Source organism: Podarcis muralis, chromosome 9 (assembly GCF_964188315.1).
Source record: "Podarcis muralis chromosome 9, rPodMur119.hap1.1, whole genome shotgun sequence".
In the NCBI taxonomy this organism is placed as follows: Eukaryota; Metazoa; Chordata; class Lepidosauria; order Squamata; family Lacertidae; genus Podarcis; species Podarcis muralis.
In genome coordinates this window covers 48,194,838-48,266,926 of record NC_135663.1, presented here as the reverse complement: position 1 = coordinate 48,266,926, position 72,089 = coordinate 48,194,838, and the positions used below count along the sequence as shown (strand labels likewise).

Genomic DNA, 72,089 nt, shown 5'->3' with positions numbered 1-72,089 from the left:
CTATAAAGAGAGAGGTGGACCATTCACGCAGGCTCTGTAAGCTCTGGATAACTTATTCATCTTCAGTAATTATGTAAAGGCTGGTAAAGTAATTAGATGGCAGGGGAGTGGCATTCACGTGACCTCTGATCAGTCACATTACTGCTGTTTTCGAGGAAGGAGAGGGGGATGGCAGTGCGGGCAGCATGGTGCAAACGCAGTATCAGAGCCAATCTGGCCCCTCTCCCAGTGCATTTGTGCCTAGCTGCCACCTCCAATAAGCAGCAGGGGTGCTAAGAAAATATTTTAGTTTGTCAAGTTAATCTAGACACACAGACGTTGATCTGTTTTAATCTTTCTTCCTGCTAATTTTATCTTTAAATGTTTTCAACTCTTTGAATGGATAATGTTTCCTGTAAACTGTGTAGAGGTTTTACTACTATCAAGCAGTATGTACGGTAGATTTTGTTCCACAAATTATTTAGCCTAACTGGCCAGAGGTCAGCATCACTGCCCCACTCCATCTTCTGCTGCTGGCTGGATAGAGGGAGCACCAGAAAAATGACATGGGGTAGAGGGAGGTGAGAGGAGATTTAAAATAGAAACCATTTAGGCTGCGCTGGGCGGGGGGGATGCTCCCATTTCAATTTTTGTGCCTAAAATACCAATGATGGAAAAGGAGCAGAGGGTTAGAAACATTTTCTGAAAATGCCTTGTGAGGCCATTCAATTTTTTTATTGTGTTTGATTGTATTGTTTCCCTGTATCAGGACTGGAAAACTTTCTCCTATTGTGGTCTGCATTCCCTTGAGAGTCATCTGTCAGATATTGCATGCTGGCAGTGGGCTGTCATGACCCACAGGGATGCCCACCACCAAGGAGGAGTGATGCATAATCCCTGGTTTCCCAGGCAGGCAGAATGGTGAGGCAAAGTCAGCACCTTGGAGAGTAACGAAAGGGGCAGATTCAGGACCAGAGCTAATGCTCCTTCAGCTGAGACCAAACATCCAAGTTGTCTCAGCAAAGACCTGCAGAAACAGGCTGAGCTTTTGCAGCAGAGGATAGATAGCCATTGAAACAATCTTGAAACATTATTCATCCTGTGCAAAACTTCAAGCTATTAGCCATAATGGTTATGTTCTCCAGCCACTGTCAGAGGAAGGAAGCTGGGAATCACAGGAGTGTTGTTGTGCTCAAGTTCTCCTTGCTGGCTTCTCATGGGCATCTGGTTGGCTATTGTGAGAACAGAGTGCAGGACTTGATGGGCCTTTGGCACATCTGTGGGTTCATCATGTTTCTCTGTCTTTCTTTCTTTCTTGGCATAGCTGCCCCCTCATTCCTCTGTGGCATATTGCCAGCTCCTTTTCAGTCGTACATGCTTAAATGGGCTCTTTGGATTGCAGCTGGTGTCATTTAGATTTTGTTCAAGATGGAAAAGGAACAAAACAGTGATTTGCATATATGCATATTGATATCGCATAGTATTGTCCCATGCGATATAAATATAAAACAACATTCCATTTTGTGTTATGACTTAAATTTGCATTGTCAGGCTCTGAACGCAGAGGACAATAGTTTTGGTCTTTACAGTTCTCATCTTCCCCGAAATACTTCATCCCAGGATCAAAGTGCGCATTACACAAGCAAACACAGCCAGGGTTAAATGCAGGAGGGATGTTTCAAGACAGGGGAGTGCTTAATCCATTCCATTTTCTGCCACTATCCCCATGCAATCCCTTCCCCCTGGTCATTTTGCCTCTCAATTTTTCACAGCTGTGACTCAAAATAAGTTTGGCCAGACAAAATGGCTTGGGGAAGGGATTGCACTAAGGAAAGTGGTGGGTTAGGGAAGAGTTAAGTACCTCGCCCCATCTGTCTGCCCTGTAAATTCTTTCCTCTCTGCCCTCTCATTCCTATTATTCAACAAACATGGGATTGCGACCCCCTCTTTGCTCATGCACTATGGAGGGTGTCACCTTAACTCTGATCAAGCATAATTAAGCTGCAACCCTAACCATCCTTACTCAGAAGTAAGTAGCACTGAATTTCATAGGCCTTACTCCCAGGTGTGTAGAGTTGGGACTGCAGCCTTAGTTAGTATTATGGATAAAATCTCACCAAGCTTTTAAATTGTGTCACTACTGGTCATTAACTATAATAAAGAGACTGATTGACTGATAAATTGTGCCGGTGTGGAAATTACCTGTGACACATTCTCGAGTCAGAGACAAATGGCATAAAAAAAAAGAGAGATGGGCAGAGCAAAGGTTCTTTAAAACAAACCACAATCAGCAAATTTGGGGATGCTTTTTCTCTCCTGATCTTCTGAGAGCATCGGCCAGGCTGCTAACAAGCACAGTTTGCAGAGCGCAGATGCCTTTAAAACCAAAAGGTTGGCGAAGCAATCAAAAGGGGTCAATGCGTTTTATGAGAACCATGCTAACTCAGACAGCCTGGAGCAGATTTCCTAAAGCATTGGGGATTGTCGGTCACTTTAAGACTGCTTTTAGAGTTTCAACCAGAGGACAGCACCAGCAATGCTAGGTATTTATGGGCTGCACGCTGTGAACAGTTGCAGTTCTACTAATGATAGATTATTAAACATATACCTGTATGTATACCTAAAGTTTTCTCTAACTATAGCTGCCGAGGTAAAATGACAGACAATAACAACTTTTTTTGTCATGATTGCAGTGCAAGTTCAACGTTAGAGTTGCCCTCGAATAACCCAAGAACAAGATAAATGACAGTGAACCACAGAATCGCCTCTGCCTAAGAAAAGGACATTACATATATTTAATTGGATATCGGAATGCTTCCAAATGCCAACAGCCATATATCCTGAATGAAATGGCAAGGAACAACAGCAAGGGAATTTATTATGTCCCTGGAAAGACTAAGGGAGCATATGCAATCGTGAGCACACAAATGTGCTCACATCAGATAAATGAAATGGTATTATTATTTTAAAAGGAACAGAAATATACATTTGAGTGTGTGAAAGGAAAACTCGTATGCCCTCTCTCCACATGCATGTCCTAGGTCAGCTTCCACACAATCTGCAAGCTGCAATGGATGCTCAAGTCACACAAGTAAAGCTTGGTGGCATTTGATGCTTCAATGAATTGTTAGGTTCAGCTTAACAATGAATCCCCGCTTAGAGGAGCACATATCCTAACCAGGGTCAGGCATGGCAAAAGCCAGCTTATGAGTAACCTGGGAAACCACCAGTGCTGCTTAGCACTGACTCGGTGAGAGCTGTTTCCTCAGCTTCATGCTAAAGCCTCCTGAGGCCTCCTGAAGGCTGGCTAGCCCAAACCTCCTGTTAGTTCTATCCCCTCTGGACCATTGCCTTGTTCTGTAATCACTAGCTCCAGCAGCATGGTGATAATGAGGGATGAATTGGAGGGGTGTCTGTGAGCCTGAAGAGTCTGATAAGGGCACATCCTCTGGTCTAGATGTTCTGGGGGTAGAGGTGTTCCAGGTGAAGCCTCCTCTCTCTCCAAGTCTGCCTGCGAGCCAAATGGAAGATTGTGACCAGAGAACATGGTGGTCATTCAGACACACATGACTGAGTAGAGAATGTCTCCCATGGACTGGCAGTGCAGGGACACACTTTTGCCTGGCATTATTTTGGTGCCTCCATGACACACTGCCCAAGTGTACTTGGGCATTTCTGATTCACAGTCTCCTCTATAAAATAATAATAATAATCATCATATATCCAGGGAAGTTTCATATGAAGGGTGGGTGGAACATGCAAGAGCTCATATGAAGCAGCCTATGATGTCCCTCCTGTTATGGCATCTTTGGACCTGTTGCTTGAACCGTACATGACTGGAGTGGAGGTGATCCATGAGTACAGTTTGGTATCCTGTCATTGCAGCAGCATTGGGAGTGTAGGCTGTTTCATTTTCCATATGATAATTTTATGCACAACCTGGACCAAATGTAATAACAGAAAAAAGACAGATGGTGTGCCTGGCAACAGTCACTCTCGTTCACTGTGGAAGAAGATCAAGACAATTTTAATGCCCTGGGAGGGACTCGGCTTGATTCCCTCCCTGACGGAGTGCAACTCTGATTTGCATGGATACCTTGGGAATCTGACCTCTGGCCCAATCATCTCCCAGACCCATTGAGAGGGATCTGGGAGAAGCAATGAGCTTCCATTCATAATTGTGCACTCTCACTCTTGCGCGCTCTCTCTCTCTCTCTCTCTCTCGCTCTCTCTCTCTCTCTCTCTCTCTCACACACACACACACACGGTCTTTGAGTTCGTCTCACCTTGATAACTATTGCTGTGTAATGCACACCTGTCTGGCTTTTCCCACGAGTTATATATCTTCTCCTTGCATGCCCAACATGTTAGCAGCTGTTCTTATTAGGTATGAGCTGTTCTTATAAATAGGTCTGTTTGCATACAGCGCCATATTGCTCCAACACCCCACAAAATGCAGAAAAGTGACTTACAAATCCTTTCTAAGGGAGCAATGGGCTATGGCATTGGAAAGGCTCCAAAGCACATGCTCGCACATGCCTCCCCTCCCCTACACAAAGAGGAGTGATACAATATTACATTAAATATATCCTGACACAGCTTGATCGGCGAGCGAGCAAAAGCAAAGTTAAACAATGACCTGCTTTAGCCCTGACCTCGAGTCAATGACAGCCCTGACATTCTGCATCTCTGCTGGCAAAGGGCATCCCACAGCTGCAGGGGAAAGCTAAGCAGTGCAGAGATTTATAATCATAGCTCTGAACAAATGAAAAGCCCACCATTTTACACACTTGAGTAAAAATTGGGCTTGGCAATAGGGAACCAAAAACTCATTTGGATACATGTGGAGTTTTAAAACGCATCCCCCCGGGTCTTAAAATCGATCTGGTATCTAATTGGTAGCCAGTGCAGCAATCTCAGTGCTGAACCATATGATGACCAGCTATTGTGCATGTTTAAAATCACAGTGGTGGAATTATTTCAGATGTTATTGTTTTCTGAAGAGAGGGCTGAACGAGACCTGCAAGCAGAGAATTACAGTAATCCAAGCCTGGTGTCACAAAAGCACAAATTAACATTTTGGTATCTCTGCAAGATGAAAGTCTCAAACTTGCTATATCTCTAAGCTGATAATAGGAGTTTTTCTCCTCGAATGCACATGATCCCCAAAGAAAAGCCCTCAATTAAAGTTTGCCCCTGTATTCAACACAGATACAGAATCCCGCATTTCACTGAGATACGGAAAAGGCAAAAACAAGAAGAAAGAACAGAAAAACCTTCAGGTACCATGTTAACAAAATTATTAAGCACCGAGGTTCATCTTTTCCACAACTGATGTAATTTTGAGGCCTCACAAGCTAGTCTGCACAAGATAAAGCGGAACCAGATGCCCCTATTGAATCTGTAGTGAAATAATTTTAAAGGATCATTTCTAATATCTGTGCCAACTTTTCAATTGTGCTGTCTATATCTTTTCCTTCTGGTCTGTTTTGTCCACAATGCTAAGTCAAATATACAGCAATTTGAGATTCTAAGAAGCCTGCAACGAAGGCTTCATTACCCACAATTGTATACAACAAAAGATAGCAGCAACTAAATTACCCAATCAAGTCTAGACAGCAATGTCAGCAGGACGTTATCAATTCTTAATCAATCTCCCTAAGGGAAATCACAAATGTGCTCACTCTCTCTGACTGTCTATCTCTCTCTCACACAAACTCATAGAGCAAAGGGTAAAAAAATAGAGATTTGTTGAAACCAAAAAAGCTGGTTTTTAAACGCGAATGGTCATATGCTAACTGTTTATGGGCAGGGACATCCTATAGATTTTTTTATCTGGCAACACAATATATTTTTTCTACACTTTAATCAAGGTGTGGTAAAATCGCCAGTTTCATTCACAAGCAAAATAAAATTGTTTTGCAAAGGAAAGCTATTCAACATTTGAAGACTCCTTTTTCTCTCACACAAAGCCCAATTACATGTGTGTATGAGACCCACTTATATGTGTGCAGCCAACTTTATCACCCATGAAGCTGTTGATTTCTGTTGTAAATACACTCCTGCTCCCTGGACCAATAACAGGAAAATTGGACCTATATTGTGTCTGTGCTTTTGAGCTTGTTCATAAATGATCTGGAGTTAGGGGTAAACACTGAGATTAATCTGAATGGTAAAAACAAAAATGGGGATTGTGAGCAGTTCCAAAAGGATCTCTCCAAACTGGGTGAAAGGGCATTAAAATGACAAATGTAAAGTGATGCACATCGAGGCAAAAATAATAAGAAGAATCTTAACTTCACATATACACTGGTGGTATCTGAGCAGGAAAAGGAATCTTTGGCTCATAGTGGATAACTCAATGAAAATGTCAAGCCAGTGTGCAGCAGCTGTGAACAGGTGAAATTCAATGCTAAGGATCATTAGGAAAGGAATTGAAAATAAAACTGCCAATATCATAATACATTTATACAAATCTATAGTGTAGCACAACTGACATACTTATAAAGTTTTGGTCACTGCATCTCACAAACCATGTTGTGGAAAGTACAGAGAAGACCAAATAAAACTGTGTACATACTCCCATTTACTCTACATCCTGCACATTCCAGTCAGTGTTTGGGGGCATGATATACACATGACATTAGCCAAAATCCATATCTATCCAGCTTTTTCTTATGAGATATGGTGTTTTGGTTTGTTTTTCTCCCTCTCTCATAATATTTGTGGAGCGATCCAATGAAGGTAAATGAAGGAGATTCGAGACAGACAAAAGGAATCACTTCTTCACACAACACACAAATAAACGATGAAATTCACTAACACAAGACGTGGTGCTGGTGGCCACTAAGTTAGATGGGTTTAAAGGACAATAGGAGAAATTCATGGAGGACAAGGCTGCCAATGGCCACTAGTCATGATGGCTAAAGGTAAAGGTAAAGGTACCCCTGCCCGTACGGGCCAGTCTTGACAGACTCTAGGGTTGTGCGCTCATCTCACTCTAGAGGCCGGGAGCCAGCGCTGTCCGCAGACACTTCCGGGTCACGTGGCCAGCGTGACAAGCTGCATCTGGCGAGCCAGCGCAGCACACGGAACGCCGTTTACCTTCCCGCCAGTAAGCGGTCCCTATTTATCTACTTGCACCCAGGGGTGCTTTCGAACTGCTAGGTTGGCAGGCGCTGGGACCGAGCGATGGGAGCGCACCCCACCGTGGGGATTCGAACCGCCAACCATGCAATCGGCAAGTCCTAGGCACTGAGGTTTTACCCACAGCGCCACCCGCGTCCCCTAGTCATGATGGCTACATATTACCTATAGGGTCAGAGATTGCACACCTCTGAGTGCCATTTGATAGGGAACAACAGGAAAGGGTTATTGGCCTCATGTCCTACTTGTGGGCTTTCCATAAGCACCTGTTTGGCTTTGACCTGATCTAGGAGGGGAGTCTTTTAAAAAACAGAGAAGCTACCAGCAATACAGAAGTATGCCAGTCATCTCTAGAAAGAACACAGTATTTTGAGGAAATCTAGCCCATAGAGCCATGCTTCAACAATGATCTCACACAGGCAGAAAGTGTGGTTGCTGCTCACAGAGAGGAATGGACTAGTTATAGCTTTGCAAATGCTCTGTATAAGTTATTCTGCTTTAAACACATGGTTTTACAGTGCATGTGTGCTTATTTTTGTTGTGGCATGAAAGTGCTGCCTTGAGACCTTCTGGAAATCAATTAGGATTGTGACAACACACAGTCTGGACAATAGCTGATGAGGTAACTGTTGCTCATTCTTCTCAGCATTCCAGTTTTAAGAACAGGCTCGTTTCTACATGGGGGAGGAAAACAGCAGTCATATGACTTCATACAAATCGAATCATCAAGTCTCATTCAAATCTTACTTCAGACAGCTGAAACAGCAATGAACACCTGTGCAGAAAAGAAAACTGCTAAATTCTGAGGTGCTTTGATCACCCCATTAAGTATCATCTATTTAACAGGATTTTCTGCCTCATTTCTTTCACAGACTTATAAGGCCAGTGAAATGTATGAACGAGATCAATGCAGTTCAATAAATATAGATCAGGCTGAAAAGGAAAACAAGCTATAGGGATTGCTTGTTACTATCACTTGCATGCACCATCCACAATGCCTATTTTTGGTGAACTAACAATGAAATATCTCAAAAGATATCAAAAGCTGCTCACCATGCTTTGGACCTCATGGAGCACTTCCTGGGACCTGGAGCCCCAAACCAAGAGCTTTATCTCAGACAGGAAGGACAATATTAATGGCAGACATCCAAGTGCAAGCCACAGGTCTTATGGTCTGGGATGAGAGCTTGAAACAAGGTGAGCATATTTAGAAAAATGATTTCTTTTCCTTCATCAAATTTACTTTTAATTTATGCTGTGAATTTATATAATCCTATAGCCCTTCCAATGCAATGTAGCAATGCTTTAAATCAGAGTCCTGCACTGTGTCAAACTGTTGTCCAGATGCTATGATGATGTGATGTTGCTGTAAGGCTGCTCTGCATTGCAGGCTGTCAGTTCCCCTTCTCCTTCCATCTTTCCTGTCTCTCATAGCTAGAATGTACCATTCAGTCTTTAGTCCAAATTCAGCTGCCAATTTTGAACATCAGGAGTGCAACTCCTTTCTCAATAAATCCACTCTAAAGAACCCCAGCAATGCTCAGTTTCCCCCTTTCCCAGTTTAAAAAGGGTCGGAAAAACATTTTGGCCCAGCAGGCCTGTTCATTACCTGTTTCCACCCATTGGGCTAACTTTAACTGGTGGGCACAACAACCAACCTGTCAGCTGCCTGGTGTCATTATGACATCAGATGGGTTGTCTCACCCATTTGTCAAAGCACAACACAAACTTTAAAGGCTACATCTATTTCTCACAATAATCCAGTCTCTTTGGCATTTTTTGTCTCCTTTCCTTAAAGCGTGTTCTCACTAGCAGAGAGCACGTGTTGCGGTTGGGGAACAGGCCACTGCTTCATGACTAGGCAAATTTTGGTGGAACCCAAACTCTTAAAGGGTTAATTGGGTTGCTGGGGATTTTTGAGTGTTGCCAATTCGGAGGAGAGGTCAGAGGGTATAAATATAGGAGCCAAGACGATGGGCCGTCCTCTTGGCCGTTTTGCATCGGATCACATGGAGCGCTTGGACAATCTTCTCATTGTCTGGTTACATTTCTTTATTTCTTTATTTCCCCTTTCTTTTTAATCCTCTCTAGTGCCTTAAATAATTTAATTTCCCCCTTTTCCTGTTCGATTTCCCACCCCACCCCTTACCCTGCCCAGTGGGAAGATTCTCCCTGTATCTGTGGCTTGCCTTTCCCAATAGGGAGAGAGCCCCCGTTAGGGGCTTTCTTTCGCAAAAAGGTTTTCCCCATTTCTCTTGTTGAAATTGTGGAGCTATCAGGGCTGTTCCCAGCTTAGCTGGAATCACTTTCGTTTATAGTATCCCCAAAGGTTGGCTTATTTTGAGTGTGTGCAGCGCTGTTGGCCAAATTTTAAGCTAGCCTTGGGTGGGAGCACTTATTTGAGTTCTTTTAATATTGCTATGACATTCTTGCTATAGGAATGTATCTGCTTGCAGGCCCAGTTGCTGCTAATGTTGATCTGAGGCAGACAGAGGGCCCCAGAGTCTCCCTGTGCCTCCAAGGACTATGAGCACTCTGTATATGCTCTTGAACTATGCTGTTTCTGAACAAGTTTATTTTCTTTAAGTTTGTTTTGCCCTGATAGTGGCGACTGCCATTTTAGAGATGAGCCATTGTGGCTTAGTGGCTAAAGTGTAGGACTAGGACCTGGGAGACAGGGTTCATATCCCCCTCTTAGCCATTGTTATAACAAAACAAAATAAACTGCTCCTTTTGGGCTATTCTGTTGCTGGGTAGTTCTGCCCATTTGTGATAAAAGAACTTTGGGTTTCTTGAAGGGATGCTTCCCTCTAAAAGGGCAAGCAGGGGTACCTGGACAAGCTGTGGGCTAGCTCAACTCTGCTATTTCAGTGAAAACATTTATGCCTGGCCTAGCAGGTGATCATAGGGCTTTGCCCTAGAATTTGATGGCCTGGAAGCGTTTCCGGCCTGAATAGTGTCCCCATGTGGTCCATGAAGCATTGGTTTCACTGGGTCAGCGCATAGTGCCGGTAATGTTTAGGTTGCAGGATTGGTCCCTGTATGGGTCAGCTGCATGCTCCCCCATTGCTCTACTTGGACACTTAGGCCCTTTTGGTGATTACCTCACTGCGAGGGATGTAACGGGCGCCAGATTGCAATATGCAAGTGGGAGAAAGCACCTTTGCGTGCCCGCATTGCAGTTTGCTCTGTGCGTTGCAGAGCATGGCGCTGCACGGGCTGCAATTGCATTGCATTGCGTGAGAGATTTGCAGTTGCATTGCACGGAGGGTGTGTGTGCATTGCACGGAATGTGTAGTTGCATTGCACGGAGTGTGTTGTTGCATTGCACAAAGTGTGTTGTTGTATTGCACGAAGTGTGTTGTTGCATTGTACGTAGTGGCTTGTTGCATTGCACAAAGTGGCTTGTTGCATTGCACGGAGTGTGTGTGTGTGTGTGTGCATTGCACGGAGTGTGTAGTTGCATTGCACGGAGGGTGTGTGCATTGCATGGAGGGTGTAGATGCATTGCACAGAGCGTGTTTTTTGCATTGCACAGAGTGTGTGTGCATTGCACAGAGTATGTAATTGCATTGAACGGAGGGTGTGTGCAGTGCATGGAGTGTGTAGTTGCATTGCATGGAGTGTAGTTACATTGCATGAAGTTTAGTTGCATTGCATGGAGGGTGTGTGCATTCCAGGGAGTGTGTTTTGCATTGCACGGAGTGTGTAGTTGCATTGCACATAGCGTGTTTTTTTGCATTGCACGGAGTGTGTAGTTGCATTGCACTGTGTAGTTGCATTGCACTGAGTGTGTAGTTACATAGCAGGGAGAGTCTGTGCACTGCACGGAGTGTGTTTGTTGCATTGCACGGAGTGTGTAGTTGCATTGCAGAGTGTGTGCACTGCACGGAGTGTGTTTTTTGCATTGCACAGAGTGTGTGTCTGAAAAGGAAGCTGGTTCGACGGCAGCTTTGTCGGGACCTCTTTAGGGGTTCTGGCCAGTGTCGGCCCTGTAAGTTTACTTATCATGATGGCAGCACAAGATGCCCCCTGCCCAAGCGGGGGCTGGAAGCTGGCAAGCAATAGCTCAATACCTTTTGCCCATATTCCCATTTTATTTAGGAATCTAGTTGGATATCGTTGTTAAAACATACCACTTGCCTATGGAGAAGCTGTCTGCCTTGAAGGAAGTTATTTTGTAATACTTCCTCTGTAGCAAGTGATGCTTCATCAGATCCGATCTTGCGGGGTCACTTAATTAATCTTCCCACTAGGCCAGGCTGCCTGCGGCCTGAGGTCCCCTTACCTTTGTGTATGCCTACCAAGTGTGGTGAAGGCAGATATTAGGCGATGGTAGCAATTCCTGAATGTATGCAATAGTAGTTCGCCATGGCAGGATACCTTGAACCCGCACAGGGATTTTCAGGTTCATGCTGGTGCTGCTGGATCTTTGCCCTTTGGTTTTTATTTCAAGGGCTGCTGGTGTGCAAAGCTATGGCCTCAAGCCTGGTGTGGCGAGGCAATCATGTGACATAACTTTTCTTGAGTTTTCCCCATTGTAGCAGTTCACATGTGGCCCGAAGAGTTCAGTGACCATTGGATCTGCTTTTGGTCTGATAACCAGGTAGTGGTGAGCGTCTTGGCAAAACAGTCCTCACGCTCTAGCACAGTTTCCACCCCTCCGCTCATGCTTTCGAGCTGCGCCACTTAAGGTTTAATATTGTGCTTTCTACTCTCCAAATTACGGGATCCTCTAATATTGTCGCTGACACTCTATCCGATTTTCAGATGAAGCGCTTCAGATCCTGGGCTCCAGGCTCAGCTATTGCCAGACTTTTCCAGACCACCTGTGGCATTTTGAAAACAACATTTTGACCTGGACCTGTTTTAATTCTCTTCCTACCTTTTAACCTAATGTACCGAGCCTATTTTGGGCCATTATATGCTTTATACACACCCGCATTTTAGATTTTCGGCGCTGGCAACTAAATCTTTACATTATTGTCTTAGGGTATTTAAATGTCATAATGCCAGTAATATCGCTTTGAATTTTGATTGGTTGCTTGTCTCTAGCATTTTTTTTTTTTATTTTTTTTTTGGTCTTATCCTTGCTATGGCTGTATGCTAAGGCAATAAAGGTTGATTGATTGATTGATTGATTGACAACAATTAGTGATTACAGAGAGCAGCAACTTCCATTTCCCCTTCTGCTTTTACCTCTTATGGGAAGGCCTGGATGGATTTCTTAGAATTAAACTGGCAGTTCTCGGCCATTCAGATGAATTAGCCCCCATCCTCTGAGCAGATCCAGCAGTATTTGGTCCACCTGCTGCAGATTGGGCATGCGGTTATAACTATCAGAATTCAGTCCGCTGCAATGTCTGTTACACTGAAGCTTTATTTTTCAGAGACTCTTGTATAAAGTTTGTAGGGCGCAGGGCCTTGGAAGGTTGGAATAGGCTCCAACCTCATAGGACAGTGGGCAGGAAGTCAGTCAATTTTTACCTATGCAGGATCTGCAACAAGTTAAAACTTGTCTGCTGGTTAAAGATCAAGGTGAGACTCCTTTCAGTAGTCCATTGCATTTTCGCACTGAGGGTTGGGAAAATGGTTGTTGGAGCCAGCACGGGGCTGAGAGTCTGGAGGCTTATTGCTTCAGGACTTTTCCTTATCCTTTGGAGCTTGTCATTAGAGTTGGGAACTCTAAAACAGACTTAGTGGGCAGGAGTGCCACAATCAGGCTTCCCGCCACAAGTGAGGAGGGCCCTTGCCCAGTTATGGATAACAGAATATTTGGCTTTTTATTCCCTGGGGGTTGGCCCGCTCCTAGTGCATGAAAATGGGTTCCCGTTAGCCAGGCATCAATGTGCTTACGTCGTGCACCAGTTATTACGGCCTGCGGCTTGCTTACCGCTGAACGCCTCATTCCTTACGATTAGGTGCTGCTGCAACGGCTGCACACTGGGGGCCTGTCAGTAGACAGGATTGTGAATATGGGTCATTGGAAGTCTGACGCTGACAAGGGTTATATCAGGAAGTGTCACAATGATGTATGTGCTGATGCTTGTCTGTTATTTCCTTTTTCATAGGAGCAGCTGTGCACATTTGGGCCACAGCATTGTACACTGGGCTGGCAAGCGCGCTGACGAGTCTGGACTGGGGCGCCATCTCAGTCTTCCTGCCCATGTGAACATATACTGGATGTCTAGATGGGGAATGCTTTGGGAGGAGATCCGTCCTTTGGTGCGGTTGAGTGTGACCTGTGCAGGTCCTCCCGCAGTGCTGGTGGTACAGCTGGGCGAGAATGTTTGCTGTCTTCCTCCAGCATAAGTTTGCATTCCTGCATGCAAGAGGGCTTGGATTGAGTTGATGGCAGCTCTCCCTGGACTCAAAATAATTCAAGGCATTGGTTCAAAGTGGTCTGGAGGGGGGTTTGGAGCACCTGTCCCCTCCAATGTGCAAAGATGTTCCATTAAGGGAATCCAAGGATTTGCCATGCTTTTGTCGACCCCTTTCAAGGGGTAAGGCCACGCAAGAGTCCCCTGGAGCATTTGGGGGTGAGCTTGAGTCTGATCCTGGTTCATTGCTCTCCCACGCTGTTTATTTGTATTGACGATATGGTGGGGCCCAATCGTCAGTGCTGCCCTGCTGAGGTCAGGTGCAGCTAGTTGGGAACCAATGCCTAGACAAACTACCACCGAGCAGGCCAGAAAGCATGTTAATAAGGCGGTGGACAATAGAATAAAATAAATAAAGTAAATAAATAACAAATAAAATAGGTTGTTGCTTTACGTGGTTCTGTAATATTGCACCCTGCTATTTTTCTTCAAGGCTGTTCCCCTCTTTAGGGCAGATGGGGTGCATCTTTCCCCTATGGGGAACGACACCTGGCGGGATGCGATTGCCTTGGGATGCATTGCTCCCCCACAATGTTTGCTGGTACTGACGATATGGTGGGGCCCAGTCGTCAGGGCTGCCCTGCTGAGGTCAGGTGCAGCTAGTTGGGAACCAATGCCTAGACAAACTACCACCGAGAAGGCCGGGAAGCGTGTTAATAAGGCAGTGGAAATAAAATGCAGGTCGTTGGAAATCGAATGCATTCAAAGGTTATGTTTGTTAACATTATTGGTGTCTGACAATTTTTGCTTGTTTTATCTTACACAGCATCATCCACTGGGCTGGTGTCGCAGCACGGCAGTAGGGAATGGGTCCAGGTCTCGGCCTTCCTCCGCATATTCAGTTGTCTTGGCTGTCCAGATGGGGAATGCGCTGGTCGGAGCTCCTGCCTCGGATTCGGAGGCAGTTGCTATGGGAAGGACCCCCATCGGCCATTGTGGTGCAGTTGGGTGAGAACGACCTGGTTTTTTCGGACTGTTTTTCCCTGCGTGCTGCAATTTTGGCGGACTTGGAGGAGCTGCGGGCAATGGTGCCGTCAGCTAAAATATTTTGGTCCAGGTGGCTACAACGGCGTGCTTGGAGGGGCAGTCATTGCCCAGCCGCCACAGAGAGAGCCAGACGACGTATTAACTCCGCAGTGTCGCTAAGGATCCTGGAGATGGGCGGAGATGTGATTTTTCATCCTGAGATTTTCTCTCAGGAGCCATCCTTTTTTCGAGTTGATGGCGTGCACCTTTCTGCTTCTGGTAATGAGGCATGGATAGGTGCGGTGGTGTCCAAGCTGAGGTCTTGGCTGGGTCTGTGAGTGGTTTGGCGGTGAGCTGTGTGCTCCATGGCGGTTAGGCATTGGTTAAATTGGTTCTTGGAGGGGTAAGTGCCTATCCCTCCAAATGATGCGGAAAGGGAATTCCGTTAAAGGAATCCAGGGGCTTGCCATTCTTTCGTCCTGTCCGTGGAGCCGGGCTTGGGCCGTGCAAGCCCCACCGGAACATGAGGGTGAGAAGTGTTGGATTGATTCCCAGCCTCATTTCTCACCCAATACTTGTTTCCCACGCTGGCTTCCGGTGGTGTCCGGAAGTGCCAGCTCTGTCCTGTGGGGGCAAGGACAGATAGTCAAACCAATGCCTAAGCAACCACTCACATTTTTTGTATTTGAATAAAGTTGTGGCCAAAAATTATGCCAAAAACCTTAAACAAAAAATTGGTGTGAAGTGTGAATTTTTTGGGGTGGCACTGTGGAACTCAACACGCAAAGCGTGTTCTCACTAGCAGAGAGCACGTGTTGCGGTTGGGGAACAGGCCACTGCTTCATGACTAGGCAAATTTTGGTGGAACCCAAACTCTTAAAGGGTTAATTGGGTTGCTGGGGATTTTTGAGTGTTGCCAATTCGGAGGAGAGGTCAGAGGGTATAAATATAGGAGCCAAGACGATGGGCCGTCCTCTTGGCCGTTTTGCATCGGATCACCCGCCCCCCCTCCCTTTTATAGGGTGGCTTCTGGTTCATTGACCTTGCTATGCCTGTCAAGGGGTCGTCCGCCTTTGAGCGGGGGCCTGGTAGGAATTTTGCCATTTGGCTGATTGGCTGTGCCACTTGGTTTTTGCCTACTATGTAGCAAATCGTCACAACTTGTAAGGTTGGCGGTTAGGCATTGGTTAAATTGGTTCTTGGAGGGGTAAGTGCCTATCCCTCCAAATGATGCGGAAAGGGAATTCCGTTAAAGGAATCCAGGGGCTTGCCATTCTTTCATCCTGTCCGTGGAGCCGGGCTTGGGCCGTGCAAGCCCCACCGGAACATGAGGGTGAGAAGTGTTGGATTGATTCCCAGCCTCATTTCTCACCCAATACTTGTTTCCCACGCTGGCTTCCGGTGGTGTCCGGAAGTGCCAGCTCTGTCCTGTGGGGGCAAGGACAGATAGTCAAACCAGTGCCTAAGCAACCACTCACATTTTTTGTATTTGAATAAAGTTGTGGCCAAAAATTATGCCAAAAACCTTAAACAAAAAATTGGTGTGAAGTGTGAATTTTTTGGGGTGGCACTGTGGAACTCAACACGCAACCTTCTGCCACAGATATATTAGACAGGGCCAGCTTTAAAGGATGACAAGATCAGGCATTTGCTGCTGCCCCAAGACTGGCAAAGGGCCACATGGGCAAATGGTTGAGTTTTAGGTCATCACTCAGATCTGTATATCCAGGCTAATTCTCACCATGGCTTCTTGCTCTCTGCAGGCAAGTGCCTGCAGCCAAGTAAGAAGACTGTGTCCTGCCACGAACCTGTGGCTCTTTAACAAATAGCGAACCACATTCAAACCTTGTCTAATCTCATATAATACAAAATACTACTGAAATCTAATGGGTGGTCTTCTTTCTCCATTTCCATGAGAGGGAGATGGAATGCTTAGGATGACAATGATTTTTTAGCCGCCTTTTCAATTACCATGAAGATAAAGCATTGCATTACTGAATAGCAGTTGAAATGTCTGGTACAGTGGTACCTTGGGTTAAGAACTTAATTCGTTCTGGAGATCTGTTCTTAACCTGAAACTGTTCTTAACCTGAGGTACCACTTTAGCTAATGGGGCCTCCCGCTGCCGCGCTCTACTGCCGTGCAATTTCTGTTCTCATCCTGAAGCAAAGTTCTTAACCCAAGGTGCTATTTATGGGTGAGCGGAGTCTGTAACCTGAAGCATCTGTAACCCGAGGTACCACTGTACTTTACATAAGATCTGTAACAGTTACATGGGGTTTTCTTAGGATACAGTGTTTTTATATGTTGATGTTCGCTTTTTGTTACTTTGGTCGTGCATTGAACTTCTTCCCTCCTATTATGTTTGGCAAAACGAATTTGCGGCTCTAGGAAATGGCTGTGTTGGTGCATTGAAAGTGTTCTCTTGTTGCATGAGCTTGCACATTTTGAGCCATTTTCAGCTTTCAGGATCTTCTGATATGTGTAATTAACCAGATGCAGAGTGAAGGTGCCGAGGACTGTGCCACTATACATCTTTGCATTACTGCTTCTACACAATTGGGGGATGGAAATGTTCTGGGGAATTGAAATATGGAATGCTCAGCAACTGTACAACTTTAACAAAAAACACTTATACAGGTAGCTTTAAACCTTGATTTTTCCAAAAGAACAAATCAATAACCACTGTAAAGTTGAAAATGTACTACAGGCCTAGCCTAATCATAATTAATGGGCAGATATATCAGGACCACCAAGGAATTAAAAGTTCACCTAATAATTGCAGTAGGGGCTCAATCCACCAATGTAATATTGCAGTAATGGAGACATTTCGACAAACTGTTCATTCCAAACCGACACTGGGTCAAGCTGAGTGGAAAAACAATGTTATAAAGTACAAAAATTGCTTCGGAACAGAAGCGCTGTTGCTTTTGAATCAAAAGATGCACAATTTTCTACACAACCAGTTTAATAACATTTAGGAAAGCAGAAATCTAGCTTCAGAAGCATGAGCAGCCATCTAACTTCCCATGAGTTTGGTACACACACACACACACACACACACACACAGAGAGAGAGAGAGAGAGAGAAGCAAATCAATTTCATGTAAATTATTTCATTAAATTATAAAATATCATATTATGTTATTATAAATTATTGCAAGTTTTATAAAGATCCTTGAACTTTAAATCAGTACCTTTAATGCTATAGTATCCTGGTGTGTGGGTGTGCATGCATATATAGGAATCCAATTCATTTTATATAGAGCTGAGCAAAATGTTATATTTTGCTACAACATGAATAAATTTAATATTCTTAGTTATATACTTACTTGGTTTCAACTTCAATTGAAGGCATTTTTATTTAGACAAGCCTTCCCAGCAGTGTTATCCCAAGTACGCCTCCTGCCAGTTTTATGAAACAGCAAGGTAATATTTTATATTGTTTTTCATAGGCTCTTACTATTATCTTATATGCTTTGACTTGATAAAACACCACTTAGATATTCTTAAAATATCGGTTTTGGTGCATTTTGTAAATAAATACATTAAATACATTGTAGCTTATTTATTTGTTTCTAAATATATGTATAAACTGCCCGTGCCTACAAAATTTCATGGCAGCATACAGCAATATATACAGGTATAATGAAACAATGCAGAAGAATCACTAAAATGCAAACAACCAAATAAGGTCTGTTGGCATAAAAGGGTCTTGAAGCACCACTGGACAGTGTGATTGTGCTGTGCCACTAATCTGACTGAGTCACTGCAAAATATTGGGATGGAGGGATGCAGAGGTGGCAAGGTTGATATGGTGCAAATGTGTCTCACAGTCGCTGTGCTTGTCCCCCTCTCCATCCTGGTGTGCTGCCATGACTCAGCTACACAGAGGTCAGCTGAGTGGCACAGCCGCATCACACCATTTGCCACTGACTTTGAGAGGTGTCTGAAAATTAGAAGCAAAGACGCCTGCCAAATCTCAGGCTTCTGAGACATGGGGGACAACCAACAACATTCTTCTGGGTGATCACAGTGATTGAGCTGGGATTTCAGGGCTCGGGTGGTCCTTAGGGAGCCAAGTTGTGCAGAGCTTTGCATATTAATGCAAGAACACTGAATCTGGCCTGGTACCATATGGGCAGCCAGCGCAGATGTTTTAGCAGAGGTGTGACATGCAGTCAACTATCTGTCCCCATCAGTCTAGCCATTGCATTCTGCACTAGCTGCAGCAAACAGCACATATTCTAATGTTGGTACGTTAGAAAGAAAACTCAGCCCATTTCCATTTCATCTGCAAGTAACGCTGAGAAATGGTCACATCCTCCACAGTCATAGGATGCCACAGAGGGATATGTGGCTAACCAGCATATCTCAGCTCTCCCTACGCAATTCTAATTGTGTGGGGAAATTGACCACCTGAATAAGGCTAGTTCATGTCAACAGTTCTCAGGATAGTCATTCAGGAGTAGTAGTGGTCAGCAGGATAAGGCAGCACCACTTACGTGATATCCCATTACCGGCACCCCTGTGAGGGAGAGGGTTTGGTTGGTCCAGTAGAAATGCAACAGTGGAGCCAATCCAGCACTCCCAACAGTGTTTTTGCATTGCACTAGCCTTGCTGCTGACCTTGCCCTCCCAGTAAGCCCAAGTGACACTGGTGGTGGGAAGCCAGTAAGCGCCTTGTCCTGCTGACTGCTGTATTTTCAGTCATTTCCACTGAGTGCAGTGGGCTTATTCCCAAGAAAGTGCGCACATGGTTGCAACCTTAGTCCTTCTCCTATTCCTGATATCCGGCTTCAGATGCCTGGTTTTCTCCAATATAGGGAGATAGATAGATATATCCCTATATTGGAGCAAACCAGGCATCTGAAGCCGGATATTAGGAATACACACACAAATATATATATATATATATATATGCAGGTTTTGGTGTCCTCGGGTGTCTTCCCGTGTAAAAGATGGGGTGTCTAGGCGACGTTTCGACGAGGTCTCACTCGTCATCTTCAGGCTGGTGTACCCGTGAAAATCTACGAAATATGCTTTCGTAGATTTTCACGGGTACAGGAATGCAGGTTTTGGTGTCCTCGGGTGTCTTCCCGTGTAAAAGTTGGGGTGTCTAGGCGACGTTTCGACGAGGTCTCACTCGTCATCTTCAGGCTGGTGCTTTCGGCTTCTTGTTACTGGAACAGAGCAGGATCTCAGTGTTTGAGTTCCTATAAATACTGTTGAGGAGGTGTGGTGTATAGCCTCCAATGTTCTGGGCAGAGAGGAAGTTCCCAGGCTAGTGTGCCTTTTCTTCTTTTGTTCCTTAATTGCTTGAGGGATATCTTGAGTGATTTCTTGAGTGATATCCTGAGTACCACTTAGGTGGGTCATTAGGTGTGGATTAGTTGCTAAAGCCTTTGTGTCTTGACCTCTTGAACTTTGTGCAGAGTTTTTCTGAGAAGATGGCTGTACTGCACTTAGTTGTGCTCTGGCTTGGCTTCGTGTATAGGGGCGAGCTGTGGTTTTGTGGCCTGTGCCAGCCAGATCTGTGTAGGGATTGCAGGGGGGTGCAGCATCCGGAGGTGCCACCATGGTTTGGCTACTGGATGGTATCTGTAATTTATCTGTGGAGAGGGTCTGGGTTTGGGTTTGGTGTGGTTGATTGGTGATGGCGTTCTGTGTGCCTCTGGATCTACGAAAGCAAATATCTCACCTCTACGGGGAGGAAACCTTCCAGCTGACAAGAACCTACGAGAAACTAGAAATCCGAAGAGCCACCATCTTATGTGATCTCTTGTTCCTACGCAACTGCCGAGACAACAACTTAATTCCCACATGCTTCCAACTTAAATTCCACTCTAAAACCCCAGCTACCGAAAGGATCCTGAAACGAACTGAACTATCCCTAATCAGAAACGAACTACACAAGAAAAGATACCTACTAAACCAAACCAACAAAGATCTGCTCACTCTTCACCTCAAACTCTGTAACAAAATCCACCCTGCACTCTGGGACAAATGCAAACAACTAGCCGTCTGGAGAGCTGAAACGGAGACCTCACATAAGACAGACACACACACCAACAAACTCCACAAACTAGAGAAACGCCAGAAGCCCAGCCACCCTCCACAACAACCCATGAAACAAACAGTACATAACATATCAGACAGGATCCTCACCTCAACTGAAACCAAAGTACTCTCCAAAGGTTTCAACTTTGCAGTCGCCCCGAGACGCATCCCCACGGAAAACATCATATGCGGAGTCGAAGCTAGCCTAACCAAAATCAACCCAGATGAAGCCAATAAAATCAGACTTGAAGTCACCAACATCCTCTGCTCCAGCAAACCACCCAGAAGCAATTTACACAAAGAAGAACAGAAAGCACTCACCAACCTGAGGAAAGACAACAACATAATCATTCTCCCAGCAGACAAAGGTAATGCCACTGTTGTGATGAACACATCGGACTACCAAGCAAAACTATCAAATCTACTCCAAGACCCTACCTACCAACCTATAAAAACAGATCCCACCACCAATCTGGAAAAAACCACCAAATCCAAAATAAAAGCCTCTCCTATCAGTGAAGAAATCCAGCTAAGAATCATCCCCAGAGAAAAATCATCCAGATGCCCCAAACTCTACGGCCTCCCCAAGATACACAAAGAGGGAACACCACTCAGACCAATAGTCAGCTCCATAGGCTCACCTCTACAAAATCTCGCTAAATTTCTCGCCAAGCAACTTCAGCCCTATGCAGAATCCATCTCTTCACACGTTCCAAACTCCTTCCAGTTCATAGAAACAATAAAGAAGCAAAATCTACATCCCAATGACCTACTTGTGAGCTTCGATGTTGTATCTCTCTTCACACAAGTGCCCATTAATGAAGCCTTGACAGCCATTCAAAACAAATACAATCCCCCCGAATACATCTTGGACCTGACCAACCACTGCCTAACCAACACGTACTTCATCCACAATGGACAAAGATACAAACAGATAGAAGGAGCACCTATGGGATCACCCCTCTCACCGGTCATCGCAAACCTGTACATGGAACACTTTGAAACCAATGCTTTAGACAAGTCAGAACACAAACCCAAACTTTGGCTCAGATATGTTGACGACACCTTTGTAATTTGGCCACACGGGAAGGAAAAACTGGACAGCTTCCTCACACATCTCAACAGCCTACACCCCAAAATACAATTCACTATGGAAATAGAAGCCAACAACCAACTTCCCTTCCTTGACGTCCTAATCTACAAAAAACCTGATGGCTCCCTAGGACACACTATCTACCGGAAAAAACACACACCAACCGCTACTTACATGCACAATCACACCACCACCCTGCACAAATAAACTCCGTAGCCAAGACTCTCATCTCCAGAACCAAACGCCTGGCTGACAAAGACCACTTGACAACTGAGTTACAGAATCTCTCAAATGTGTTAATTGCCAATGGATACCAGCAAAACAGGGTTACGAAGCTAATCCAAAAAGAAACACCCCCCAAAAACCAAGACACAGAAGAAAACAATGGCATGGCCCTCCTTCCTTATATCAAGGGCACTACAGATAAAATTAGCAAAATCCTCCATAAACACAATATCAAAACAGCCTTTTGCGCCAACCAAAAGATAGCCAATATCCTCAGAAACCCCAAGGATAAAATCCAGTTGGAAAACCAAGGGGTCTATGAAATACCCTGCAAAGTCTGCCCAGCCACGTACATTGGACAAACAAACAGACGAATAAATGCACGTATCGCAGAACACAAGAATGCCGTCAAAAAAGAAGAAAAAACTTCCTCTCTTTTCCAACACATGAAAGAAACAGGACACGAAATTAATTTTGCAGATTCCAAATTGCTCTCTAACATGGAACATCACCACAAGAGAATAATCATGGAAGCCATCGAGATAGAGAAACACCCTCACAACATGAACAAGCGTGACGACACATCCCGCTTGCCAGACATCTGGAAATTAGCCCTCCCCACAAAAACTGACACCAGATCCAGAGGCACACAGAACGCCATCACCAATCAACCACACCAAACCCAAACCCAGACCCTCTCCACAGATAAATTACAGATACCATCCAGTAGCCAAACCATGGTGGCACCTCCGGATGCTGCACCCCCCTGCAATCCCTACACAGATCTGGCTGGCACAGGCCACAAAACCACAGCTCGCCCCTATACACGAAGCCAAGCCAGAGCACAACTAAGTGCAGTACAGCCATCTTCTCAGAAAAACTCTGCACAAAGTTCAAGAGGTCAAGACACAAAGGCTTTAGCAACTAATCCACACCTAATGACCCACCTAAGTGGTACTCAGGATATCACTCAAGAAATCACTCAAGATATCCCTCAAGCAATTAAGGAACAAAAGAAGAAAAGGCACACTAGCCTGGGAACTTCCTCTCTGCCCAGAACATTGGAGGCTATACACCACACCTCCTCAACAGTATTTATAGGAACTCAAACACTGAGATCCTGCTCTGTTCCAGTAACAAGAAGCCGAAAGCACCAGCCTGAAGATGACGAGTGAGACCTCGTCGAAACGTCGCCTAGACACCCCAACTTTTACACGGGAAGACACCCGAGGACACCAAAACCTGCATATATATATATATATATATAAAATATATATGAACTAATTACTCACCTAGGATCCTATGGTTATCCTTTACTGAGTACCAGCTCCCAAACCTTCCTGGATAACTGCTCTTGGTCATCTACGCTAGGCATAGGCAAACTTGGCCCTCCAGATGTTTTGGGACTACAACTTCCATCATCCCTAGCTAACAGGACCAGTGGTCAGGGATGATGGGAGTTGTAGTCCCAAAACATCTGGAGGGCCAAGTTTGCCTATGCCTCTTTTGCTTCAATAAAGACCAAAGAATTATGTGTTGTCCTTCAGGTCAAAATACTATGGGCTGGATCCAGTGGAGTCATCTTGTCCTCAGGACTGTGGGCGCCCAATGCCTCAGTGCAGACATGCAGGTGTGTGACGTCACACATCCGTGTTGTGGTGGCCAGCAGCGACTCCTCTTCCTCCTCCTCTCCACAGTCAGCAAGGCACACCTCTCCAGGGGGAGAGGCAGAGAGACTCTGCCTCCATATCAAGCACTACCACCCCCGGAAAAGGATGCCTCGCTGGCTGGCTGTGGAAGGTGTAGTTGAACTGCTTGCCTCTTGGGGGCAGCACCACTGCCGCCTGCCGGGTTTTTTCATTGACTTTGTGGGTGCCCAGTCCCCACGGCCCCCTGGAGTTGGCTCCTGTGGTTGGATCCATGGGAGCGTCCTTCAATGAAAAAAACGAGTTCCTAGAGAGCCAACAAACACTATGCACTGCATCCTTTTTCTACAGGCAAATATTTTTCACGTAGTGGCTTGGACAAACCCACCAAGTTTTAGATAAGTTTCCAGTGTTGTACAATGATATCCAACCTGTGAAGCAGCACAGTAGCATAATCACTCCCTTTCAGTAGTACAATGAGCTCATGCAAGATGCTACTATGCCCATGTTGGTGTACACCACTCAGGGTGCCTTCGGAGCTAGATATATGTGTAGCTTTTGGGTGCAAATCAGGCTTATATCTCACTATTGGGATATAATTGAGCTATAGATGCCATTAGCCTTTATGAAAACGGATAGCTTTGGTACATGTCATCGTTTTTACAGTTTTTGTGGTGCTTTCGTTTCACTGTGATTTATTGCCATTGAGTTTAAAATACATTTTGGCTGATGCTTAATCTCAGATTCATTCCCAATACACAGAAGTCACCAAAATGGATGTCATTTTCCCCCATCAGCAAAAAATTCTAGAGCATTTTTGATTACTGCGCTTTTTATTCCTGTTGGTTTATCAACTATAAGTGAAAATATTCATCCAAGCAGAGATGTGCTTTCTGTTCGCATTAAAATGCCTCTCAATGAAAAAAACAACCCAGTGGGGGTGATTCCAGTGGAATAATATGTACCCCCTCTATTTCAGTTGTCGTGGGTGGATATGAATTTTAAATCTCCAGCTGGAATTCAATCAAGCAGAACCAAGCACCAGATGGTTATCGGTGCAATAGCCTGACAGATGTGTCCCTGGCTCCACAGCTGCTCTTGATACTCAAATGGCAATATTTAAATTACATAAATATACAATATTTTTTTTAAATGTAACTGAAGAGAATGAGTAGCAATGGTTGCCCTACTGGTCCTCCTCAAAAATAAATATAAACTGTAAGTCACTGATTCAAAACACTAATATTTGTTTGTTAGTTTTGGCTGGGAGGCTGTTTTCTATGCAAGCACATCCCAGTGTCAGTCATATGCTACATCTTCCTGTTTCTAATGGTCCTTCTGGGTAATCAGCATGCACTATTTTTCTCCATAGAAAAATAAGAATTCAGTTTCTATTTTAAAGCTAGAGTGTTTGGGAAATGAGTCATAATGAATAGATATGTAGCAGACCAGCAGGAAATGAAGAGCTATTTGGAAAGAAGAATCTAAGATATCGTCAACATTTCCGATGCTAGGAGTCCTTTTTCCCGTCCCTCTTGCTGAGTCTCGAAACCTACCTACTGTTATGTTTAACAAACAATGTTTAATAAGTAGCCTACTTTTCTTTACCCAAACCTCAAAGACATAAAAAGCATATTCTACAAGGAAAAATCTGTGTTTTCCTTCAGACACAGATAAAATGTGCCATATTCCTAGTAGCAGATGGTAAACGGTGTTATGTATACAGCACCATAACTGGCATAATAGTAAATAAGCATATATTTTCTATATATACACCATTTTTATGAAGCAAATGAACCTTTGTTTCACATCCCTTAGAGTTTAGAAACTATGCGAACGTTCCTTTGTGCAATCCTGCAACGCCGATTTTAGCACGCACATATGCAAACTACTACTGCAATGTAATTAATTCTCAAACTGCAAATCTGTGTGGGCTTACTTAGAAATGAACACCACTGAACTCAGTGATCCTTACTTGTAGGTAAATATGAACTGAGCTGCATTACATCATTATAATCCACAAACAAGGCTAGTCAAGATAGTTGAACTCAATCATCGCCTCTTACTGAGCCATTCATTCCGAGAGATCTCATATTTCTCAACAGCAGTGCGGCTGGCCATCCACTAAGAACTGGAACAAAGAGGTTCTCCTTCCTTTTTGAGGCCTGCTGTGGTACTGTAAAAGTGCAAGTGTCTGTATTTGTGCCACAACACGGCTGGGATGATGGCTTAGAAACAGCACACCTAGTCACCATGTTGTCTAATTGGTGGAGGGTGTTCTGCCACATCCATATACAGCCATTTTGGGACTAGGAATGCAAACTGTGATTTCTGTAGAGGAAACAAAATATAGCAAAAGCAGGAAAGAAATTCTCACTCAGGACATGGTGTTGAAGCAACCTTATAGTCAACATCAACTTCGTAGGACTGGTCATGTTGTGCGGATGCCTGATGATCGTCTTCCAAAGCAACTACTCTATTCTGAACTTAAAAATGGAAAGCGTAATGTTGGTGGTCAACAAAAGAGATTTAAAGACTGTCTCAAGGCAAAGCTAAAAAAATGTAGTATAAACACTGACAGCTGGGAAACACTGGCCTGCGAGTGCTCCAGTTGGAGAACAACCTTTACCAAAGGTGTCATGGGCTTTGAAGACACCCGAACTCAGGACGCAGGGGAGAAATGTGCTAAGAGGAAGGCACGCTTGGCAAATCCACACTACCACATCAACTCCCACCCAGAAACCAATGTCCCCACTGTGGAAGGACGTGTGGACCCAGAACTGGCCTCCACATTCACTTACGGACTCATTGTTAAAACCGTGTTTATGGAAGACAATCTTACTCAACTATGAGTGATCGCCAAAGAAGAAGAAGAAGATATTTAAGCACTAGTCTGGTAGCCATAGGTGAGGAGGATTTGCATGAAGGCAAATGAACAAGCTGGTATTGAATGGATTGAGTCGTCTGGTGTGCTTGGGTAAATTTATGAGACCCTTCTCCAAGGGCCTCAGCCTTTGAAAACAAAGCTGAAAGCTATGAGAGGCAGGACCACCTCAGTTGTGACATCCACTCTGGGGAACCTCTTCCATCAGGTGGAAAGTCAGCGACATTCACTGATGGCTTTTAAGTGTTTCGAAGAGGGCCTTTATTTATAGCTATTTCAAAGGCCCTTACAATCTAATACTTCAGCAGCAATTGTTTTATTATTGTGTTTATAATGTTACTGCTTTATGGTTTCGAATAATAGCTGCCTCTGAGGGCCTGATACATGCCAGACATTGGGGTCCAGTACAAATGAAGTTTAAAACCCAAATTTCTGTATGTTTCCTTATTTTACTCTAATAATAGTTTGTTTCATTGAAAAGCACGTTCCTAGATATTACCTGGTAATTGTGACTCACTGTCTCATTTATGGAATTGTCCTATGTAATTATTTGCATTTTAGGGAAGATTATGTTGCTGCAATGATATGTTGGTCTGTTATGGCCCTTTGCTTCTGGTTTCGTGTGCAATATATTTCTCTTTAATAATTGTAATAGTAATAATAAAGTTGTCATACTCAACGTGTAATGGACCACTTCACATTGTTGGAACTGTTCTTTTATTACAACTGTTTGTAACTTTATGAGGCTTTAATAAATGTGATCCATTGCAATAATAAAGCTTTTGAACAGCTGTTACAACTCGCTGTTTCCTAACCCCAACCTTGAAAGATACTGTGACATTGATAATTAAGACTCTTCAACAATAGAATTTCAGGCAATCAAATGTATTGCTACGGGTAGGATACCATACAGCTAAGATAACCAATCAGAATCAATTTTATATAAATCTACAAGTATTTGCTAGGATTTATGGCCCCACCAAAACAAATATGAAGTCCATTTGGTATGCAACATATTATAAATATAATGCTCCTAATGAAAAGGTTGTCCATTTTTTTTACATGATGCTGTAGTGCAGGCTTCCTCAACCTCGGCCCTCCAGATGTTTTGAGACTACAGTACCCATCATCCCTGACCACTGGTCCTGCTAGCTAGGGATCATGGGAGTTGTAGGCCAAAAACATCTGTAGGGCCAAGGTTGAGGAAGCCTGCTGTAGTGATTAATGTATCCTTTGACCTGATTCAGTGATATAGCATGCCTAGGAGCTCTTAAGGTTCCTGCTTGCAGCGATTTCCCATTCATTTCAGTGGAGCAAATGGATCTTTTATTCTATTGAAATGAGCAAGACAACCATATGTATTGGAATATGGTTAAATGGTATGCATACGAACACCCAAGGACGCGGGTGGCACTGTGGGTTAAAGCCTCAACGCCTAGGACTTGCCGATCGAAAGGTCGGAGGTTCGAATCCCCGCGGCGGGGTGCGCTCCCGTCGTTCGGTCCCAGCGCCTGCCAACCTAGCAGTTCGAAAGCACCTTCAGGTGCAAGTAGATAAATAGGGACCGCTTACCAGCGGGAAGGTAAACGGCGTTCCGTGTGCTGCACTGGCTCGCCAGATGCAGCTTGTCACGCTGGCCACATGACCCGGAAGTGTCTCCGGACAGCGCTGGCTCCTGGCCTATAGAGTGAGATGAGCGCACAACCCTAGAGTCTGTCAAGACTGGCCCGTACGGGCAGGGGTACCTTTACCTTTACCTATACGAACACCCCACAAGCAAATCAGGATGAATGCAGAACAAATGATCATTGTCATATAATGGCACTGTAAGCAAATCAGAACAAATAATGCAGACGGGATATAATCTCGCCTCCATACTTTGGGCTGGCAAATCAAGATGGATGCTCATTAGCTATGTCCCCTGGGGGATCCCTCAGTGGTACCTCAGGTTACAGACGCTTCAGGTTACAGACCCAGAAATAGTACCTCGGGTTAAGAACTTTGCTTCAGGATGAGAACAGAAATCGTGTTTCGGCGGTGCGGCGGCAGCAGGAGGCTCCATTAGGTAAAGTGGTGCTTCAGGTTAAGAACGGACCTCCGGAACGAATTAAGTACTTAACCTGAGGTACCACTGTAGAAGGAATAGCTAACCTTCAGGGGGTTTTGAGGGCTGCATTGAATCATAGTCAACCCTCCTGGGGACATGTGTTAAAAATAAGTGGGACCAAACTGTAAAAAATGGTATGTTGAGAATTCAAAGCTGCCTTCCAAAACCCCCTCCCATCATCTATTATACACTATTTTAAATCATTTTTAATCATTCATTATTAAATTCACTTAAGACGAGCATGACCAAACTTGGCCCTCCAGCTGTTTTGGGACTACAACTCCCATCATCCCTAGCTGACAGGACCAGTGGTCAGGGATGATGGGAACTGTAGTCCCAAAACAGCTGGAGGGCCAAGTTTGGCCATGCCTGATTAAGAAAATAATAATATAAATTTGAAAAATCAAAGGACAGATTTGGGGGAGGTGTCTTGGGGGTACAAAAACAGTTAGAGATCACAGCTGGGGACCTATGGAACCAATAAATAATTTCATTTTCTTAAAAATGTAAAATGTTTTTAATTTGTAAAAAAAATGAACAAAAGCCGAGGTCCTTGAGAAGGCAAAAAACAACAAATTGAATTGCATTGGAAAACGCAATGTCTTTTGATGGCCTAGTGTCCCTCAGGCTGTCTGATGCAAAGCAATGCACTTCCTTCTTTATGGAAGCATTCAAACACTGGCAAAACTAGTGATAGAGATTTCAGATGTTATCAATAGACTTGATAGATAACTCTGGGCAGCCCTTCATCCAGAGAACAGGATATTCAATAAAAAAAATTCTTAGAGACATAGTTCACAATGACACACATAAATGAAACTTCAAGTTACATATTATAATTGCATGCATGGTCTTGCAAGAAAGCCACCTTCATATTTCACAGAAATTGAAGTTGTTTTTTTAAAACCTAATAAACAAAAACTCCCCACTGGTCTTAACAATCTCTCCAGCCGTGCAATTTTAAAAGATCTGGAAACAAAACTGATTACTACACATTAAGCATCTACTATATTTTTTTGGAAATGATTTGTCTGTCTGTCCAACTGTTCTCTGTTGGTTTGGATGCTTATCATTGCCAAACTCAGCACAAGGTTTCCTGAGATGGGGGTAGCAGTCATCAACATTTGGAAACTGGACACCATTTTGAATCAAGATAGAGGACTGAAATATAATTCAAACATGACTGACTTTTTGCCTTGGGTTTGATTGTTTCTCTAGATATTGTCAGCAAACTTGGCATGAAAGGTGTGAGCAGTAGTCTCCATCAATGTTTGGTGCCAGGCAACAAATTAAATCAAAATGGTGGACCAAAACATGACTTTGCCATAACATCACCATTTTGAGGGGTGGGGTCCAAACTCACAAATTACACTATTCACTTAAAAATCATAATTTTGGGGTACTACAAATTTCCAGGCATGGCTAGGTACTCCCCACTAGCAGCATATAATTTAGCCTGAGTGAGCAGAACATGTATATGATTGCTACTTTTTATCCTCCTACTTAAGTCTGCATGTGGAGGCTGCATACAGCAAAATTATTATTTCCTTAAGAACAGCATGTATATATTATCTAGGTCTTTACCACAGCATAATTGTCTATGGTTTTTTTTTTTCTTGCTACAATTGAGAATTGGTGTGTGTGTGTGTGTGTGTGTGTAATGGAGCTCACTGAAAAATCGCTGTTGTTTTTGTCTGCTTGTTTGAGAACAGATATTGTGTCCCTTTTTAACTTTTCTCTCCATTTAACCACATACATGTCTCACTCCCCCCCCCCCAAAAGTCTATAAAAAAGAATAGGGTAGGAATACAAAGTTTCATATCAGAAATGAACTAACATCAGTATGTTGGCTAAATTATATGTTGTTGTTTTTTCTGGACTTCCTGTAATATCATCCTTATGGAACTTCTGAGCAGAGGTCAAGTTATTGCAGCTCTCAAGTCTTTATGGGTTTTATTATTTTTTGCAGACTTTTATAATAATAGGCTGTGAGGTAACTAGTCTTCCAAAGCCTGCAGCACCTTTTTTCTCTTTTTGTTGTTCTAATAATAATAATAACATAGCCTCGGGCTTTTTAAAATAGTTTGAACGCTCTAAAAATATGCATGCATCTTCAAAACTTATCTTGTCTTACATGAGGTCCTGCCAAGTTGTCGTCCCATTTTTAAGAAATATGAACTATGCATATGGAACCAAATTAACCTCTGGCACTTCTCCACTATGTAGGAGTATATTCTGCAAGTGAAATAATATTATAAACGAAGTGCATTTTCAGGACGGTTATTCCGAAACCTGAAGTAGCACCTGTACCTAAAAAAGAAATACAGCTCTAAGTTATGTGTTAATTTAGTATTCATATTCATGTGTAGAATTGTGTTTGCCACTATTGTATAAGCATTTCTGTGACGACTTTCTGTGCTCTCGTGTTGAAAATAATAATAATAAAAGGGGGGGGTGAGAAACGAAAGTGTTTTTTCCCCAGTAGTTATTCGATAACCTCCATGCCACTGAAAAGTAGCATCAGCACCTGATTTATCCTAGGTGACTGCTAACTGGGAGTTACTGCTCATATGAGGCTATTCCTGTTATAAAACAGGACATTCAATCCAACTAATGGCCAAACTGCATGTTATGATAGTCACACAGTTTGCCCTTAAGTGGAGGATTTTCCTCCCCCAACTTGTATCTGCAATGGGTCTGATCTGGACTAGCAATCCTCCCCCTTCCCACTCGCAGGTGCTAACACACACATGCAAATGTAAGTGCAGTTATTCTGTGGTGTTTAAAATATTTTATTTGTCACTGTCATCATGTATTTGAAGTGGACAATCTCAGGTCTAGGGACCCAATGTGGCCCTCCAGATTTCTCTTACTGGCCCATGGGATGCTTCCTTAGCCATACACACACCCTTTCTTCCCAGGACACAATCCTCACCGGTTTGCTTTACACCTTCCTTAAGTGTTTTGTCTGGCTGGAATATGACCTTCAATGACTCTTAAGTGGCCTGGATGGAGGATAAACAGCCGTTTTAGAATGTGAACAATCAGATTATTCCTTAGGGTGGGAATGATCATATATGCAAATATAGGGTGGGGGACACCTGTCTTGACAGCAAGTACATGTGAAAAGGATCTAGGGATCTTAGTAGACCAAAACTGATATGAGGGCAAACTTAACATGCATCAATAGTATGATGCAGTGGCAGAAAAAGCTAATGCTATTCTAGTGTCCAGAGTAAGGGAAGTAATATTTTGCCTTGGTCACACTTCACCTGGAGTCCTGCGTCCAGTTCTGGACACCACAGTTCAAGAAGGATATTGACAAGCATGCCGATGAGGGTGACCAAGACAATAAAGGGTTTGGAAACCAAGCCTTATGGGGAGGCATGGACAGGTAAGCCGAGGCTGTAACTCTCTCTAGGCAGGCAGCACCAGGTGCCTAATCCTTGCTTGCCTGTCTCTGGCATGCTGGGGAGTCGTGCTGAGTGGAGGAGGGACCCTTCAACACACACACACACACACACACACACACACACACCCCATCTGAAATATACTCGGAGTCGAGTGTGAATTTCATGCTCTTTATTCAGCTCGTAGTAACGGACGTTTCTCTCCTTCGTGGCGTGCAAAAGATGAAACATGAATGCAAACAAGCGCTTAGCCAGGCACCAACTCTGCGAAGCAACAGGAGCGGCCTATTAAGGCGACTAAGATGGTCTCACCAACCCCCCTCGTGGAACCCTCGACGATGGTTCCCCCTCTAGCTCTCCAGTGCTGTTCTGACGAGAGGACGGAGGGGCCCCGCAACTGCCGCTCGGAGAGTAGGGGCGTCTGGAGTGACAAAGAGGAACCGCGCGGCGCGCCCAGAGGGCGGCACTTGCCACCAGAGGCCGCTCCGCGCAAGACTTTTACGCGCGCCACAGTCTCCGCCCTTCGCGGGCTACTGCGCGTGCGGCCGATCCGCCGGGCGGTCACGGGATGTGGGGCTGACAGGGGCGCGGCTCAGTGGGGCTGGCGGAGCCATGGGGCGCGGGAGCCGCCTGAGGGGACCTTTCTTGCTGCCTCTGCTGCTGCTGCAGGCGGCGGTGGCGAGCGGCGAGACGCCCTCGCTGCCTCTGGTCCTCAACACCTGGCCCTTTAGGAAAGCCGCCGAAGCAGGTGCTGTCTCGCTTCCTCCAGGGCTTCCGTGGTTGCGCAGAGGAGAGGCTCGAGCGGGCGGGGAGGAACCCCTCGCCCCGTCCTAGGTTTGCCCCAAACTTTGTTTGGGCTCCCCCCACCCCGCACCCCGTTTTCTAGATTCATGATCCAGCCCGGGTCTCAGCGCCACATCTGCAAAGATCCTTGCAGGCGGTTGTGTGCGTGCTGCATGCTGGCATCTGTGGGAGAACATCGCGCGCTGGCATTAGATGTCTCGAGCAGGATGTGTTGAGCCTTCCTAAAGTCAGGCGTTGAGGAGAAACAGAAGAGCAAAGCAGTTGCTTTTTCGGAGCCCAGGCCCTCCGATCACTTGGGGCTAGTGAAGCAGTAAGGAGGGTTGGGGAGGAATTGAAGCTAACCAGATTTGGGCTGGTTGGAGAGGGAGACTTCACCTTCAGCAGTGTCCTGCCGGACCCTGGGACCCAATTGTTCTCTCCTCCCCCCTCCCTTCCCCTTTTTCTTACTTACGGGAGCCACTATCTCAGTCCCAAAAATCTATCTGTGGGGAGAGGAGTGGTAAAGGCACTCTGTGCATGTTCAACAGTGCCCTTTTTTAAACAAGACTTAATGTTTGCATTGAAATACGAGAAAGGGTGGTGACAGTTTAAGCCTGGTCAGATGAACTAGCCGTCCACACTGCTACTGTTAAACTTCCTTGGCTTTTCTCTGCTACTTTCCTCTTCCTTGTTTGGTGTGGGACATTTTACGTTCTGGTTTAACGAGACATAATCTACATTACTTAGTGCATGTTAGTCAGCTTCTTAGTGTAGCACTGTTACAGGCAGGGCACTTCCCCGTTCCATTTCAGTGTAGGTCTTTTGGTGAAGGGGTTCTGATCCACAGTAATGGATCAGAAATGGCATTTTATTAACACTGGAAACACTGGTGTGCTGCTGTGTCTGCAGAAGTTCAGCTTGTGTTGTGTTCTGTACAGTATTAGCTACATAATTTGGTCTACTAGGCCACAGCAACATCTTGTGGCCAGTTGTGCAACATAGATTTCTGCTGGCAGCTCTTGTGGTGGGTGTCTTCACTGGATTCATAACAGCAACATCAGACAGTGCACAGATATGATTTTACACAGTGTGTAAAAAGGAGCATACTCACTTCCTTCTAGTGAGTGTGCATGCATCTGGGAAAAGATTAATGAGTCCTCTCCCTTGCCCAATATATCCATAAAGTTTGTGCTAAAGTCCATCTTGAGGAAATTCTTGCACCATAAGTGACATGCCTGGCTTGTGAAGGAAGCATATGGAGCAACATTAAATGGTTTTAAACCCCTCAGTGAAATGCCATACAAATGGTTTAAAAATATTTTCCCCCTTTTAACTAGCACATTGTTGCCATATAGTGAGGGTTATCCCATCTCCACCCAGCCCTCCACCCCCAGTCCATTCCTGTTTTGCTGCAACTTGATGCAGACATGTAGCCAGGAAAACTTTCCCCGCCATTTATCACCATGCCAGAAAAAGCTTCCCCACTTAAAAGAGCAGGGCCAGGGTTTTTTTATTATAAAAAATGGAAGTTATCTACCCTTGTGCTGCTTTGCTTTTACTTCTAAACATAATTGGCTCATTGGAGACTCTGGGCTTGAAGAAAAAGAAATTAGAATGAACTCAACATTTGTCACATCAGACAAATACGCCATTTTTAATCTATAGCTTGCTTGCCAACTGTGGCTGATGCCAGATTGGCAGGGCAGGGGGAGAATACAATGAGAAGCAGACAGTTGACAATTAATGTCTAGGAATCCCAGGTTTAAGAGTTTTGCCACCGATGCTACATTCCCTGAACATGATGGATTTAGTTTTCTTGTACTTATTGACCAGCCTCCATAAAATCAGGACAATGAACACTTACACATTTGCACTGTACTGTGTATTCTAGGGATGGGAATTGGGGGTGTGCTTTTTAAGAATATCACTTCTACGTACTTTACATGTGGAGTGAGTGGGATTTTTTTGTTGTTGTTCCTTTCAGCTTGGAGTACCTTACTAGCAGGTGGTTCTGAACTGGATGCAGTAGAGAAAGGCTGTGGTCAGTGTGAAGTTGAGCAATGTGATGGAAGTGTGGGGTATGGAGGACACCCAGATGAACATGGAGAAACAACATTGGATGCTATGATTATGGATGGGTAAGGAATCCCACATCATTCCTAACAGGCATAGGGGTTCTGCTATCAATTGCACGCAGCTCCTCCATGTTCAGAATCTTCCCCATTCACTTCAAAGAGTAGACAGTTTTGTTCTTGCTGCCCTCTCCATTGAAAAGCTGATGGGAACCTATGAGCCCAGAAGGGCATGCGTGCATCTGAGACTGACTGGGCTGTTACTAGGGATGGGGTTTTTCTTCTAAATCTTTATGTCAGTCTTATCCACACATATATATATTTTTCTAGTTTCTGTTTCACTCCTTGATCTCAAGAAGTACAGTTTCTTTACTGGCTTATTGCATTATTATGCACATTATTTCATTCACACTCCAGGGTCTCTAAAGTAACTAGCAGATAAACAAACATATGGCAATGTATGTAACTGGCCCTGCTCTCATGAGAAGCTGTGCACTAGTAGCAATAGAGTGTATGCATTTGGTTTAGCAAGTCAGGTTTAGCTCTATTTTCTCCTCTCACTAAATATGCTTTAAAATGTCAGTTTAAAGAGAGCACATGCCCATCTGAACTGTAGTCTATAGCAGTGGTCCCCAGACTTTTTTACCCACAGACCACTTGCAAATTGTTGAGGCTGACCACTTAAATGGTTTTTTCTGCCTGCTCTAGCAATCGTACTGTGCTAGATGCTGTATGAATTTTAATTGTGTCTTTATTGCTGCTTTAATTTCCTGCATATTGCATTTTATTCTATTACAATGTGAATTCCATAGAATTCACATTATAATACATTAAAATGCAATATGAGAAATTAAAAGCAATTAGAATGCAGTTAAAAGTCAGAATGAATATTTAAAGCAATAGATGTGTTATATTCAACTACAAATCCACAGACATGCCACAAACCACCTGAATAAACCACTCATGTTCTGTGGACAGTCATTTGGGAATTCCCCAACTACAGGTTCAACCCATTTAGTCTAATGGGATTGCAAGTAACGTTTGGACACCAATCTTCATTTTTATACTTATCTCATGCTTGTCCTTTAGATGTGGCATACATTATTCTTATACTCTGCATTTCTTGATTTAAACTTAAGACTCTGTTTGTCTGTTTTGCTTTTGGGTACATTTGTCTGTCTTTGGTCCAGTAATACTATGGAAGTTGGGGCAGTAGCTGATCTCAGACGCGTAAAAAATGCTATTGGCGTGGCACGGAAAGTGATAGAGCATACTCAGCACACCTTACTGGTTGGAGAGTCAGGTAACTTCCTTCATTTTGCTCCCTTGAAATTTTGGCTCTGCCATGCAGTGGTGGAAGGCAGCCGCCTCTGTCCAAATGAAGTTAAGTTGCCTTGCTGGTGTCAAGAACTTTGAGTTGGTTGTGATAAGTTACTTGATTTCATTAAGATACAGTGCAATGCTTTAGCGCAGGTGTGGGGAACCTCTGGCCCTCCAGATGTTGCTGAAAGACCACTCCCATCATCCCTGGTCATGCTCGCTGGGGCTGGTGGGAACTGTCGTTCAGTAACATCTGGCAGGCCAAAGGTTCCCCCCACCTGCTTTAAATGGATAGGGGCCACTGTGCTCTGGTTTGACTTGATAGGTTATTTCTGCTCTCTTCATCATGCACTCCAGTCTCATTAAGTTCACAATTTTGTTTTGTTGGTTTATTAAATTTCTATACTGCCATTCATCCGAGGATCACAGGGCGGTTTACAATATAAACACACACACACACACACACACACACACACACACACACTGGCAGCCAGTGCAGTTGAGCCAGGATTGGTGTTATATGCTCAAACCATCTTTCTATGGTTTTTATTGTACATTTTGAGCCATCTTCAGAGGCAGCCCCATGTATAACACATTGCAGTAACCTAACATAGAGGTGTGGTGCTTACTCCCAGTTTAGAAAGGTCCCTTCTCCTCAAGGTGGGCAGTTGAGGCATTTTTGTTCTGCCAAATTTTTGATGTGTTAATTTTATCAAATTATGGTTTTGTTTGTGTATTTATTATGACTGAATGCCCTTGTGTGTAGAAGAGGGTTTTTGGTTTTTTGTATACTTGGTTGGGGAACTCTTTTTGGAGAGCAAAGGTAAATGTTTTTTATAGATTAAAATAATAAATTTGTATTGAATTGCAGCCTTCAATTATTCTTTAAAAAGTATAGCTGCAACAGATAGCTCAGAAAGGATTCTGTGAAAACACAAGCTGTGCAGTTATAAATATGATGTCCCCAAAAGCACTTCTCTCTTTTAAAAATTTATGGCAACAGGAAAAAAATAGAAACATACTTCAGATATATTAGATAAAAGCAACAGGGATTTTTAAAAATAATAATACAGTCTAAAACATTCTACTTTTAATTCTTAAAGTTTCTATCTGACAGTGTAGTGGAATTTTGCTGTTTCTTATCACAAGTCTTTCATTTATGGATTCCATGTTGCAAATTGATATACTTCCTCTTAGTTTGCTATCAGTCTTCAGGATTCTGAAGCCCCCTGATATATGTTGTTGTTCTAGAAAATGAGAAAGGCATTTCTGTTGAGGACAAAATCATAATAATGTATACACTTGTATAGGGCAGTGACTTGGGCTCTGACTGCTGTAATACAATATGAAAATGGTTTACAAGTGCCATGCCGTGTTTTCATAGGGATCTCGATGAGCTGAAAAGTGTCCTCTTGCACGCTTGTTGAATTGCAAATACAGTTATATAGAAAAAGAAATTACTCATTATTTTCTGTTCCATAAAGCTTCACTATTTGCGGAAAGCATGGGGTTTCCAAGTGAAGACCTGACTACACAGAGCTCTCTTTCAATGTACTTACAGTGGCTTAATCGAAACTGTCAGCCAAACTTCTGGAAGGTAAAACACAACTTTCCCCCTTGTTTTTTCTTGTTTTATAAACTTGGTGACTACATTGTATTAAATATTGTTCTGCAGTATGCCTCTGAGTGCCAGCTGCAGGGAATTGTAAGCGGGGAGAGTGTGGTTGCACGCAAGTCCTGCTTACAGGCTTCCCATGGGCATCTGACTGGCCTTGGGCCTGATCCAGCAGGGCTCTTCTTATGTCTGCAACATTTCCAGCACCCCACTCCATCATTGGAGCAAGCTACAGGGGAAGAGGAATGTGCTGTGTACCAAAGAACAAATGTATTTGAATGTGTACAAGAGAGTTCTCCGATGGAGCTAGGCCTATTGATCCTGTCCTGTTGATCAGCTTTGAGGGTCCTGCTCTTCAGTTCTCTTTGGCCTCCAATCGAGCTAGAATTGGTCACTGCTGATACCAGCTTCTGCTAACCAGTTCAGCTTGAATCCTTCCACTGCATCTGATGCTTGCTGTTTCATATTGTCTGCCTTGTAAGTGTTGGGCACCTGATAATCCTATCTGTGTCCCCCTGCCATCACTGGACAGTTGCTTTTAAGGAGTTTTATGTACCCAGGGACTTCCCCATGTTCTTCTAATCACCAGATCCTCTGTGGGAACTAGGTTTAAGCTTCTTGGTTATCTTTCTCATATGTTTTCTGCTCTTCCCCCACCTTGGAACTTTTAAGCTTTGTGCCATGATTAGAATCCACACATTGTTATTTCATATAAACAAGCCCAAGCTCTGCCTGCTGTTTGCCTTATTTTTAAAACCCTAAACTATTTTTATGTTCTGGTTAAGATTTTATTTTTTTTAAATTGCCTCTAGCCATGCATCTGGAATGCAGGCTCGTTTTAAGATCTGCTCTGAGCCTGTTGTGATCCTGATAAGTGTGTAACCATTAAGTCTATGTGGACCCGTTCAGCATGGGCATTTTTTGTTTTTATGCTACCTCACTCAGATGTATAACTATGGGCACACTTAAAAAAACAAATCTCCAATTAGATATTTACTGTTAAGAAATATAATATGGAGCTCCAGTACTATTCATTTATCATTGAATCAGAAGCCTATTGTGATTTGTGTAAAATGTTTTCTTCCTTCGTTGTGCATGCAAATCCCACCCTCTTGACTATCTATACCCTTCAAGTTATCCCTGCAGAAAACACAGACTATGTAGAAACCTGTAGAGGGACCTCTGCACCCAAGACCATAGGAAGAAAGTTGAAAGATAACAACCTTTAAGGCTAGCAGGAGAAGTCTGTGTGGCTGAAGCAAAGCCTTTCTTAATTATTTTAACTTGAGCCACCAGCAAAAGGGGAAAAAACAGGGTGTGTTAGATTGTAAAGGGTGTTTGCAGGGCATGTGGAGTGGAAGTAGAGCAAGTTGAATTATCCGGCTTCAGCGCCTTTAGCCGCATGGTTTGTCTATAAAGTTGTCTCATCACAATCAGCATGGATGCTCATGAGGATTGAGAAAAACTGATCTTGAATTATAGCGGTAGGTGGTAAGACAAATTATCATGCTGCGTTTTTTGCACATAGAATGTTGATGTATTATTCCTCTGCTGGCTGTTCATTGTAGGAAACATTTGCAAATCACATAACGTGGAATCTGAGCAGGGCTGCGATAACTAGAGTGTTTTGAGTATTGAGTTACTCTAAATTGAGGGAGATGCTTTTGTCTGTTCATTGTTTAAAGCATCTGAGCTACAGTAATTTGCCTTCGATGAAACTTCTTCATCCTTGGCATATACAGAAATCTTACACTATTCTTTTAGGATGATGGGGGGGGGGGAGAGAAGACAGGTTTGTTTGAAATGCCAGTTTGTTTTTCTTCCAAGATTTTAATGTGAATGAAACTTTGATTGCAGAGTGTGACGCCGGATGCTTCAAAATCATGCGGCCCATACAAGCAGGCTGCAAAGTTCACCAAAGAAGAGCGGAGTGTATCAAAGAAAAGAATAGATGTTCATAACCATGACACTATTGGTATGCCTTCTTGACAGCAGCTTATTTCATGCTGCAATCCCTCTGCTTGTTTTAAATGAGTCACCAGAGAAACTGAATGTGAATAATTTTAAGCAGGATATAAGGACACGATCCACTTAAGAACAAACTCTGCCTGATGCAGAGATAACATCAGTGATTCAGCAAGACATTTCCCAAGCGTGAAGCCCTAGCACCCCATAATGTTGAATGCTGTGCTGTCAGATTACACATAGTTGCCTCTCTGCTGGTTGTGGGGCTCTGCCCAGGAGGGTGAAACGCTACTGCGTGTAGGAGCCTTGAAATGAGAAGTCTTGAAGCTGATCATCAGCAGCCTTGGATCCACTTGATCCAAAAGTTCCTCGGGCTTCTCAGCTATGTCAATGGCATAGTGAAAAATTTCACGGAAGCCACCTTCCACTTGTCCAGCATGAGCTGGTAGGACTTGGGATGTGGAAGGACACCTGCCATGTTACCTCTCACCCCATTCTGTAAATCTCCCTACTTACTGTAGGAACCTGGCCTGTGCTTCTCTGTTTAGTTCTAGAATTAGGAATGTGACATTCTATTCGCCTTTCACCCTTCCTTCCCAGTCCCCGTACATTCATACATTCATTCTACAGATGTATGATGAGCATTTTACATGGTCTGATGAGGCAGAACTTGTGTTGGTAGGACATGATTATCATCCAAAATCGAAGCACCACTTTGTTTTCAAGCAGGAACAACTTAATTTACTCTTTTTGCTTGCTAGTTTGCTGAACGTGCATCAAGAGTGCTCCTTCTTGAAGAAGTAATTTCAAAATGAGCTTATATATTCCAGTGAATTGATCATCCTAGTGGATATTCCAGAACTACATAGGTCTGGAAGTTTTGTTTTTTTTTTCAAATAAGCTCAAGTTTCAACTTTACATTTTGCAAAATTAGCTGAAGATGGGATGGGGCGGGGGACGAAGACTTTGTTTGGATCCAGCCTCTTCCATCTGCATAGTAATTAAATTTGGAATTTACAGAAGCACCTAAGTGACTTGGGAGCACAAGCCTCATTCCCAGACACTTAAGAGGCACTTCTAGTGTGATGATTAAATTCGTCACCACCAAGTAATTAGCATTTTAAAAATGTCAAATGCCAAGGTTCTTGCTAATCTAAAGGTGTGTCCTTATGAACTTTTGCACCTTGGCAGTTTGCCCAAGCCAGTGATTTATTCTTTGCTTCCCTTCTTTGGGAGGCAAAGAAAGAGCAAAACTGAACTAGGCTACTGTAGGCAGTTGCATTCTGTAGGCAAATTGCCTACTTGGCAAATAATTGAATGCAAACTTTGAACAATTGCTTCATGCTGTGTCAGTTGACACTATGTTTATGGCACTCGCTGCCTTCCAGTAGCCAGTGCGTGAATTATCTGGATGTGGGTCTATAAATTGACAATTAAGTGTCCTAAAATATGTATTTCCACACTTGAAGTGAATGATTATAATGCCTCCCATCTGAAGTCAGGAGCCAAAGCCCATGTTTCTGACTTAATCTGCAGAATTATGGGGCAGACTGTGATCCTGGTGATCATCTGTCTTCGCAGATGGAAGATTTTCTTTTCTTTAAACGTAATAGATGGACTCTAGGGTGGAGTTACTCCAAACGTAAAAGAGGCCTAAGGAAGGCAAACAGTTCCCAGGTGAAGTGGATCCCATCACCATCTAGTTGTGATAAGAAAAGATTGTGGTGACTGTCGTATATTACCGGGAACTCTTAAAATAGGTGTGAGGGACCCCCAGCTTCCAAACCTGATTGCACCTGTCAGGCCTCCCATTTGGCCTTCAAGACCATTTTGGCCCAACTGCACACAGCTGCTGTCATATATGTTGTCAGTATGGGCCAGGTCAAAAGGTGGCTTAGCTGAAAGGGGGTTTGCAGGCCCAGCTGATCAGCAGTGCCTGCAAAGCACTATGTAAAACAATGGGCAAGATCGTGCTTTGTCCAAGGGTTACATTGCCCAGAATTTAGAAAGGGATTTCCTGAGCTCCACCCACCTGTCAAATTTGGCCCATGAGGGGATGGGGAGATCAACATTGTAACTCACTGGTCAAACCCCACTTTTGTCTGAAGGACAGCAGGAGTCTGGTCTGTTTTAAAGGGTGGTTGCCTAACATTACCCCTATCCAATTAACAAAATCATTAACCCATAATGCTGCTTCTAAATTCCCTACCTGTTTTCGTTTGTAGGCATGATTGTGATTGGTCAGAATGGAAGCATTGCTGTGGGGACGTCAACAAATGGTGCAGACCACAAAATTCAGGGGTTAGTGTCACAATAAAATCAAGATTCTTTATTGATGAGATTTGTTTTCCTTTCTTGAGTGCTGCTTATAGTGAGCATGAGTGTGTATGTGAACTGCTGCTGTAGTGGTAATGATTTTTATATCACTTGAAAGAAGGATTTTGTGGAAAAGTGGATATGTGAAGAATGCGTGAATTTGTTTTCTGTCTTCTTCCTCTTCAGTTTATTCCGTTTTAGAGCTGTGCTTGATTATATTGGATGTTTAAGTTAAGCGTTGCCTTGATATTTCACCCCAGTTCAGCAAATATAATAATAAATATTGCTGTCCAAAAAGAATGGAATTGACGCATGGGAAAACAAAATCTGCTATTATATACTGAGACTTACCACTACATCTTCTTGAGGTGGTAAGCTTGTGTCTGGGCTGTACTGACTACAGTCAGGGACCCCCATGACTGAACTATCCTCTGCACAGAAAACTAAATGTTGGGAAGAAGCAATTCTAAGTTTTGTGCTTTTTGGTTTGGGGGCGTGTGTCTTATTTTTTTAATGGACAAGCATTCTGTCATGTATTTTGCAAGGGAAATTCGAGCTCATAGTAGGAGACTTAGACATGCGCAATTAAAGTGCTCTGTATAGAAAAGTGTGGAATGGACAAATGATTGGTGGGAAAGACACCTCAAAAGCAGATCAGGATGAATGGCCATTTGTCCTCATAAGCTCTTCTCCTAAAGAAACAGAAACAAATCTGAACGAATGCTCAGCAAATACCAGACATGGTGTAACCTCTGCCTAAGCTTTGTACGAGCAAATCTGGACAAATGCTTTGTCTGGCAGAGTCCTGAGATTGTAGCTCCAAGAGGTTTACTCCAGGCAGGCACAGGTTTACTGCCTCAATGAGAAACACGCCTCAGTGTGTCTTTGTTGCTAGCTTGTTTGTGACTCTGTTGGAACTATCGGAATCTTTCCCCATCGCCCGGCTGTTTTCATTGGATTAACATTGCCTTCATCTTTCTTAGACGTGTGGGAGACTCTCCAATTGCTGGAGCTGGAGCATATGCAGATAGTACAGCTGGAGCTGCAGCTGCCACTGGAGATGGGGATTTGATGATGCGCTTCTTGCCCAGGTTTTTATATTCCATGAACTCTTTGGGTCTTTTGATACTGGGCTTAATTGTGAGACCACCCTGGGGTAAAATATGGGCTTTGTACAGGCAAGCTCGGAAGTTGCACTGCACTGCTTCAAGCCTTGGGGGTGTCACTAGGCATGCCCATAGGTCCTTCATGAGGTAGAAAAACAGCATCATCTTGGGGATGTTGCTTAGCCTTGTCCAAACAGTAGTTATCAACCAGGATTTTGAACTAATAATAGCTATTTCACATTTCGTTTAAATATGCAGACTCTCTTTCTACATTCCTAGCCGTAGAAGAATTTTGAAGGGAACTAGTGTTCAGTTCATATTGCACCCAAGCATTAAGACCTGGACAAATTCATATTCCAAACCAGTTAATTATGGGTTTTTGATAACAGTTAGACCCAGGGGATTTGGTCACAGTGCATCACTAGGGCCAAATCAAACCATTCCAGAGATAGGGAACCACCACTAAAAAGGCCCTGTCTTGGTTTTTTATCCCGTATCAACATTGGGGCAAGTTCGTGCAAGATTCCCTTTTTGTTATCAGCAGAGGAGGGGTTTTTTTAAGGTTCATTTCCTCCTCCTTGGCATACTATGCATACTATGACACTTGGAGAACCTTTGTGCTAATATCTGTTTGTTTATTTTCCTTAAATCAGCTATCAAGCCGTGGAGTATATGCGAACAGGAATGGATCCCACCATAGCCTGCCAGAAAGTTATTTCTAGAATTCAGAAATATGAGCCATACTTCTTTGGTGCCGTTATCTGTGCCAACGCGAGTGGAAGCTATGGTACGTCTACCTCAGAAGTTTGTTTCATGCAAATTTATAGGTTGGAATAAGTTCGCAACACTCGGATTCTGTGTTCGTTGCCCATTTGTCACATCAGCATGCAGGAAAAGGGCTCAAAACAAAATATTCACTTTTTTGGGGGGGGGGACAGAGTCAGAGACTCTGCTTCAAAGCAATCCAAGATCAGTCATGCTGGGTATCTCATTATTGAGCCCTTGGATCACCATGCAGAATCATTTTGCTAATCGATATGACGTATTGGGTTAGGCTGCTCAGTGCACTTCTTTTATCTTTGATTTCCCACAGTTCTCCGTTTGAAAGATTAGAGATCCGTGGACTCATTACATTTGCCAGTATTAAGAATGTAAATTGAAACAAAATATACTAAACTTGGAATTATATTTTAGGTTGTGAAGGCCATAGTGCTAGCTGGAGACTCTTTCGTCTTCAAGAGTTTAAAAAAAGTGAAGGAAAAATGACTTTTTTTAAAGAAAGCGCAATGCTGGGTTAATTAAGGCTATAAAAGAACAATTGCACAATTGTAGTTGAATTAATAGTGGGATCCTTAGATGTTAAAAGCACAAGGAGACAGATTAATGCGCCTCTCATAGTTTGTTCTCTCTTTATTCTCTTATCTCTCCCTTTCCTGACACAGGTGCTGCCTGCAATAAAGTTTCAGGATTCACACAGTTTCACTTTATGGCTTCTAATCCCACTTTGAAGCAACCATCTGAGCAAATAATAGACTGCATTTAACACAGCCCCCCCCCCCTAAACTTAAAGAGTTCACTGGAAGAAACGAAGAAGACAAAATTAAACTTTTGCCATTGCTGTTTTTTACAAAAATTAGTTGTGCACACAACTTCCCCATAAATTGTAGCGCAGAGGGGTTACTGATTTGTGCCAAGGAGCCTTTATTCTCTGTCTTAAGACTGTAATCTTTTGGCCCTTGGGAGGAGAGGGGGGCAGAGAGTGCCAGATCTCCACCCCCTAGGCTTTCCTGCTGCCCTACTGACATCAAAGAGAGAGCAGGAGCCATCGCTGTCTCGTCCTCCTGACATGCTCCCAGAATGGGAAGATTTCCCCTCAAGATTTCTCATTAATTTCCTCCTTGTTATTTTCTATAGGAGGGTAAATGTTCCAAACCAAATAAGGTAAAAGGATAGAGGAGGGTTTCCGTGAGCCTAGCAGGAAACTGAATTTTAGGTGGCCTTCACTCCCCCGCCCCTAAAATTTAAGATTGTAGCCTTAATTTTGCTCTCTCGTATTGCTGACCCTTAAGTAAATTTAAACAGAATAAGCCGAGTAAAGAAATTCACTCAAATATATGCTGAGATATTTCTCAACTTCAACCAAAGTGGTCGACCGTTTCTGGGAGAGAAGAAATGAATGTGTCAAGCCAAGCCACTTTGAACAAACCCTACCACAAAGCCTTCCTCTCAGCTGACTTCTGTTTTGAAAGATCCACCGGAGTTCTCTTTCCTATCTCTGGATGAGGAATAGCCCTGCCAGGACACTTCTGAATATGCCCCTTCTGCCAGAAATAGCTGGAAATGCAGCTTCAAGAATGGAGGAGAAATGCAACAGGACAGGGTTTCAATATTAGCTATTGTGGGGGGGAGGCGGGGCGTAAATACTTTCCCCCGCTATGCACTGCTACATTCCACCTGATGTAAAAGAAACCACCTATCAAATATACAGCATGAGCACTCAGGCTGTATGAGTCCTGGAAGGACTGTTGGTTATGTTAGTTGAGCATTGACATTTTCCCCATAAACACATTCATTTTTAAGAACAATTTTTAAAATGTACAAATCCAGTCATTCCTTCTAACAATTTACAAAATAATATCCCCCTTTTTACATGCTGGAGCTGCCGAGCTGCCACCCTGCTCTTGAATTTGTAGTACCGTATTTTTTGCTCTATAAGACTCACTTTTTCCCTCCTAAAAAGTAAGGGGAAATGTGTGTGCGTCTTATGGAGCGAATGCAGGCTGTGCAGCTATCCCAGAAGCCAGAACAGCAAGAGGGATTGCTGCTTTCACTGCGTAGCGATCCCTCTTGCTGTTCTGGCTGCTGAGATTCAGAATATTTTTTTTCTTGTTTTCCTCCTCCAATAGGTGCATCTTGTGGTCTGGTGCGTCTTATAGAGCGAAAAATACGGTAGTTGTTTTTTTAAAAAAACCAACAACACACCTCCAAATGTGTTATAATCAGCTACTACTGCCATGCACTTTCTTGCTGCTAACAACAACAATGATAAATTTTTTATTATTATTTATACCCCAGCCACTCTGCTAACTTCTGGAGCTCTGCTGTAAAGCTCGCTTAGGCCAGTTATTATCAGTCAACCTAACCTAACTTTCCTTTTGTTGCCAAGCCGATAAAGTGGGATCGCCTTGTGAATGTTGCCCTGTTTACACCCCCCCACAAAAAAAGATGGATACAAGTAGCTGCTAATAAAAGTCCTTCCTTGGACCCCTGTAAATTCCTTCCTAATTTGCAATATCTCTGCAAAATGCTTCCCACCAGATCTGTTTCCAGATCATTTCAGCCATAGGGCCAAAATCAAGAGCTTAGTTTCCAAAACTATGTCCTAGACCTGCTGCGTTTGGGTTACAACCAAGATCAGTATTAATGCCGTCTTTGCCTTGGTGCAAGATGAACTTGCTGGACCCAAGTGTCACGCTTCTCATTTCACACCTTTCATAATAATAATAAATAATAATAATAATAATAATAGTTTTTATTTATACCCCGCCATCCCCAGCCAAGGCCAGGCTCAGTAGTCTCTGGAACCTACAACCTGTTTTACTCAACCGGACCAGGTAAGAGATTTTGCCTATCCGCTGGTCCCTGAGACAAGAGCCAATGACAATACTTGGAATGGCATTGATAAGGCTTCTACTTCTCCATCTTGATTTACTTTTGAAGGACAGACCCGCAGGCGCTGTGCTAAACATAGGAAGCTACTTTGTACTGAGACCGTTGGTCCATTTTCACATGCTGGCTGGCAGCAGCTTGCCAGGGTTTCGGACAGGAATGTTCCCCAGCCCTACATGGAGATGTCTGGGATGATCCTGGGACCTTCTGCATGCAAAGCAGATGCCCTTCCACTGAGCCATGGACCTTCCCAAAGCACCATTAATCCCAACCTTCTTTTGGACCACTTTCCAGTTCAAGTCCAGTTTCTGGAACCTAGTCCGTGTACTTCATTGCAAAAAACTATTAAAAGGCATTTAAGGTATACATCCACTCTCAGGCCAGGATGCAGCTGCCTCTGTCAGCTCATTCCCTGTTACTTATCCCCATGACTCTGGCATAGCCAGTGTGGTGTAGTGGTTAAGAGCGGTAGTCTTGTAATCTGGTGAACTAGGTTCGATTCCCCACTCCTCCACATGCAGCTGCTGGGTGACCTTGGGCCAGTTACACTTCTTTGAAGTCTCTCAGCCCCACTCACCTCACAAAGTGTATGTTGTGGGGGAGGAAGGGAAAGGAGAATGTTAGCCGCTTTGAGACTCCTTCGGGTAGTGATAAAGCGGGATATCAAATCCAAACTCCTCCTCCTCGTCTTCTTCTTTTTCTTCTTCTTCTTCTTCGTGTTGGTTTCGCTGGAAGCAGACTTTGCTCACACAGGGTTTCTAAGTGTAGGTCAAGTCCCTAAATGTATGGCGGTCAGAAATATTTGTTCGTGTTTGTGTTGTTTCAGAGAATATTTCAGGTGACTTTCCTTTTTCCTTTTTTATTACCAGTGTTAACTAAATTGTTTCGGTGAAGCTCATTAAGCTATTGCATCTGTATTTTGGAGATGTTTTCCTTTGGTGCGGCTTTGTGGAACATAACATTTGATTGGGATCGTGCTTTTAAAACAACAAGGGGCTCCTGAAGCAGGTCTTCAGACAAAATAAAGCATTCTCTTTTTGTGTGTTTTGCAAGAGAAGGTCTTACCTGTTTGTTAAAATTAAGTGTTTAGGTTGATAAGGACATACTAGTCTGAGGGCATACTATTCATGAGATTGAATTCGGATTGTCTCATTGGATTCTAATGTTTCTAAAGCCATTTTTAAAATAAAAATACATACGTGTTTCTTTGGGGTCTTACACTTCTCTCACTGGAAGCAAAAGGTGTATTCTCTGGAGGCTAGGACCCGAACCAATGGCTTCAAGTTACAAGAAAGGAGATTCCGACTAAACATTAGGAAGAACTTTCTAACAGTAAGAGCTGTTCGACAATGGAACAGACTCCCATGAGAGGTGGTAGATTCTTCTTCCTTGGATGTTTTTAAACAGAGGTTGGATGGCCCTCTCTCATATATGCTCTTGCTGAGATTCCTGCATTGCAGAGGGCTGGACTAGAGTCTCTTCCAGCTCTATTAATTATAAGGATGGACCTTAATAGGCTTTAGCCTTTTCTTATGATTTTCCCCCCTACAGCAGTCTTAACAATCCTGTAGCGTGCATATCTTCTTAGAAGTAAGCCTCATTAAGTTCAACTGACTACCAGCTAACTGATTATAGGATTGCAGCCTAAGTAAAATTTGCAGAGACAATCATTTTAATGATTCCGAATTTCATTTTATCTTGTGTGGAATGGCAGGGAGAGGGTTTCTTTGCAACATTAAAAGGGGGGGAAATGGAAGCTGTCCTTTGTATTTGGATGAATTATTCTTCATGTATGTTTTGAGGATGAGAATCTCCTTTTAAGATTGCTCAAATAAGTACTTCAGAAGATCCCAGAGTCGGTGAATCTAAAACATTCCATATACCCCCTGCTTTGGAACAACCCAAATTATGATATTCCTTAATAGACTCTGTCCTAATAGCTTTGACATACTGTGCCCAATGAAGATAATTTCTCCTTATCACCATTATTAATTAGAACGTGAGACGTTAGCTGCAGTGTGGTTTAGGGAACCAATTAAAGGACAATAAGGATGGCAAGTGAAGTTGTAATTTTATTTGACTACTAAAGTATTAGCAACTGTATTGACTGCATTAGCTAGAACTAGTAATTTTGTCCTTCCGAGTGGGGTAAAATAAACTTTGGGTACCCAGCTTACATTGTAGACTGCTATGCAGAAGTAGACTGCCTAGGGACAATCTCACTTCTGTGATAGTAAACAGTGACCCCATGTGAAATGGTCATGCCAGGCAAGGAATTGTACCCCGGGTTCTCCCGGTCTTCATTTGACACTCTCATGCAGAATAGTCTGGTTGCCTGGACGAGTCTGCTTCAAATATTATTGACATGAAGAGGCCTCCACACAATCAAGGGGCAGCAAGACCACACTGCTGGCATTGCCTCTGAGGTTTCATGGCTTTCTAAGTGTAGAGATCTGCTTAGGAAGAGCTGCCCTATGTAGATCTCTCTGTGTGTAGGCTTCCCCTGGAAGCTGGAATCCTCAGCATTCAGGATTCCAACTCCAAAGAAAGTCTCTGTACATTGGCTTGTGCAGATGTCTACAGCTAGTTCATGGATGATGAGGACAATTGTTCATCCTATACTTTTCTGTTCTCTCCCCCATCAATTTACTAATCACAAGAAGTATGGGTCTTTATGCTAGAGTGACAAGAGTGCTTTAATCTTCTCTAATTCTGCAAACCTAAAGTTCTGGTATGTACTTGAATCTCCCCTGCAAAATAGTGAAAGTCTGAAGGCATCCTCCGGGAGAGTTCCTATACCTTTGTTGTGTAATGATGGAAGAATTCCATCCACCATATCTTATGTCATTCCGCTGCAATTCTCCACAGCTCTAGGTAAATGAACCTTCTCAGGGTCTAGACCTGCCAGCCACAATTCACGTGAAAACAATGGAGTTACATGACTAACTGGAAATTAGCATTGCCTCCCATCTCTGATTGCAGGAAGCTTTTCTAACTGTCTAACACTCTACATGGCCTCTTCAGAATTAATAGCAACTTCTTATTAACATAGTTTGTCCTGCACCAGACATGTCAAAAGTAAGGACTGCAAGATCTCAAGTCCAAAACATCACTTTTATTGTTCCTAATAAGCTGGAAGAGTTTTCACAGGTTGTCAATTTGCCTGCATAGATTGGGCTTATGAGTACATGACATGCTCATCTACGACATGCCTACCTACATTCATATAATGGTACAAAATCCAAAAACATCTGTTGGTCTACTTCTATCTATGATGGTTGCATTACTTCCATCCAGACCAGCGGCTGGAGAAAGCAAATTTAATTTGCTTGGAAACAGCAAAAGAAAATAGAATCCTGAAAAGGAAAACAAAAGAAATGCTCCTTAACTAAGCTCTTGTATTTGAAGCAGTCATTTTATACACATCAACAAGCACTGTAAAGACCAAAGAAGAAAACTGTCATATTTCATGCCAAAGATGTCTTGTCTCTAGCAGAGATCCCTACTGTTCTGATAGCCATTGTTAAAATTATATACTGAACCCCTACAGTGATGTCCCACTCCAGGGGGAATAAATCAAAGGTCAGCTATACAGAAAACAAGACACTGCTCTCATTAAATAAGGGTGAAAATGGCAACGGCATCACCTTTCAAATGTTCAAGCTGGCACTACTTAACATAGGACTAATCTGCTTCTCACTCTGGTTGCTTGGTCATTGGGATTTAAAAACAAAACAAAAGCAGGCCTTTAGTAAGTAAGTGCATAGTATGGTAAATTAAAGAATGGTATACAAATAGAAACCAAGCAAGCTGGCTAATAATAGTGTCTATTTGGCATGGAGAGCATATTCATTTATATTAACATTCTAAACTAGGATTTTAGCTCACCAGATCATTATAGAAGAAGGGTGATTTGCAACATACATCACTGCACATTCCTGCTCATTTGGACCAGGAATTTAAGCAGGCACAATGCAGGTAAGCTGGTGCAGTCAACAGGGGAAGGCAGACTTCAAGATTGCAGGATCTATTTTGTGTTTCACTGGAGCCCTGAGCAAAAACACATATGCTTAGATTTAAAGAACAGGTTGCCTCTGAGTAGTTGCTGGGCACACAGATTTCTTGTGCGTATCACAGTAGAACTTCCATACTTCCACGGGGGGGGGGGGGACTGGTTACCCCAAGTTTTCTTAATTTCAGAAGTCTAATCTGAGGGGAGGGGCATTTTGTTGTCATTGTTGAACAACTGGGAACCAGAAAACCTTGCTGATCTATTTCAGACCACCCATAGATCTACTAGGGCAGTGTTCTTCAACCTTGGTTTTCTGTATCTTGTTGGATTACAGTAATAAAATGTATGCCAACTTGAGTGCATTGAAGCAAAGTTGGGATATAAATAAATAGAAAGAGATAACTCTGGAATAGGAAACCTGAGGACAAAAAGTTCTGGTCATGATTTTTTCTTTTCTTTTTGGGATAAGGAAAAGCAACTTACAGCCATCAGTAAAAGTCCTCAATCAACCAGGCTCTTCTGTCAGTAAATACAGGCTGCGTACAATCACCTAAGTAGTCATTAAAGGACTCTTCTCTATTTGCGAAGACCACTCTACAGTAGATACCCGAACAATTACAATTAACAGACGAAAGTGCTACATTGCTGAATGGTGTTTGATTAATAGCGGCCTTGTGGGAACTTTTCTTTCTTTTTTCTTTTAAAATCAAAATTATCAATTGTTTTCTATTACTGTGGAGAAAGCTTTACCAAAGACAAGCTGAGAGGTGGGGAAATGAATGTGTGCACAATGCACAATTTAACGAATTGTGGTGGTATGCATGTTAAATGTTAAAGATGCATCACAAACACAAATTCAGCCCCACCATAGATTACTATACCTCACCACACGCTCCTTTTACATTACATGGAAACGATTCCAGTTATTTGTACAGTGTCATCTATGGGCGTAATATTTCAGAATGTGCCTTTACTGCGTAATGCTAAAAATGTAGCATGTTTCCCCAGCTATGTTTGGATAAAAAAAAAAGAACAACTGTATTTTGGAATGTATTTTTGTTGAAAGTGCAACAGCAGAGATAATTCTGTGTGCAACTTAATGGTTAATTCTGTTAGTATTGAAGTCAACTGGCCAAGAGGGGTAGAGGTAGAGGTAGAGCTTAGCAACCAGGCAGGGGGAGGGGCATGATGTTTACTGAGGTATCATGTTTCCTGATTGGCTGTGTAGTTATGAGGGAGTTTTTTCTGTGTATATTTTATTGAATGTGTCCCTGCTTTGTTGAAGGCCTGAACTAAGAAAGGAAAAGCCTTTCTGCTGCTTTCCCCTCAAATTATACATGGTTTAGTTCTGGGGGGTTTTCCTCAGTAAATTGCTAGCAGGATTTTTTTCTCTCTCTGTATGCTGTCTGCATTGTTTAAGTAATTTTAAGTCTTATGACATTACTCTCATCCATATTTTCCCGGAAGCTGTGGCATTCAAGTATTTGTCTTGATCCCTTCCAAACCACCGAATATACAAATACTTTTTAATCATGGGAATACTGTACCTATCGATGGAGGCATGCTTATTCAGAAACAAACATTTCCTACCACATGTGGTCTAGAACACAGTTGGTGTCCAAAATATGTTCTTCTCTGCACCACTGTAGTTATAACTACCTCTGATGGTTTGCTCACCTGCTTCAAACAGGAGCTAAAATTGCTGGCCTCTTGTCACTGTTACAATATGCAGCTTCATTTGGACAAAGCAGCTGCAAACTGTTTTTGCTGTGAGAGCTGATTGCAACAAACGGATACAAAATCACACCTGCCTTTCCGCAAGGTGTATTAGAAACTGCGGTCTGAATGTGACAGAGATGGAGTTCAAATCCCATTGCTTGTGATGGGAGAAATCTAGAAGCAATTCAGGAAGCAGATAGTGGCTTTATACATTCTGTAATGTTTGCAAGCTGGAAACAAAATTGAATAAGTGGGAATATCCATGCCATGTCTCCATGGCAGTTCATTTTCTTGGGCTACTGTGTGTGTGTGTGTGTAGCCTATTTGGGGACCCAGCCCAGAACAAGACCGTAGGGAAAAGAAGCTCTGACCATCCAAATAGTTTTCTTCACTTTACCTTGGACTGATATCTTGCTGTACAAACAGATTCCAACGTGGAGGTATATTAAGGATTATCTTGAGACGTGATGATGCAAGCATGTCCCAAGACACTTTATCTTATGACTCAAGGAAGGAGACAGCATACCATGGACCTTAGATAGTATGATTAGACATTGTATGTCAAGGCAATCCCTGCTCACCAGTCCTACATTATGTATAAAAGTTTTTCTTTCCTTCTTTCATTTATATAACACCTTTCCTCTAAGCAGCTCAAGGTAGCATACAAATTTCTCTCCCTCATTTTATCCTCAAAAAAACCCCTGTGAGGTAGGTTAGACCTAAAGAGTGTGACTGGCCCAAGGCCTCTTCACGCCTGAGTGTGGATTTGAACTCTGGTCTCTCAGGTCCTAGTTGAACACTCTAACCACTACAGCACAGAAGTCTTTCACATTTCTCATGTGAAACAACTCAATCTGCCCTTTATAGTCATGAGTTAAAAGTACTTTAAAAAAAACCCCAACCTTTTATGTTGGAACTTGATGGTGAACCTTGTAATATCATTTTCTCACCTAGGGCTGCCCAGTTCAGGAGAATTTAGTACTTTAAATGATTAAGAGAAGGTAGCATTTGGGAAGGGTTGAGTTACCCTGCCATCAAGCTGCCATAGTGCAAGAAGCAGTCTCTGCCAACAGTTAAAGGCCCAGGAACTAACTAACTAACTGACTAACTCTCTTTTTCTCTTGTACTGAACCTGCAGCAACCCTACAGCTGCTTGGCTCAACAACTGAGAGGCCCTCTAATGAAATCTTCCAGTAAATGGGTGTAACAAGACCCTTTAAAAACACCAGCGCTGCAGTGTTAATTACAACAAAAAGCATTTTAAATATTTTCCTCTATCCAAAGTGTCTTTCCTTGCTTTCAGAGAGAACCACAATTGACTGTTGATATACTATTGCCATTACATTATCTTTTCTTTTTCCAGCATCTCCCAGAGCAGAAGCCCAAACAAGATGAATGGCTGTATAATGCCGCTAAAAAGCTTCTGTGGGTTTCAGCCATCAGTGTTTCCACCTCCCAGCTGTTAGCATCCTGAAATCTGATGCTTACAATTGTTGCCTAACTTGCACTTAACTATACTTATGCTTAAATGGATCTCTCATTCCGACACGCGGTGTTCATCATCTGCTTCAAATTGCCACTCTGTACTTGTCTTCCTGCTTTCTTCTGATGAATAGTGTTAGGTTTGAATGCCGACTTGGGGAGAAATTTGGGGGCTAGAAATTTGGGGGTTGTGTTTTATGTTGTAAGCAGCCTTGTCAGAGCCGTCTAAAGAATATGAAGCTTTCTTCACGTGCCAGTCAAAAGGTCCTGTTCCTGGCATACACCTTATAAGAGGCCTGGAGAAGGCAAGAGCAGGAAGAGGCAGTGCCCTTGGGCTGATGTTAGCATGGGATACTGGTCTGCAGATGTGATCGGGGTCAGGGGTTGGCATTGGCCCACACCTCAGCAGGGGGCTAGACATTGTCTCACTTCATAGCCTAGTGTGAAATTTATTTATTGCATTAATATCCCACCTTCTTCTCCAAGGAAGCACATGTGGTTCTCATCATTTAACCCCCACAACAACCCTGTGAGGTAGGTTAGGCTGACAGGCAGTGACTGGTCCAAGGTCACTTGGTGAGCTTTATGAGCGAGTGGGGATTTGAACCCTGGTCTCCCAGGTCCTAGATAAGCTGTCAGGGACTGTGCTGAGGAGGGCTGCACAGTTGAGGGATGGTGGGAGCCTCCCCCTCCCCCTGATCAGGATCCTGAATCTTCCCAGGAAAAGTGGGACAGTATAGATTTGGAACAGTGGTTTGCAGAGGGACATAGTTCAGAAGACAAAAGTTGGGAAGAATTGGGTGGTGAACAGCTAGGAGAAGAAGAACCGGGAGAGAGAGAGAGTTAACAGATTCCAGTTCACTGGATAGTGTCCAGCCAACCAGTCCAAGGTCACAGAGATTAGATAAGTAGCTGCACAGAAGGCACAGTGGTTACGAGATCAGGATGCAAGATGAGGAAGTGGCGAGGGTGACTCAGGAGGAAGTAAGTGTAAACCTTAATTGGAAGTACCTTTACTCTGAGAATTGACTCTTTGTTCATTCGCTGTGATCATTAAATCTCTTTAAATGGTAATAGACTATTTTTGCTTTGTTCTGCTTATCCATGGCCAAAGGGAGGGAGGAAGCCGCTCCCCCAAAGCCTGATATCAGCACTAACCACCACACTGACTCTCACTGGAGTTTTCAAAGCATGCACCTCAGCTGGTATCACAGAAGATATGCAGGTCTGATGATTACTTCATCGTAAGAGCTTTGTTGGATCACACCAAAGTTCCATCTAGTCCAGCATCCTGTTCTCAGTTCTCACTCCATGCCTAGAAGCATTCAGACATGACATGAGCCCCACAGCTGCCTTCCGCTTCATGTTCCCAAACAACCAGTATCCGGAGGCCTAGCACCTCTACTAGAAGTAGCTAAAAGCAATCATGGATAGAAGCTTAATCCTTCAAGAATTTTACCAACTCTCGTCCAAGTTGCTGGCTGCCACATCTTGTGGTAGCAAACCCCATAGTTTAATTATGTGCTGTGTGAAGAAGTGCTTCTTTTTCATCTGTCCTGAATCTCCCGGAATTCAGCTTCATTGGATTGTCCCAGGTTCTGCTATTTCAGGGAGAATTTCTCTCTATCCACTTTCTCCACAACATAGACTTCTATCATCATTCTTCCCCTCCCCCCTCCCACTTGCAATTGCCCTTTTCCTACACTTAAAAGCACCAAATGTTTTAACTTTTCCTCATAGGGAATATTCTTTCCTCCTGAGTATCTTCATAGTTCTCATGGTTTTTCAAGGTTGTGCCATAAATTTTTGTGTATCTTTATAGCCTTTGTTGAAGCTAAAACGGATTGCCTAAGTATTTGTCTCAGTTTTCTGTCTCCTAATACAGAAGTCTTCATTCCCCCATCACAGCAACTAAGTTCTTTTCCACCTGTCTTATGTTTTGCAAAGAGAAGTGAGCGCATAAGATATCAACTGTAACAGGCACCCCCAACCTTCAGCCCTCCAGATGCTTTGGACTACAGTTCCCATCATCCCTGACCTCTGGTCCTGTTAGCTAGTGATCATGGGAGTTGTAGGCCAAAACATCTGGAGGGCTGCAGGTTGGGGACGCCTAGGGAAGGAGTTGGGGACCAGCGACCCACAATATATTTTTAGACTTCTAGCTCCCATCAGTTGATGCTAGCATGGTCAATGTTCAGGGATGATGTGACTTATCCTCCAGTAACATACATATGGCCAGATTCTCCCCTCTGCCCTAGGGTTTATAGAGGTGCTTCTTTCCAGCATGAGATCTGTCCTGTGTTTTAAACCCCTTTCAGTAATAAATATTTATAGGGGCATCAACCAATGATACATTCAGGATGTTACTTCAAAAGCTAATTGCCTAGCTACTTCCCATTATAACTACATTCTGTTAAAGTCATTCGCAGTTCAAACCCAAAGGCCTTGACGCTTTCATTATATTTACATTTTTCCTTCATACCTTCTTCTTTATTCCTGCTCCTGTCTTCCTTAGCTTTGTTCTGCTGTATTGTTTTCCCCTCCTCAAGGTATTGTATTATGTGTAAGACCAGTTCTTTTTATTTTAGGAGAGATACTGTGCAAACCCACAAAAACTTCAGCTGTAACTGCGCAGTTGCCGACAATCTACTTTAATCTGCTTTAGTCTGATTCTAAGTTAGCTATAGCAGCACCTCCATTTGTCGCTAAAAGGAAGCTTCTGCATTTCTGTGTAATTTGTTAATGTGTTTATTATATCCTTTGCTGCCTCCCAATAGGAACATCCAGGAAATGAGATACTTGTAGCAGAGTTTGTTTATTCCGTGTTAAATGACAGCTGAAGGCTCACTATTCTATTTACATTTACAGTTCTAGAATTTTTTAAAACAGCATTCCACATCTAGCTAAACTTTGGAAAACAGAACCATTAAAAGCCAAGGTAACGATTACAACAAAATCTTACTCTTTAACATCTTGCATTCTCTTTTGCAGAATTGCTATTGCTTTTCACAATCTACAATAGAAATGTTAATGCTGAAAGAACTATTAGATGAGAATTAAGCTATTGCCTTAAATAGCGTAATTTCATTTTGGATACTCTCTTTAAAAGATTTGCAATCCTAATGAAAGGTAGGGTGCCTTTTAATAGGCTGGTAATTTTAATAATGCCCTAATTTAAATTCAACACATTTTAAATGGGGGGATAGATGAACTAAAGTAAATAATTGACACCCCTCTCAATGAAAAACTGATGGCAAACGAGAGATCTGACTTTTCCTTTTTCTCTGAATTTCAGCATTTGGCATCCGCATCGTTGTTTTTTCCTGCAGATATCCCCAAACGCTATGAAATGTACAGCTAGCTATATGGCATAATTGGTTTCAGAGAGAATTCTGTGCATTTTGTTTCATAATACTTGCCGTTTGCCACCTTTTCACCACTGACAGATAATCTTTAACAATGTATGAGATAAATGCAACAGGTGGCAAGTTATGGGCAGGGCTTTACTTCTTGAAATTCTGTTGTTACAAAAGCAGCATCTCTACATCATTTGTGCCGCAACAAATATTGAAGGCTCCTGCATAATCTCTAGCGCCCCCCCCCCGTGAGTCATTCAACGCTAATTTAAGATGTTATGTATGTCACATATGTACATAGAGAATTGATTTCCTGCACTGAAACCATCTGGCAATAAGTGCCGGCGTGTCATTCCTGTCGTAGAAGCAGAATGCCTTTGAAAAGGAAGTGGAATTCTGTACTGCAGCTAAGCATGTAAGGAAGACAAACTTCAGTATTACCCTCATTTGACAGAGGCTGCCTACGAAATGAACTCTGGGTTTTAAATCTGGGTTCTAAGCCTAACATTCTGTGAAGGAAAACAAGGTGGCTCTGTGCACTTTAAGAGGGTTCAGAAGAGCAGCAGTCTTGTCACAGGGGGCAGGAAATGTTTCCCTCTGGGTTTACCAAGGCGGCTTTCCTGCCCGCAATGCATCTCTTCTTGTACCTATGGTAGGTTGTCCTTTCGAAAGATCCGTCGTCAAAGTTCACCGCACACAACCATAGGGTTTCTCCATAAGCTGCTTTGCTTTCGGCTTTCTTGAACGACGGATGTGTAAGCACTTTCAAAGTGACCTTAAAGAATAAATAGCACTCCGTCGGCATTAAAGCACTTCAACACAATTAAGTTCTGTCGCTGGCCCAGGATGATCTTAATAGGTGAGCTGAACAAACGAAGATGAGGTACAATTCAATTGCCACAGGAGGTGCTCATTTTAAAAGACTCCCAAGGAAAACTATATGCCAGGGGAGCAAATCAAAGAAGCAGAGGAAGTCTGGGATAGGAGGAGCAGCCATGGGGAGAGCATTTCATCTTTGAATGAGCAACTACAGGAAAATCTGTGCCAATCCACCAACAGAATCTACCACAATGGTACTGCTACACCTGCTGCTCTCCTTGCTGACTACCCCCACCCATTATATTTTAGCGGGCAGTACCATTTTTGACGCGGGTGGCGTTGTGGGTTAAACCACAGAGCCTAGGGCTTGCCGATCAGAAGGTAGGCGGTTCGAATCCCTGCGACAGGGTGAGCTCCTGTTGCTCGGTCCTTGCTCCTGCCAGCCTAGCAGTTTGAAAGCACATCAAAGTGCAAGTAGATAAATAGGTACCAATTCGGAGTGAAGGTAAACGGCGTTTCCGTGTGCTGCACTGGATCGCCAGAAGCGGCTTAGTCATTCTGGCAACATGACCCGGAAGCTGTACGCCGGCTCCTTCAGCCAGTAAAGCAAGATGAGCACCGCAACCCCAGAGTCGTCGGCTACTGGACCTAACTGTCAGGGGTCCTTTTACCTTTTACCATTTTTGAATGGGCTTCCATCTGTGATGGCCACCTATCACCTTAATTTGCCCCAAATGCAATGCTCTACCATGGATCTATATTCCTAACCAGCCTATAGATTTTGTAGATCTATAGGCTAGGGCATTGCATTTTGGGTAAATTTAAAATGCTGGGTGGACACTGCAGGTGGGAGCAGAGGTTTGCCCCCCCCCCCCAAAAAAAAAACCCACAACCACCCAGGGACTTGGCAGGGAGGGCAGGGTAAGAGGTGCTTCTGAGTTCATGGGACTTTTGTTTTTTGTTTTTTAAATATTTTTTATTGCGTTTCTTTTCATAATTTTGTGCATTCCAAACAATACAGAGTAAATCAAATACAAGAAACAATTTTTTGAATTTTTTTTTAACAAAAGAAAAAGAAAAAAAACCATTGTACTTCCCCACACCTTCCAAATCTGCATTCTTTGTAATATCTATGTCAGCAATTTGTTACCTTATTTCAAACCTTGTTACAACTTTCAATTATTATGTATCCGTATTCAATATATTGTATCTCAAATTTGATACCTTTAAAATAAACATAATATGTTTGGTTCACTTTGTCCTCTTTTCTCTTTTATCACTTATTTTGCCATTTGCTTAATCATATTTGCTAAAGCATAACATTTCCATTAACATGCACTATCTTAGGGTTCATACAACTTATAATATTTTTGCAAGTAGTCTTTAAATTTTTTCCAGTCCGCCTCAACCGATTCCTCATCCAAATCTCGGATTCTGCCGGTCATTTCAGCTAACTCCATGTAGTCCATCAACTGCGTCTGCCATTCCTCCAACGTGGGTAAATCTTGTGTCTTCCAGTTCTTTGCGATGAGTATTCTTGCTGCTGTGCTGGCATACATAAACAACGTTCTGTCTTTCTTTGACACTTTCTGGTCCACCATGCCCAGCAGGAAGGCCTCTGGTTTCTTAGGGAAGGTATACCTAAATACCCTTTTCAATTCATTATAAATCATTTCCCAGAAAGCCTTCACTTTTGGGCAGGTCCACCAGAGATGAAAGAATGTCCCTTCTGCCTCCTTACATTTCCAACATTTATTATCAGACAGGTGATATATCTTAGCTAGCTTGACTGGGGTCATGTACCACCGGTATATCATTTTCATAATATTTTCTTTCAGGGCACTACATGCCGTGAATTTTATTCCGGTGTTCCATAACCTTTCCCAGTCTTCAAACATAATGTTATGTCCAACATCCTGTGCCCATTTTATCATGGCAGATTTAACTGTCTCATCCTGTGTATTCCATTTAAGCAGCAAGTTATACATTCTCGATAATATCTTAGTTTTTGGTTCTAGTAGTTCTGTCTCCAAATTCGATTTTTCCACTTGGAAACCAACTTTTTTATCCATTTTAAAAACCTCTTGAATTTGAGCATAATGTAACCAGTCTCGCACCTTATTTTTTAGTTTGTCCTGGCTCTGCAGCTTCCAATTGTCTCCAATTTTTTCAATTATTTCCCAATATTTCGGCCAATGGGCCTCCATATTGGGCCTTTTTCGAGCCTTGGCCTCCATCGGTGATAGCCACCTCGGGGTTTTACTCTCTAATAAGTCTTTATATTTCATCCAGACTGCAAAAATTGCTTTTCTGACAATATGGTTTTTGAACAATTTGTGAACTTTAACCTTGTCATACCATAAATATGCATGCCAACCAAAAGCATTATCAAAACCTTCCAGATCTAGGACATCAGTGTTTTCTAGCAAGAACCAATCCTTCAACCAGCAGAAGGCTGCAGCTTCATAATATAACCTCAAGTCCGGCAGGGCAAACCCTCCTCTTTCTTTTGAGTCAGTTAGTATTTTAAACTTTATTCGAGGCTTTTTGCCCTGCCAGACAAACTTAGATATTTCCTTCTGCCATTTTCCGAAACATTCCACTCTGTCCACGATCTGTAGGGTTTGGAACAAAAATAACATTTTCGGCAATACATTCATCTTTATAGCTGCAATTCTACCTAACAAGGAAAGTTTCAGTCTTGACCAAATTTCTAAATCCTTTTTGATTTCCAACCAACATTTTTCATAGTTATCTCTAAATAAATTCAAGTTTTTGGAAGACAAGTAAATCCCTAGGTATTTCACTTTTTTAACCACATTTAATTCTGTTTCTCTCTGGAACCCCTCTGTTTCTGTAGATGTCAAATTCTTGGTCAGAACCTTAGTCTTTTGTTTGTTCAACTTAAATCCCGCCACCCGACCAAACTCTGCTATAAGTTCTAGAACTCTTTTTGTACTGGGTTCTGGCTCCTGTAATGTTAAAACTAAGTCATCTGCAAAGGCTTTCAGTTTATATTGTTTCACTCCGACCTCTATCCCTTGTACCAACCGGTCCTCCCTAATCATGTTCAATAGCACCTCCAGGACTGATATAAATAAAAGAGGGGATAGAGGGCACCCTTGTCGTGTCCCTTTTTCAATTTTGAATTCCTCCGTCACCACATTGTTCACTATTAATTTAGCTTTCTGTTCTGAGTAAATTGCTTCTATTCCATTTTCGAACCCCCGTCCCACTCCCATCCCTTCTAAGTTTTTCTTCATAAACATCCAAGATATATTGTCAAATGCTTTCTCCGCATCAATAAAAATTAACACCGCCCTTGTGTTCCTGTTGGTTTGCAAGAGTTCTAAGATGTCAATGATGTTTCTGGTGTTTTCATATAAATGTCTACCAGGGAGAAAGCCTGCTTGGTCCTTGTGAATTACTTCATTTAAGACCTTTTTAAGTCTACTTGCCAAAATGTCTGCAAATATTTTGTAATCCACATTCAGGAGTGAGATGGGACGGTAGTTCTTTAGCTGGGTCTTTTCAGATTCTGTCTTAGGTATCAATGTGATGAAAGCTTCTTTCCACGTTTCTGGTGCCCTCTTCCCATCCATGATCTGGTTGCATACCTCCATCAAAGGTTGTATCAAGTAGTCCTTCAAAGTCTTATAGTATTTGGAGGTAAGCCCATCCGGGCCTGGAGATTTGCCTGGTTGCATGCTCTGAATGGCACCTTCGATTTCCTGTGAAGTTATTTTAGAGTTCAAGATTACTCTTTTATCTTGAGTAATTTTTGATAATCCATTTGTCTTTAAGAATTGGTCTATCTCAAATTGTTTCTGAGGCCCCTGTGCATACAGTTCTTTAAAATATCTATGGAAACACTTCCTAATTTCTTCTGGTTTCTGAACCATTCTTCCTTCAATCTCTAGATTTGTAACTGTATTTAACTTTTGTCTTTTTTTCAGCTGCCAAGCTAGCAGCTTTCCACATTTATTTGCTGATTCAAATGATCTTTGTTTCATCTGTTTAATTTTCCATTCGATTTCTTGATTTATCAATTTAGAATATTGTGCTTGATGGAATTTGATTTCTCTCAGCACTTCTTTTGACTTTGGGTTGGTTCTCAATTTTTTCTCTCCCTGATGAATCTTCTCCATTATTTTGTCTTTCTTTCCATTCCAGAGCTTTTTCTTGATTGAATTTTGTTGTATGAGAAACCCTCTCATGACCGCTTTGCTAGCGTCCCAAATCGTTCTTTTTTCTACTGAAGTGTTCAAGTTTATCTCAAAGTAGTCCTTTAAAGTTTTTTGGGCCTTTTTCACGATCTCTTGATCTCTTAAAAGGGTGTCATTCATCCCTGAGTTTCACCTCAGATCGTATAAATCTTTCGCCTTTTACTGAGTTCATGGGACTTTTGGCCAGTGCCTAACCTAGCTAATGTTTGGAGCCAGAGCTGTCTTTAAGAATTATGCCAAGAGCCCAGCCCTATGCATGTGTATTCAGAACTAAATCAACCTAAATTCAATGGGACTTACTCTCAAATAGGCATGTGTCCAATCCATTTGCACAGGTCACCAATAAATGAGAAGAGAGTGGCCAACTCTGCCATGCTTGTTAGCCAAACTCCATGGATCTAAAAAGATGGGTAAAGTGCTGTCCAAAATTCCACCAAATTTAAGTGCAAGTGGCCTATGCAGACCTAAGGGCACCAAACCACCCCAAATGTGTGTGCCTAATTCTGCATAGGGGATCAGGCTGATTGCATAAGCCAAGCTAAATTGACCACCTGTTCATTTCCAATGGAGCAACATTTTTTTCTTAGGACAGGTTCCTATATGAAGAAATATAAGGTGAAGGGAAAACCATCACAAGGTCACCTACAGATCTGCAACAAACAATAAAGCATGTTAGTTAAATGCATCCCTTCTACTTTGGCAAGAAGCTCATTCAGAGCAATCCTTAAGAACAAACAGAGGCTCGTCATTGCTAGAAACAAGTTTATTGAATATATTAATCTTTCATAACTGATTACAAAGTGTATTAAAATCTATTCATCTTAAATGCATTGAAAAATAAATGTTTATGGAAGCACAGCTTAAGAAATGGGAGTGGGGGGAAAGCGCTGAAGGACAAACAACTTGTACAAACTCCAACTAAAAATGTATGTTTTGTTGACAGATTGTAGCACATTGTGAGAGACAACTGAATCCAGATAATTCCTGAAGATTGTATTTAAGCAATTTGGGGTGGGGTGGGGTGGCAGGAACAAGACAACAAAAGATACGACTGGGTATTGTTCAGATATGTTAACCCTTCCACATGAGAGCTTCTAGTGTTAGATAGATAAAACAAATCACAGAAGCAGTTAGAAGGAGGAACAAAAGAAAGCATGTCCAAATGTATAATCTAGATGGATTTGCAATCGCAAGATACCACTTGATCATGACCCTCCTAAAGTATCTCCCAGAGAAGAGCAGCGTTGTACACACAGTTTGAGAAGATTAACGTCAGATGGTGTATTGGAGATGAATTGCTCAGCATCCTGGGATAATCTTCATTCCTGGACCATTTTCTGCCCACTGAAAGAAGTCACACTGCTTATCCTTCCCAAGAGGGCACACAAAGAAATTCTTTCCATTATTAGGACCAATCTTCAACACTGTCCTCATAATGCTGCGCTTCCTGTGATTGCAGAAGGGAAAATGCAGGTCTGCCCACTGTAGAGAGAAATCATTTCTCCTTTAAACATCAGATCCCTCTTTTAGACCGGTGGCAAGAAACTCGACTTTAATTCTGCCAGGTAGGTGGCAACTGCTAATAATCAGGGTAAATGGCTCTTTTTCAAATACGCTATATGTTTCACTGCCTGAGCTCCACTGGTTTGACTTTGTGAGAGTACAGTTTTCGGGAGTTTTATCTGACTCTGGAGGCAACATGGGTTCAATTTATGCAAGTAAAGTTCTGGTACCTCATAGCTGAATAGCAATAGATCTCACTTCCCCACACTTCTAACTTCCTTCTCTCCCTTTTCAGAATCTGAAGGTCAAAATGACATTACTGCACCTCTTACTGCATAGCAGAGGCCAGTGCAATTGCTGTGTTAACAGAACAAAACTCACGTGAAAATAATCTATTGTATATTGCGTTCAGCCCATCCTTTGGAAGTTAGTTAAGAGGGCCTTTTACTCCCCTTTCAGAACTTCCCTCCATGTGTATATTAAGCATGTGGAGAAGGGAGGAGTGTATACACTGGCCCCACTCCCAACCTATCTGTCCTCTGCTGGTCCCAGCCCCATGAGGTAGAAGGTCTGAAAAGGATGCCAAGGTCCATACAAAGAGACTCTTAGATTTTATTTTATTTTTGCAGCGACTACCACTAATTTGCACAGGGAGCCCTTTTCAGACCTTTCAACAAGCTGCAATGCCGTCTGGGAGAAGAAAGTGCTGCTCCTTCCTCCATACATTTACTCTGCACATGGAAGGAACAAATCTGTCTCCATCTGAGCAGGCAGGAGGTGCCACCACACATTCCACAATGTGGCAAAAACATCCCAGGAGGATGTGAAGCAGGTCTGTGGCCTGGAGAGAGCACTGAAGACCTGACTGAGAGGCCCAGGGTGAACCTCATCACTGAGGTTCCCCATCACTGCCATAGATGGCTATTGGTTGAAGAGGCAGAGAAGTAGGAGGAGAACCCTCTCCGAAACTCCCCATTCTCCAGCTTTTCAAGGACAGCAATGGCTACTTGATTGAAGAATAGTCTCTACTTCCATCTCTGCATCAATTCTACTTTTCAAATAAATTCCCTCTTGTGCCCTCCCCGCAAGAAGTCACCCTAGCCAGGCAGTTAAATCCCGCTCGTGACTGACAAGAGCATCCCCCCTGCTTCTGCTTTCAGAACTGGGGAAGGGATATCAATAAGCCATAGCTTTCTATGTGTCTATTAACTCTTCATAGTGTCACTAAATGAAAACCTTTTAGTGTAAAATCTGAATTCAAAGTCCACGACTCTACTCCATGAAGCAAAACCATTCTGCAGTGGCCAGGGTGCGTCTAGAAGTTATCTAGGCAAAGCTAACTTCATCAGTGACATTGTAATTCTCCTTCCAGTACACTAATCCCGAAAATACGAATGAAACCCATGAGTGATCATAATGGGTTGGAGGAAAAAAGTTGTACCCTCCAAGGGTGCTCGGCAAGGCTACGCAATCTCACGTACTTCAAAATAGCCGCACCGGGCTTCTCTGGGTAAAGGACAAGCATAAAATTGCCTGCCCTTGTTTTCTCCGTCCTTCCTCACCACGCGAAGAACGCAGCAGCGGCTGTGTTTACTGCAGCGAGGGTTGCCAGTATTTAATGTGTAAGAACCATCTGTCATATTAACTGGAGGTGCTCTGCAATGACAGGTTGCAAAATCATAATAAAAACTGCATGAAGTTAAAAGGGATTAGTTACAGCAACAGCAGCAGCAACACTCTTCCTCCCTTCCACCAAACACTCTTGCCTTTCGCACGCAGCTGTCAATAATGCATTGTTATACACGTGTAGCGATCAAAATAGAGAAACCGGATATTTTACCTGCCCTACTTGATTTTTCTTTAAATAAAACTGAAGGAATCTGCACTGAGCATCCAGGCAATTGAAATGAAGGGCAAGTGGCAAATTTAAAGTCCCAAAATTGCGTGGCCTCTTATTTTATCTCATTTTTTAACATATAAAACAGCACCATTCCGGTGTCGCTGGCATAAATTTTGTCCTTTCATGTTGTTTAAAAGGCATTCCAAATTGGCAGCAGCAAGACGTACTCGAGGTCCAATTCCCTCCAATTATAGTCTCCCCCTCTGGAAAGCTATTACAAGTGTCTTAGACCAGGCCATGGGGATCTCTACCTACTTGTCCGCTTCGGAGACAATTTTCCATGCTCTTTGATCAAAGCTACTTTAATGATCCCAATCATGTTCCACAGAGGAGGAAGTCTGACTGGCGGAGCAGAAAAGTGTATTTTATGAAGGTGGCAGGGAAGCTTTACTCTCCCCTAACATTAGCGTCACCAGAAGAGTTGGAGAGCATCTTCGCTTACAAGGCACAAGGGCATCTTCCTTGATGGTTAATGTTTAAACAAGGTTAGTTCGCTCCCTGTTACTTTGATTTAGAAGCAGCCAACCTTTCTTTTGCTATAATTCTACAAGTCAAGGCCAAATTCCACCCGGCGGTGCTATTCTCGCGCTCCTGTATACATTGTAAAGTGCTACCTGGGAACTCTGACATCCTCCTCCAACATCCTTTCAGTCTTCACCACCTCTCCAAAGGTCCAACTTTGGGTAACGGGGTTTACTTGGCTCTTTACTCAAATGGGTTATATGCACCCCATACCTTTACAGTGGAACCTTGGTTCTCGAACTTAATCCATTCTGGGAGTCTGTTTGACTCCCGAAACTGTTTGAAAACCAAGGCGCAGCTTCCGATTGGCTGCAGGAGCTTCCTGCACTCAAGCGGACGTTTGGCTTCTGAAAAACATTCGAAAACCAGAACACTTACTTCTGGGTCTTTGGCGTCCAGGAACCAAAATGTACAAGTACCAAGGTGTTCGAGGACCAAGGTACAACTATATTCATTTATTGCCTTTATACCCAGTTTTTTTCTCCAAGGGGCTCAAAGTGGCATACCTGGTTCTCTCCATCCTCAATTTTATGTTGTGAACCGCCCTGAGATCTATGGGTATAGGGCAGTATACAATTTTAATTAATAATAATAATTCACGCCTACAACAACCCTGTGAGGTAAGCTAGACTGGCCAAAGGGCACCCAGTGGGCTTCATGGCCTAGTAAGGATTTGAACCCTGGTCTCCCAGGTCCATGGCTAACACTTTCAACCACTATGCTACACCACAATGCAGTTTATGGGCTACCAAGTAGGGAATCAGGCAGCAAGGAATACATTGCTCTGCTGTGCTATAGAGAAGCCCACGGGCCCCCTTGCACCTACAATCAACTTCTGTGAAGTTCCAGGGCTTCTGCCCCGCTTCATTTCTAAGACACTCAGCAGCTAATGTCTTGCCACTGCAGTTAGCCACTTGAGCTCGGCAAATTGCCCTTTCTTCTGATCTAACAAGTTGCCCGAGTCACAAGCGATTCTGTGACAAATAAGGGACACACAGCAGCAACAAACTCTGTTTCATGAGTTACCCATTATCCTTATTGGACGGAATATATATTATATCAAACCACTTCAAAAGCAAAACACGCAATAAACCCCAAACCAATGTTTCCCTCTAAACATTGCCTTGCACCCATCAATTTCTACCTTTCAAGTCCACATTCAATGAAATATACTTTAGAGGAATCTTGTTTAGATCTGGAATTAACAAACCTGATTGCTAAATTCTCATTGATCGTCCCAACAGATGAAGATGAGGAATCAATCTTCTGTTTCTTCTGTGCTGGCTTTAAAGAATTATATTGATGGGAGAATGATACGGGTGTATTTACAGCATGGTGGTTGGTGCTGTTATAATCATTTCGTGAAGAATCACACAGAGAGTTTCCATCTGGAGTTAGACTTCTGCTTCCATTATGCTTCGGCAGAGGCAATTTGCTAGCAAAATCTGACAGCACCAATGTTGTTGTCCCAAACACAGTTTTCCTGTTGATCTTAATTTCTCCCCTTGGTTTTCCAAAGTTATTACATGGGTACTTGATTAAGCTGCTGTTAAAGGCTGCCAAAGCTTCATTCTTCTGTATTTCTGGAACTTAAAATAGATAGCAAGAAAAGGAAGACATCCCAGTTAGTATCCTCTTTGAACCACTTATCACCCCCTGGAATCTACACACTACTAATCATAGAATCATAGCATGGTAGATTTGGAAGGTACTCCAAGGGTCATCTAGTCTAACGCCCTGCAATGCAGGAATCTCAACTAGATCATACACAACACATGGTCATCCAACCCCTGCTTAAAACCCTTCAATGAAGGAGAGTTCCCAACCTCCCAAGGGAGTCTGTTCCACTGTCAAACAGTTCTTACTGTCAGAAAGTTCTTTAGTCGGAATTTCCTTTCTTGCAACTTGAATCCATTGGTTCAAGTCCTACCCTCTAGAGCAGGAGAAAACAAGCATGCTCCCTGCTCCATGTGACAGCCCTTAAGATATTTGAAGGTGGTGATCATATCTGCCTCCTCTTTTCCAGGCTAAACATACCCAATTCTCTCAACAGACCCTCTTAAGGCTTGGTTTCCAAACCCTTGGTCATATTGGTTGCCCTCTGCACATGTTCTAGCTTGTCAATATCCTTCCTAAATTGCAGTGCCCAGAACTGGACACAGTATTCCAAGTGCTGTCTGACCAAGGCAGAATAGAGGGGGACTATTACTTCCCTTGATCGGGACACTATACTTCTGCTGATGCAGCCTAGAACAGTATTAGCTTTTTCTGCTATTGCATCACACTGTTGACTCATGTTAAGCTTGTGGTCCACCAAGATCCTTTTAATAGTTGTGAACATAGGAAGCTGCCTTACACCAAGTCAGACCACTGGTCCAGTCAGTGCAGCTTGTCTACCCTGAATGGAAGCAACTTTCCAGGGTTTCAGACAGGGAGACATTCCCAGCTCTCCCTGGAGATGCCAGAGATTGAATATTGGACCTTCTGCATGCAAAGTACTGAGCTACAGTTCTTCCTTAAAAAATAGTTATCCATAATGTCTACTAGGCTTGGATGCTGATGCACATCCCCATTTACATCAATGGGACCCAAGTCATTTCAGGTTAGCATTGTAGAAAGACAGCAAGGACCTTACAAATGCACAATAGCAACATATGCAAGGATGGGGAATGTAGAATAACTTAAGTTTTTGAAAGGGTCTTTTCAGAGAAAGTAAAATTTCATACATTCAATTAATTAAGGGAATTTTACATGCATTAATTAAGTGGAGGGGGGGACTGCAAGCACATTTGCAAAGCTAAGCAGGATCCGGTATGGTTTCAAATTGGGTGGGAGACCGTCGGTGCACTGAGATTCCTGCATTGAGGGGCTTGGACTAAATGACTTTTAGGGTCCCTTCTGACTCTACAATTCTGATTCTAGGACAAAAGCATTAATTATAAGCATTGAAGAAATCATTTTACTTACATCATCTTTTTTATTAAAAAACCCCTCTAGATTTTATTTTAATGTAGATTTTTGAGATAAAGTTGCTTTATTTAAACATATGTTAAAGAAGTCTTTAGATGCCAGCACTGGACTTTGATAACAGCTCAAAAGCTTCACAACTGGAATGAAAGATGCCGAGAGAGAGAAAAAGAGCATTATCGTGATTTTCTTCTAAAGCCCTAAGCCACGCTGCCTTTGTTGTATTGGGTCTGCTTCAGCTTCTGGGGAACCAGCTGGGTGCATAAATTCCAGGAGAGAAGTTAATTGGCAAATCTGACTTTCTGAACAGACTAAATCTTTAGGTTCCTGGGGCTGACATTTTAGTGGAAGACAATCAGCCAAGAGCAACTTTGGCAGACAACAGAAATCCTTCCCGACTGCAGATACAGTTGCTCGCTAACCTCCCTTGCCCAGCACTCTGCTGGCTCCAGAAGGCCTACAGCAGGTCGGCACCTCTTTTCTCAACCTTCCCTTACAGCCAGTCGCGGTCCAGAGTGTGAAGGGCTTCCGGGAGCTTCGACTGGAAGATCCTACCAGATGCTTATAGCATCAGTGCTCCACTGACAACCAAGCCCACTCCCGGCATATTTCACTAGTCTATGTCGTCCTTATGGGTAAAGGCACCTTCTCAGGGACTGCAATTGGCACATCAAGTACAAAACAAATAGACCTGAAAGAGGAAGAGTGACAAGAATGGACAGCAGTCTGAGGGCCATGCAACCTTCTGGGGCCACATGTCCACTGCTGGGCAAGGAAGAGGCAAAAGTGGGTGTTTCCCCACCCCTGATTTGCAGTTAGTAAGGATAGCCAGCAATTGATCCAGGTGAGACTGGGCATGCAGGAAAGATTATATTAACCCAAACTTGGGGAGCCTCTTAAAAGAAACTGGCTTGTCCATTAGAGGGGGGAGCCTGATAAATTAGAGCAGCACAGCAGAAAGCACAAAGGCAGGAGGAAGTAGAGGAAAGAGGCAGCAAGGAGGGAGAGAATCATGGAAGAGAAGGGAGGAAATACAATCAGGGTAGGGCAGGGCAGAGAAGTAGAGTGCCTCAGAGATTAGAAGCTGAACACTGCAGCTGAGAACAGCTCTTCTTTGTGGAAGAAATGAAAGACATCATTGCTGAGTGATTGGGGTTTGCTCCAACTGTAAAGGTAAAGGGACCCCTGACTGTTAGGTCCAGTCGCAGACGACTCTGGGGTTGCAGCACTCATCTCGCTTTATTGGCCGAGGGAGCTGGTGTACAACTTCCGGGTCATGTGGCCAGCATGACTAAGCCGTTTCTGGTGAACCAGAGCAGAGCACGGAAATGCCGTGCTCCAACTGTAAAAGGTGTAAAAAAAAATACCCATGTGAAGTTTCAACACTTAGTTTTAAAATCACAATTTTTATTACAGGTTTTAAACACTTTTCATGCACACACACACACACACACACACACACTTCTATTGTTTTTGAAATACTAACAGGGTGGAGGACAGCTTTTGTCCCTTCCAGCTATAAAAGATTTTTTTTCTCCTTACAAATGCATTCCCTTTCAATTTATGGAACATTTGGTCTGACAATTCAGGGAAGTTGCTGAAATCTGCAAAAAGTACCAAAGGTTTAACTGAATAATTCATGCAGCATGGGATGGGATAACAGCTGTGAAAGTATATATTTGAGTTACAAAAGGAACATGCTATTATTGCACAAACAGTTGTTCCTTGAGACAAGTTTCTGGGTTTATAATGCAGATTCTAAGAACACGGGCATCTGCTCAGGGCTGTTTCATATAACCTTTCTCTATCTTAATTTTCTTGAGAGAGGATTTCCTCTGAATTTCTTTCCTAGTCTGTGGAAAGAAGGGCTGTCTATTCTTCCCACCCCATATAGCTAGGACTCCTAAGGACCTTCTCATTTTTTAGTTTTTAATTGGGACTTTGGGGTGGCTGGTATATATTGGCCCTGTCCAACCCTCCACGCCACACATTCACAACACAGCCTCATCTATGCACAGATGCAAAAGGCACACCAGCAGACTGCCCCCCATCCCATTCCACAGCTGATGCATACACATTAGATAAATCATGGTTGGCTATCATTCTTTCTCCCCACTCATTAGTCATTGGTGTAATGACTGGGGAAGGGAAGATCTGCATCCATGTCAGGAATTTGGGCCCTGCCAACCCCAGTGCTGTGTCCCACTATTTTTTCCTTCTTGTTGTTGCTGTCATGAAAACTGGCCAGGTCTTGGGGTCCCAGAAGAATTTGCCTGGGGAACCAGGGCAGGCCCTCAAACTAGGCTAGCTACCCCTACAGTTCCTACACATCAAAGTGGTCAAGTCCACAAAGAAAAGATAACAAGCAGTAAACATGTGTCAGGAAGCCACATCCAATAGCAACTTCCCAATTCCAACCACATGTCTGTCACATGTCTCTAAATGTTTGGGGACATGTCTAGCTAAATGGGAGTGGGATTTTCTGCAGAGAGAAAAAGAGAGGAGGAGGGAACATTGCATGCACCATACCACAAAGTATAAAGCACCTCTGAAATAAAATAATATCAATGATATCCTTTGTCTTCCTCCTCATATAATATTTCAGATTTGAAGCATTAGGGCAAGTAATAGGCATTTAGGACCAGCATATTAATGAACATATTACCTGTATGTTGTGAACAGGAGTAGAAACAACACAAAGCAAGCAAAACGGTCCCATGTTACTTGCACTGCTGTAATACATTACGATGCCAGACAGACAACCATATAGACTTACGCTCAGGCCTTGGAGTCAGGCATGCATCACAGAGTTTGACAGACGGCTTGTTTATCAGCGTGCATA

At 43.0% G+C, this 72,089-nt stretch overlaps 2 protein-coding genes across 2 annotated transcripts in view; one reads left to right on the top strand and one right to left on the bottom strand.

Annotated features, from left to right (window-relative positions):
* Positions 1-32,459: 32,459 nt before the first annotated feature.
* AGA (aspartylglucosaminidase) lies at positions 32,460-45,576 on the top strand. Its single transcript, XM_028744428.2, has 9 exons — positions 32,460-32,643; positions 34,663-34,816; positions 35,941-36,053; positions 37,555-37,667; positions 39,543-39,660; positions 41,876-41,951; positions 42,950-43,057; positions 43,726-43,859; positions 44,515-45,576. Exons 1-9 carry the CDS (start codon positions 32,508-32,510, stop codon positions 44,613-44,615), a joined length of 1,053 nt encoding a protein of 350 aa, XP_028600261.2. The 5' UTR covers positions 32,460-32,507; the 3' UTR covers positions 44,616-45,576.
* A 17,527-nt stretch (positions 45,577-63,103) lies between these two features.
* Positions 63,104-72,089, bottom strand: part of NEIL3 (nei like DNA glycosylase 3) — a 22,984-nt gene continuing 13,998 nt past the window's right edge. The window contains exons 7-10 of the mRNA XM_028744408.2: positions 72,024-72,089; positions 67,491-67,869; positions 65,340-65,514; positions 63,104-63,837 (exon numbers count right to left, since the gene is read on the bottom strand). The exon at positions 72,024-72,089 is cut by the window's right edge and continues 104 nt beyond it. Of these exons, the coding sequence (XP_028600241.2) occupies positions 63,655-63,837; positions 65,340-65,514; positions 67,491-67,869; positions 72,024-72,089 (803 nt within the window). The 3' untranslated portion in view covers positions 63,104-63,654. The remainder of the gene's footprint in view (positions 63,838-65,339; positions 65,515-67,490; positions 67,870-72,023) is intronic.

Coding starts and splice junctions, on each gene's coding strand:
- AGA (XM_028744428.2), top strand. CDS start 32,508: ATGGGGCGCGGGAGCCGCCTGAGGGGACCTTTCTTGCTGCCTCTGCTG. Junction 39,661..41,875: donor TCATAACCATGACACTATTG/GTATGCCTTCTT, acceptor TTTCGTTTGTAG/GCATGATTGTGATTGGTCAG. Junction 41,952..42,949: donor GCAGACCACAAAATTCAGGG/GTTAGTGTCACA, acceptor CATCTTTCTTAG/ACGTGTGGGAGACTCTCCAA.